The sequence below is a fragment of the Hyla sarda genome, chromosome 4, assembly GCF_029499605.1.
Source record: "Hyla sarda isolate aHylSar1 chromosome 4, aHylSar1.hap1, whole genome shotgun sequence".
Lineage (NCBI taxonomy): Eukaryota > Metazoa > Chordata > Amphibia > Anura > Hylidae > Hyla > Hyla sarda.
The window spans coordinates 166,175,424-166,247,512 of NC_079192.1; the positions used below are offsets into that span (position 1 = coordinate 166,175,424).

Consider the following 72,089-nt stretch of genomic DNA (forward strand, 5'->3'; position numbering starts at 1 on the left):
TGTTGTCTTTTTATCCCCCACTTTGTTTTCCTATCTTTGCTTCTATTTCCTGTTTCTTGCTGTGCTGAAAACTACAAATCCCAGCATGCCACATGCCTTGCTGGTTTGGGGCTGCTCCTTTTTTGTTTGTTTGTTTGTTCCGCCCATTACCCATCCTACAATTTTAGGGTCAGCCCCCTTATACACAGCAAACTAATATAAACAGCCTTGGTTGGGATACACTGTCATACACACACAAAAGGGACTACAACTCCCAGCATGTCTCATTCAGGAGTCTTCAGTCTGCGGTATAACACCAGCATGCTGCCTCTGTAGTCTCCTGGGGGTTGTAGTTCACCACACCTCTGTAGGGCATACACCAGTGTTTCCCAACCAGGGTGCCTCCAGGTGTTGCAAAACTACAACTCCCAGCATGCCCTGACAGCCTTTGGGCATGTTAGGAGTTGTAGTTTTGCAACAGCTGGAGGCACACTGGTTGGGAAACACTGGTGTAACATGATGTGTATGCTAAATAGGCTAGAACCGGCTGTTGCAAATCTACAACTCCCAGCATGCCCAAAGTCTGTCAGGGCATGCTGGGAGTTGTAGTTTTGCAACAGCTGGAGGCACACTGGTTTGTAAACACTAGCATACACATGCAACAGGGACTAGAACTCCCAGAATGTGTCATTCAGGAGTCCCCCTCTCCCCCTTCACATAGAGATCATTCCCAGTATGAGATTAATTCCCCTGCAGTCCATACATCCCCAGCCCGTGCACCTTCTCATCCTCCCCTTCAGATAACATTTATCTTCTCTGTGTTCCTTCTCCTGTGCAGACCTGCGTCCTTAGAATACAGAGCAGGGGGGAGGGGAGGTGAGGAGCTGTGTACTCAGCTGGGTGAGACGAGGGGGCGTGGCTTATTTCTCAAGCAGACAGAGAAAAAAAAAAGCTGCGACATCTTGTCCTCAACAGACTCAGAACTGTGGACAACAGTAAAAGAAAACCCTCTGAACTACAGAACTTCCTGCCCAACAAACAGGTAAGAAAAACACATACATGCTGCCAAAACATATAACACATGTATATTGCAAAAAAACTAAACTTACAAAGAAGATGCCATATAGTCAAAAAAATTAACTACCGGAGTACTCCTTTAAGTCCCTTTTGATATCATTTTTAGGGAGGCAAGATACTTTTTTATAGTGTTTACAAATATAGGTTAAATAATGTGATAGTTTTATAGCCTGGGTCATTATGGATGCTCCACCCCCTACAGCTGAAGCGGGAGTCCAGCAAATCACTTGCAATTATGACATACCAGGTACATCATTTAGAATGAAGAGGCTAAAGGAGTTGTTCGGTGAAAATGTTTTATTTAACTAATGTGCACAGACTGCCCAATAAAACAAAAAAGATTAACTCTCCTTCCTCTCTCCCTCATAGCCTCCGGTATCAGGGTGCTGCTCGACTAATAACTGGCTGTGGTTTCCCGCCTCAGCCAATGATTGGCGGAGCCGCACTGTTACCTCAACTGCAGACACTATGATCTGTCTGCATTTTAAGTCCCATAAAGCAAACATATACATTTGAAAAATTAACCAAACGTGTCACTAGTTGACTTCCCTAGTTGACTACATTTGATCCATTCAACTTAATCGCATGGATTTATGAAGCTATTAGATATAGTGACCTTTCGCAACACTGAATTTATTACAATTTACACGAGAGCTGGTGAAAATTTTAGTTAAAATCCCAGCTAATTCGGAGTTAGCAGAGATTTGAAAACATAGCACACAAGCAGCTGCTGTAGTCCCCAATTTATTAAAAGGCATATGACATAATTTTTTAATAACTTTGGGTGTTTTTTCCCTAACTGTTCATTTTGTTACCTATATTATAACATAAATAAATATTGCAGTTTTCAGTCTGGCCACTAGGCCTAATATTAAAGAGGTGCTTTGTTGAATTTTTTTTTTTTACTCAATATGCCCAGGCTGCCGAAAAAAAAATAACAAAAAACTTGACTTACCTTCCGCAGCTTCCCTGGTATCGCTGTCTTGTTCTCTAGTGCATTCTTCTTCCTGGTTTTGGGGCCCGACATGCAACACTGCAGCTAAATGAATTGCTGTTCGCAGCAGTATCCTGCCTCAGATAGTGATTGGTTGATCAGCAATATGACATATTGGGCATGGGCCCCAGGAAGAAGACCAGGCCTAGGCCCAATCTGTCATATTGCTGCCAATCACTGGTGGAGGCAGAACACCACTGCAGCCAGTGATTAGCTGAGCTGCAGTGTTGCATGCAAGTCCCCAGAAGCAGGAAGAGGATTGAACGGTAGGACAAACAGCAAAATCGGCAGTGCCGGGGTGCACTGGGACATAGGACAAGGTTTTTTTTTTTTTGTCTTTTTTTATTTCGTCAGAGTACCCCTTTAAGCTAAGACTTCCTATTCTGTACAGATGACTTTCCAGTAATCTCCTCTTTATCATCACAGACAGGGTGATGGTAAAAGGTGAAACTAGCAGATGGATAAGTCATGTATTCCCAATAGGTGATGTTTACAGCTCAGTCTCCCCCTCCCCGTGGAATAACGTCTGAAAAGGTCGTCAGTATGTGAATGGGACAGCACCTGTCTTTTTTTTTTCTCTAAATCCATGAGGCTAGCCATAAAGCTAATCTCTATATGCTGTTGGTCAGGCAAGATAATAATGTAATAATTACATTCTGAAAATAGAAACAGAATAGAAAGAAAAGAACACATTTAATTATCTATCTCTGAAACGAAAAAAAAAAATCTAGGTAATACATCCCTTTAAGCATGTGAGTTACAGGTCTTAGTAAATTCTCCCCATTTGGCTTGCTGTTTGTACGCTGCAGTATACATTGGCATCCCTTTAAGGCAACGTTCACACGATGGAAATTCCACCTTTCAGCATCAATTCTGCATCCGCATTGGTTCGGTGCATAATTCTTGCAGTTTTTAAACACATGTGGAATCGGTGCGGAATTCGTGCAGAATCTGTGCAGAAATTTCTACACGGATTCCGCATGATTCCACATCTCAATAAAAAAGATAGATTTTATTTAGTTGAACAGTAATAGTTTGTGCAGATTCCTCACGGAATCAGCATGCAACCCATGCGAATTTCACACAAATTCGGCAGAAAGTAAGCCCCATTGACTTCAATGGGATTCCGCAGCTGAAGTCCGGAAAAATATAAGACCAGACTTATATTTTTCCGGACTGCAGAAAACAGAATTTCAGCAGCGGAATTCTGCATGTGGAAATTCTGCTGTGTGAATGCCGGAATCCCTTTAAAGTTAATGGGCAATAAATTTAGGCGGAATTCTGGCCTTAGACAGAATGCCCAGTAACATTTTCCTTTCATGTTAATGGATCAGCTCCTGTCTATTGTTGCCTAGGTCCATGAGGCTTACCATAAAGCATCTCTTTCAATGCTGTATAAAACAGCTCAGAGCTAGTACCATGGGTGGGGAGCTGTACTCACCTTGTCCTGTCGCTCCGGCCCTAGTGACACCCCCTCGGCTTCAGAGCAGTGGCGCGGGCCATAAAGCACGCCGAGGTCGGAGCGACGATACTAAGTAAGTACAGCTTCCTGCCCAGGGGACTACTTATGGGGCGGCAGGGTTACTTACAAACTTCATATCCTTATCATCCCTTATCATGGAGATGGTAAGGACCAGGATTTTATGCTGTTTGATACATCTAATGAGAGGTAAAAAAAACCTGTGCAGAGAAAAAGTTGACAAGTTGCCCATAGCAACCCATCAGATAACTTCTTTCATTTTTAACCCATTAAGGACCCAGGGTGTACAGGTACACCCTGACGTCCTGGGACTTTAGGACCCAGGGCCTACCTGCACGCCCGTGGGAATTCCACTCCACTCCCTGCTGCACGGCACATGGGGACCGGACTGAGATGCCTGCTGAAATAATTCAGCAGGCACTCCGTGCAAACCCCTGGGAGGGTCCTGAGACCTGAGCACCTATCACCCTTTAGCAGCAGGAGTGAGGTGGCACTAGTGCCACCTCACAATCTTCCTGATTCGAAATCAGGACGCCTGCTGTGGGGGGGTCGCTAACGGCACCCGCTCCACTTCTACTCCGGAGGGCGAGAGCGGATGCCGGGAGTATGTACCTGAAGTGGGGGCTCGCGATCCCCAGCATCGGTGGCGAGATTGGGGCCCCCGGAGTGGAGACAGCGGCAGGCAGGATCCGGCAGGAGCAGGAGGTAAGGCTGGCCTCCTGCTGTTGCTTATCAACAACTCCCAGCATGCACAAAAGCAGAAGGCACAACTACAACTCCCAGCATACCCTTTGGTAGTTTGTGCATGCTGGGGATTGTAGTTATGTAACTGCTGGAGGCACATTTTTTCTATGAAAGGGCATGGTGGGAGTTGCAGTAGTGTGCCTCCAGCTGTGGCATAACTAAAAGTCCCAGCATGCCCTTCGGCTGTCCGTGCATGCTGAAAGTTGTAGTTTTGCAACTGCTGAAGGCACAATGGTTGCAAAACACAGAGTTTGTTACCTAACTCAGTGTTTCGCAACCAGTGTGCCTCCAGCTGTTGATAACTACAACTCCCAGCATGCACTGACAGACTGTATATGCTGGGAGTTGTAGTTTTGCAACAGCTGGAGGCAAACTGGTTGCAAAACATTGAGTTAAGTTTTCCGCTGCAGCTCAAACTCCCAGCGGGAAACTCACTGTAAACATAAAGTATAAGGAATGAAGATAATGCACTCACCACCGATCACGATGCAAGAAACTTTTCAAGCTTTATTTCCAAGGGAATACAAAAAAGCTTTGGTAGACAGGACAGGTACACAGGGAGCTAACACCTGAGCTTCCTTGATAAGAGCACCTTCGTCTCCTATACACGTTATATCAGGACTGATACACGTTGTTGGCTACAATTTTTGTTCACTATTACACTCTCAATTTTATTACATTAGCAGTGCCAGACTCTGTTTTTTCTCTTTCCATGTTGTATTAACTCACTGTAAACCCCTGCCCATGTGAATGTACCATAAGGCTAGGATTCCACTTGTTTTTTTGTGCTGCGTTTTTTGGGATTTTTCCTGGCATTTTTTCATTTGTGTGGAAATTGCATTTTTGTCACCTTTTGTTTTTGTTTTTTTTGGTACCCAACATTTGTTGGGTACCAAAAAAAAAGAAGGATGCTGCATGATGGAAACCATTTTATTAAACGAAATGTATATATTTTATAACAAACTTTTTATTATAGTGTGTGTGTTTCACTTTGTTTTCTCTATTTTTAAATGTTTTTAGGTAGTACTACTACTCCCAGCATGAAACACACTGTTCCATGCTGGGAGTAGTAGTACCTGTAGTAATAGACAGATCGCCCCGGGTCTCAGTCCTGACACCCGATGCAATCATCCATTATATAGCAGAGATGCCGCTGTATACAGCGCTCACATCTCTGCACTATACTCTGGCTAGTGATGTAATTCATATTTCCCACCCAGAGCTGTGATTGGCCAGATGGTTGCAGCCAATCACAGCTCTGAGAGAAATATGAATGAGTGAGTGGCCGGCCCGGAGTATAGAGCAGAGCAGGGATGCCAGCGCTGTATACAGTTGCTCCATCTCTGCTATAGACAGGACGGTCACAGCGGGTGTCAGTAGTGACATCCACTGTGATGTGTCCTTAACTGCAGGCACTACTACTCCCAACATGGAGCACACTCTGCTCCATGCTGGGAGCTGTAGTATCTGCATTAATAGACAGATCGCAGAGAGTGTAACTTCTGACACCCGCTGCGATCTGTCTGTTAATGCAGATACTACAGCTCCCAGCATGAGGCAGAGTGTACTCCATGTTGGGAGTAGTATTACCTATAGTTATGGAAAGATCACAGCGGGTATCACGCCTGACACCCGCTGTGATCCTCCTGTATAATGTATATATGCAGCGGCCGCTCTCCTATGGTCCCCTGCACGGCCGTGTATATACACATATTCCTATTTCTCACAGAGAGCTGCGATTGGCTGGAACCATCTGGCCAATCACAGCTCTGCGGAAAATATGAATATGTGTATATGTACATCAGGGCAGGGGACCATAGAGAAGCGGCTGCCGCATCTATACATTATACAGAAAGATCGCAACGGGCGATCTATTAGTACAGGTACTACTACTCCCATCATGGAACAGTGTGTTCCATACTGGGAGTAGTAGTACTAACTAAAAAAAAAAAAAAAAAAAAAAAGAAAGAAAAAAAGTGAAAAACACACACACAATACATTTTTATAATTGTCGGCTACATTTTTATTTCCCCGCACACATAAATTGATCCCTGTTTAAAAAGTAATACATTTTTTTTGATAAAAAAATATAAATTTCGTTAGATACTATTTTTTCCTTCACTACTGTATCTTTTTTTTTAATAGTACCCTACGAAATGTTATTCAAAACAGGTATCTCCACCACTTTTTTGGATCGCTAAAGTCCAAAAAAGATAAAAAAAACGCCTGAAAAAACGCCAAAGCTAAAACCCACATATCGTTTTTCTTGGCGTTTTCTCACTCCCATAGACTTCTATTGGAGCAAAACGCCACGATTTTCACTAAAAACGTCGGTACGAGCTACAGACAGCGTTTTTTTTTTTGAAAGGAGCTGAAAAAAACGCCAAAAAAGTGAAAAAACGACAAAAGGATAAAAAAAACGCCAAAGTGAAAAAACACCAAGTGGAATAAGAAATTTGCGATTTCTCATTGATTTACAGCTAACATCTGGCCGCAGCGTTTTTTGGCCAAAAAAAACGCCATGCAGCAGAATTGGCATTTTTCTTGGCGTTTGTGAAAGAAAGAAAAAAACAAGTGGAATTCTAGCCTTAAAGCACTACACTATACTATACTACACCTACACAAAATAAAGGATAAAACTCTACATATACCCCTACACAGTACCGTCCCCCCACCAATAAAAATGAAAAACAACTGGTATGGCACTGTTTCCAAAATGGAGCCTCCAGCTGTTGCAAAATAACAACTCCCAGTATTGCCGGACAGCCATTGACTGTCCAGGCATGCTGGGAGTTTTGCAACAGCTATAGGCACCCTGTTTGGGAAACACTGCCGTAGGGTAATTTTGGTATTGGAGGCAAGTCTAATTCTTGCATCCGGGTCCGTCCCTATGCAAATCCCTAATTTTGGCCTCAAATGCGCATGGCGCTCTCTCACTTCGGAGCCCTGTCGTATTTCATGGCAACAGTTTAGGGCCACATATGGGGTATTTCCTTACTCGGGAGAAATTGCCTAACAAATTTTGGGGGGCTTTTTCTCCTTTTACCCCTTATGAAAATGTAAAGTTGGAGTCTACTCCAGCATGTCATTGTAAAAAAAAAATTTTTTTACACTAACATGCTGGTGTTGCCCCATACTTTTCATTTTTACAAGAGGTAAAGACCCCCAAAATTTGTAACGCAATTTCTCCTGAGTACGGAAATACCTCATATATGGATGTAAAGAAAGATAAGGAGTGAGAGCACCATGTACATTTGAGGTGATTTGCACAGGGGTGGCTGATCGTTACAGCAGTTCTGACATAAATGCAAAAAAAACTACACCCCTCACGGAATGTAACAAGGGGTATAGTGAGCCTGAACACCCCACAGGTGTTTGAAGTATTTTTGTTAAAGTTTGACGTGAAAATGAAAATTTTTTATTTTTTCCCTAAAATGCTGGTGTTATCCCAAAGTGGTAATAGGGAAAAAGCCCCCTCAAAATTTGTAACACCATTTCTTCTGAGTATATAAATACCCCACGTGTGGACATAAAGTGCTCTGCAGCCCACTACAATGCTCATGTCACGATTCGGCTGGCTGGAGGTGGATCCTCTGTGCCAGAGAGGGATTGGCGTGGACCGTGCTGGTGGACCGGTTCTAAGTTGCTACTGGTATTCACCAGAGCCCGCCGCAAAGCGGGATGGTCTTGCAGCGGCGGTAGCAACCAGGTCGTATCCACCAGCAACGGCTCAACCTCTCTGACTGCTGAAGATAGGCGCGGTACAAGGGAGTAGACAAGAGCAAGGTCGGACGTAGCAGAAGGTCAGGGCAGGCAGCAAGGATCGTAGTCAGGGGCAACGGCAGGAGGTCTGGAACACAGGCTAGGAACACACAAGGAAACGCTTTCACTGGCACAATGGCAACAAGATCCGGCGAGGGAGTGCAGGGGAAGTGAGGTATAAATAGGGAGTGCACAGGTGAACACACTAATTAAGCCAGCTGCGCCAATCAGTCAAGACCGACGGAGAGCGAGTCAGGTACGGGAGCCGGGATGCGCATCGCGAGCGGGCGCCTCCCGCATCGCGAATCGCATCCCGGCTGAGAGGGGTATTGCAGCGCACCCGGTCAGCAGGTCTGACCGGGGCGCTGCAAATGCGAGGATGTTGCGAGCGCTCCGGGGAGGAGCGGGGATCCGGAGCGCTCGGCGTAACAGTACCCCCCCCCTTGGGTCTCCCCCTCTTCTTGGAGCCTGAGAACCTGAGGATAAGACTTTTGTCTAGGATGTTGTCCTCAGGTTCCCAGGATCTCTCTTCTGGACCACAGCCTTCCCAATCCACCAAGAATTTTTTTTTCCCTCTGACCGTCTTGGAGGCCAGAATCTCCTTCACGGAGAAGACGTCAGAAGAACCGGAAACAGGAGTGGGAGAAACAAGTTTGGGAGAGAAGCGGTTAATGATGAGTGGTTTAAGGAGAGAGACATGGAAGGCATTGGGAATACGAAGAGAAGGAGGAAGAAGGAGTTTGTAAGAGACAGGGTTAATCTGGCACAAGACTTTGAAAGGACCAAGATAGTGTGGTCCCAGTTTGTAACTGGGGACACGAAAGCGGACATATTTAGCGGAGAGCCATACTGTCACGATGCCGGCTGGCAGGAGGTGGATCCTCTGTGCCAGAGAGGGATAGGCGTGGACCGTGCTAGTGGACCGGTTCTAAGTCACTACTGGTGTTCACCAGAGCCCGCCGCAAAGCGGGATGGTCTTGCTGCGGCGGTAGTGACCAGGTCGTATCCACTAGCAACGGCTCAACCTCTCTGACTGCTGAAGATAGGCGCGGAACAAGGGAGTAGACAAGAGCAAGGTCGGACGTAGCAGAAGGTCAGGGCAGGCAGCAAGGATCGTAGTCAGGGGCAACGGCAGGAGGTCTGGAACACAGGCTAGGAACACACAAGGAAACGCTTTCACTGGCACAATGGCAACAAGATCCGGCGAGGGAGTGCAGGGGAAGTGAGGTATAAATAGGGAGTGCACAGGTGAACACACTAATTAAGCCAGCTGCGCCAATCAGTCAAGACCGACGGAGAGCGAGTCAGGTACGGGAGCCGGGATGCGCATCGCGAGCGGGCGCCTCCCGCATCGCGAATCGCATCCCGGCTGAGAGGGGTATTGCAGCGCACCCGGTCAGCAGGTCTGACCGGGGCGCTGCAAATGCGAGGATGTTGCGAGCACTCCGGGGAGGAGCGGGGATCCGGAGCGCTCGGCGTAACAGTACCCCCCCCCCTTGGGTCTCCCCCTCTTCTTGGAGCCTGAGAACCTGAGGATAAGACTTTTGTCTAGGATGTTGTCCTCAGGTTCCCAGGATCTCTCTTCTGGACCACAGCCTTCCCAATCCACCAAGAATTTTTTTTTCCCTCTGACCGTCTTGGAGGCCAGAATCTCCTTCACGGAGAAGACGTCAGAAGAACCGGAAACAGGAGTGGGAGAAACAAGTTTGGGAGAGAAGCGGTTAATGATGAGTGGTTTAAGGAGAGAGACATGGAAGGCATTGGGAATACGAAGAGAAGGAGGAAGAAGGAGTTTGTAAGAGACAGGGTTAATCTGGCACAAGACTTTGAAAGGACCAAGATAGTGTGGTCCCAGTTTGTAACTGGGGACACGAAAGCGGACATATTTAGCGGAGAGCCATACTGTCACGATGCCGGCTGGCAGGAGGTGGATCCTCTGTGCCAGAGAGGGATAGGCGTGGACCGTGCTAGTGGACCGGTTCTAAGTCACTACTGGTGTTCACCAGAGCCCGCCGCAAAGCGGGATGGTCTTGCTGCGGCGGTAGTGACCAGGTCGTATCCACTAGCAACGGCTCAACCTCTCTGACTGCTGAAGATAGGCGCGGAACAAGGGAGTAGACAAGAGCAAGGTCGGACGTAGCAGAAGGTCAGGGCAGGCAGCAAGGATCGTAGTCAGGGGCAACGGCAGGAGGTCTGGAACACAGGCTAGGAACACACAAGGAAACGCTTTCACTGGCACAATGGCAACAAGATCCGGCGAGGGAGTGCAGGGGAAGTGAGGTATAAATAGGGAGTGCACAGGTGAACAAACTAATTAAGCCAGCTGCGCCAATCAGTCAAGACCGACGGAGAGCGAGTCAGGTACGGGAGCCGGGATGCGCATCGCGAGCGGGCGCCTCCCGCATCGCGAATCGCATCCCGGCTGAGAGGGGTATTGCAGCGCACCCGGTCAGCAGGTCTGACCGGGGCGCTGCAAATGCGAGGATGTTGCGAGCGCTCCGGGGAGGAGCGGGGATCCGGAGCGCTCGGCGTAACAGTACCCCCCCCTTGGGTCTCCCCCTCTTCTTGGAGCCTGAGAACCTGAGGATAAGACTTTTGTCTAGGATGTTGTCCTCAGGTTCCCAGGATCTCTCTTCTGGACCACAGCCTTCCCAATCCACCAAGAATTTTTTTTTCCCTCTGACCGTCTTGGAGGCCAGAATCTCCTTCACGGAGAAGACGTCAGAAGAACCGGAAACAGGAGTGGGAGAAACAAGTTTGGGAGAGAAGCGGTTAATGATGAGTGGTTTAAGGAGAGAGACATGGAAGGCATTGGGAATACGAAGAGAAGGAGGAAGAAGGAGTTTGTAAGAGACAGGGTTAATCTGGCACAAGACTTTGAAAGGACCAAGATAGTGTGGTCCCAGTTTGTAACTGGGGACACGAAAGCGGACATATTTAGCGGAGAGCCATACTGTCACGATGCCGGCTGGCAGGAGGTGGATCCTCTGTGCCAGAGAGGGATAGGCGTGGACCGTGCTAGTGGACCGGTTCTAAGTCACTACTGGTGTTCACCAGAGCCCGCCGCAAAGCGGGATGGTCTTGCTGCGGCGGTAGTGACCAGGTCGTATCCACTAGCAACGGCTCAACCTCTCTGACTGCTGAAGATAGGCGCGGTACAAGGGAGTAGACAGGAGCAAGGTCGGACGTAGCAGAAGGTCGGGGCAGGCAGCAAGGATCGTAGTCAATATGGCAATAGCAGGAGGTCAAGTACACAGTAAGGACAAACACAGTAAACGCTTTCTCAAGGCTCTAAGGCAACAAGATCCGGCAGGGGAGTGCAGGGGCAGTGATCAGATATAGTCTGGGAGCAGGTGGAAACCAATTAAGCTAATTGGGCCAGGCACCAATCATTGGTGCACTGGCCCTTTAAGTCTCAGGGAGCTGGCGCGCGCGCGCCCTAGAGAGCGGAGCCGCGCGCGCCAGCACATGACAGCAGGGGACCGGAACGGGTAAGTGACCTGGGATGCGATTCGCGAGCGGGCGCGTCCCGCTGTGCGAATCGCATCCCCGACGGCCATGACAGTGCAGCGCTCCCGGTCAGCGGGACCGACCGGGGCGCTGCGGAGAGAGAGACGCCGTAAGTGCTCCGGGGAGGAGCGGGGACCCGGAGCGCTAGGCGTAACAGTACCCCCCCCCTTAGGTCTCCCCTTCTCTTTGTCCGGTAACTGCCTCCCCTGGGATGAGGACACCGGGAAAGAATGGAGGGATTCCTCAACGGCAGGCAGTACAGCAGGAGTGGGAATGGGGAGGGAGGGCAGAGGGCGAGGCCTGGCACGGGGCAGTGTGACACCAGGACGGGGGCCATGAGGAGGCACCGAGGCTTGCCTGACTGGACTGGGAGGGGGGGAGAGGCACTTCTTATGGCAGGCAGAGTCCATAAAGACCTTAGGGAGACCGGATACAGGGGGAACCACAGGGTCACGGCAGGGAGTACTGGGAACCGGTTTAAGGCAGTCCTTGAAACAAGAGGTACCCCAGCTCTTGATCTCCCCTGTGGACCAATCCAGGGTTGGGGAATGGTGTTGAAGCCAGGGTAGTCCAAGGAGAATTTCGGAAGTGCAATTGGAGAGGACCAAAAACTCAATTTTTTCGTGATGAGGTCCGATGCACATTAGGAGGGGCTCCGTGCGGTAACGCACGGTGCAATCCAACCTGACTCCGTTGACCGCGGAAATGTAGAGTGGCTTGACGAGACGGGTCACCGGGATGCAGAATTTATTCACCAAGGACTCCCGAATAAAATTCCCAGAGGCACCAGAGTCCAGGCAGGCCACGGCTGAGAGGGAGGAGTTGGCTGAAGGAGAAATCCGCACGGGCACCGTGAGACGTGGAGAAGCCGACTTTGAATTAAGAGACGCCACACCCACGAGAGCTGGGTGCGAGCGTGCGTTTCCCAGACGTGGAGGACGGATAGGGCAATCCACCAAGAAATGTTCGGTACCGGCACAGTACAGACAAAGATTTTCTTCCCTACGGCGATTCCTCTCCTCCTGGGTCAGGCGAGACCGATCCACTTGCATGGCCTCCTCGGCGGGAGGCCTAGGCGTAGATTGCAACGGAGACTGTGGGAGAGGTGCCCAGAGATCTAAGTCTTTTTCCTGGCGGAGCTCTTGATGTCTCTCAGAAAAACGCATGTCAATGCGAGTGGCTAGATGAATGAGTTCATGCAGGTTAGCAGGAATTTCTCGTGCGGCCAGAACATCTTTAATGTTGCTGGATAGGCCTTTTTTAAAGGTCGCGCAGAGGGCCTCATTATTCCAGGATAGTTCAGAAGCAAGAGTACGGAATTGTATGGCGTACTCGCCAACGGAAGAATTACCATGGACCAGGTTCAGCAGGGCAGTCTCAGCAGAAGAGGCTCGGGCAGGTTCCTCAAAGACACTTCGAATTTCCGAGAAGAAGGAGTGTACAGAGGCAGTGACGGGGTCATCGCGGTCCCAGAGCGGTGTGGCCCATGACAGGGCTTTTCCAGACAGAAAGCTGACTACGAAAGCCACCTTAGACCTTTCAGTAGGAAACTGGTCCGACATCATCTCCAAGTGCAGGGAACATTGCGAAAGAAAGCCACGGCAAAACTTAGAGTCCCCATCAAATTTGTCCGGCAGGGACAAGCGGAGGCTAGGAGTGGCCACTCGCTGCGGAAGGGGTGCAGGAGCTGGCGGAGGAGATGGTTGCTGCTGTAGCAGAGGCAGAAGTTGCGACTGAAGTTGCTGCACCATGGTGGACACTTCCGACAGCTGGTGGGTTAGATGGGCGATCTGTCGGGATTGCTGGACGACCACCGTGGTGAGATCAGAGATAGCTGGCAGGGGAACCTCAGCGGGATCCATGGCCGGATCTACTGTCACGATGCCGGCTGGCAGGAGGTGGATCCTCTGTGCCAGAGAGGGATAGGCGTGGACCGTGCTAGTGGACCGGTTCTAAGTCACTACTGGTGTTCACCAGAGCCCGCCGCAAAGCGGGATGGTCTTGCTGCGGCGGTAGTGACCAGGTCGTATCCACTAGCAACGGCTCAACCTCTCTGACTGCTGAAGATAGGCGCGGTACAAGGGAGTAGACAGGAGCAAGGTCGGACGTAGCAGAAGGTCGGGGCAGGCAGCAAGGATCGTAGTCAATATGGCAATAGCAGGAGGTCAAGTACACAGTAAGGACAAACACAGTAAACGCTTTCTCAAGGCTCTAAGGCAACAAGATCCGGCAGGGGAGTGCAGGGGCAGTGATCAGATATAGTCTGGGAGCAGGTGGAAACCAATTAAGCTAATTGGGCCAGGCACCAATCATTGGTGGACTGGCCCTTTAAGTCTCAGGGAGCTGGCGCGCGCGCGCCCTAGAGAGCGGAGCCGCGCGCGCCAGCACATGACAGCAGGGGACCGGAACGGGTAAGTGACCTGGGATGCGATTCGCGAGCGGGCGCGTCCCGCTGTGCGAATCGCATCCCCGACGGCCATGACAGTGCAGCGCTCCCGGTCAGCGGGACCGACCGGGGCGCTGCGGAGAGAGACGCCGTAAGCGCTCCGGGGAGGAGCGGGGACCCGGAGCGCTAGGTGTAACACATACCTTGTCTCCGGGAGCAAAAATGGGGGGAGTTCTTCTTTTCTTATCGGCAAACCTTTTCATGCGGGATGAAGCCTGTAAAAGAGAATTTTGGGTTTCTTTCCATATGGTGGAAAGATCACGAGTCACTTCATCCACAGCGGGCAAACCAGAGGGCAAGGGAGTAGGGAGGGGGGGAAGAGGGTGACGGCCGTACACCACGAAAAATGGGGACTTAGCAGAAGATTCGGAGACTCTGAAGTTGTATGAGAATTCGGCCCATGGTAGAAGATCTGCCCAGTCATCCTGGCGGGAGGAAACAAAATGCCGTAAATAGTCACCCAGGACCTGGTTAATTCTTTCTACTTGCCCATTGGATTGGGGATGATAAGAAGAAGAGAAGTTTAATTTAATCTTGAGCTGTTTACAGAGGGCCCTCCAGAATTTAGACACGAATTGGACGCCTCTATCCGAGACGATATGCGTGGGCAATCCATGAAGGCGAAAAATGTGTACAAAAAATTGCTTTGCCAACTGAGGCGCTGAAGGAAGACCAGGAAGAGGAATAAAATGTGCCATCTTGGAAAATCGATCAACGACCACCCAAACAACTGTGTTGCCACGGGATGAGGGCAAGTCTGTAATAAAGTCCATACCAATCTGTGACCAAGGCTGTTCGGGAACGGGCAGAGGATGAAGGAGACCAGCAGGCTTCTGGCGAGGAGTCTTATCTCGGGCACAGACAGTACAGGCCCGCACAAAATCAACAACATCCGTCTCCAGAGTCGGCCACCAATAAAAACGAGAGATGAGTTGCAAGGATTTTTTGATGCCCGCATGGCCTGCGAGATGGGAGGAGTGTCCCCATTTGAGAATCCCGAGACGCTGGCGTGGAGAAACGAAGGTCTTCCCTGGAGGAGTTTGCCTGATGGAGGCTGGAGAAGTGGAGATCAGACAGTCCGGAGGAATGATGTGTTGCGGAGAGACTTCTACTTCAGAGGCATCAGAAGAACGAGAGAGGGCATCGGCCCTAATGTTCTTGTCAGCAGGGCGAAAATGAATTTCAAAGTTAAAACAGGCAAAGAACAACGACCACCTGGCCTGGCGAGGGTTCAGCCGTTGGGCAGACTGGAAATAGGAGAGATTCTTGTGATCAGTGTATATGATAACTGGAAATTTTGATCCCTCCAGCAGATGCCTCCATTCCTCAAGCGCCAATTTAATGGCCAGTAGTTCTCGATCCCCGATGGAGTAGTTTCTCTCCGCCGGAGAGAAGGTCCTAGAAAAAAATCCACAAGTAACAGCATGCCCGGAAGAATTTTTTTGTAGAAGGACAGCTCCAGCTCCCACTGAGGAGGCATCTACCTCCAATAAAAAGGGTTTAGATGGGTCAGGTCTGGAGAGCACGGGAGCAGAAGAAAAGGCAGACTTGAGATGTTTAAATGCGTCTTCCGCTTGGGGAGACCAGGACTTGGGATTGGCATTTTTCTTGGTTAAAGCCACGATAGGAGCCACAATAGTGGAAAAGTGTGGAATAAATTGTCTGTAATAATTGTCGAACCCCAAAAAACGTTGGATAGCACGGAGTCCGGAGGGGCGTGGCCAATCTAAGACGGCAGAGAGTTTATCTGGGTCCATTTGTAGTCCCTGGCCAGAGACCAAATATCCTAGGAAAGGAAGAGATTGACATTCAAACAGACATTTCTCCATTTTGGCATAAAGTTGATTGTCCCGAAGTCTCTGAAGAACCATGCGGACATGCTGGCGGTGTTCTTCTAAGTTGGCAGAAAAAATCAGAATATCGTCCAGATAAACCACAACACAGGAATATAAGAGATCACGAAAAATTTCATTAACAAAGTCTTGGAAGACGGCAGGGGCGTTGCACAGGCCAAAGGGCATGACCAGATACTCAAAGTGTCCATCTCTAGTGTTAAATGCAGTCTTCCATTCGTCCCCCTCCCTGATGCGGATGAGATTATAAGCCCCCCTTAAGTCCAGTTTGGTAAAGATGTGGGCACCTTGAAGGCGATCAAAGAGTTCCGAGATAAGAGGTAAGGGGTAGCGGTTTTTTACCGTGATTTTATTAAGTCCGCGGTAGTCAATGCAAGGGCGTAGGGAGCCATCTTTTTTGGACACAAAAAAAAATCCAGCTCCGGCAGGAGAGGAGGATTTGCGGATAAAGCCCTTTTTTAAATTCTCCTGGATGTACTCTGACATGGCAAGAGTCTCTGGAGCAGACAGAGGATAGATTCTGCCCCGGGGTGGAGTAGTACCCGGGAGGAGGTCAATAGGACAGTCATAAGGCCTGTGAGGGGGTAAAGTCTCAGCTTGCTTCTTGCAAAAGACGTCAGCATAGTCCATATAAGCCTTAGGAAGACCGGATACAGGGGGAACCACAGGGTCACGGCAGGGAGTACTGGGAACCGGTTTAAGACAGTCCTTGAGACAAGAAGTACCCCAGTTCTTGATTTCTCCTGTGGACCAATCAAGGGTTGGGGAATGGCGTTGAAGCCACGGTAATCCAAGAAGAATTTCAGAAGTGCAGTTGGAGAGGACCAAAAATTCAATTTTTTCGTGATGAGGTCCGATGCACATTAGGAGAGGTTCCGTGCGGTAACGCATGGTACAGTCCAATCTTTCATTGTTAACAGAATTGATGTAGAGGGGTCTGGCGAGACTGGTCACTGGGATGTTGAACCTGTTGATGAGAGAGGCCAAAATAAAATTTCCTGCAGATCCGGAATCCAGGAAGGCCACGGCAGAGAAGGAGAAGGTAGAGGAAGATATCCGCACAGGCACAGTAAGGCGTGGAGAAGCAGAGTTGACATCAAAAACTGTCTCACCTTTGTGCGGAATCAGCGGACGTCTTTCCAGGCGGGGAGGACGGATAGGACAATCCTTCAAGAAGTGTTCGGTACCGGCACAGTACAGGCACAGATTCTCCATGCGGCGTCGTGTCCTCTCTTGAGGTGTCAAGCGAGACCGGTCAACTTGCATAGCCTCCACGGCGGGAGGCACAGGAACGGATTGCAGAGGACCAGAGGAGAGAGTAGCCGGGGAGAGAAACCGCCTCGTGCGAACAAAGTCCATATCCTGGCAGAGCTCCTGACGCCTTTCGGAAAAACGCATGTCAATGCGGGTGGCCAGATGAATAAGTTCATGCAGGTTAGCAGGAATTTCTCGTGCGGCCAGCACATCTTTAATGTTGCTGGATAGGCCTTTTTTAAAGGTCGCGCAGAGGGCCTCATTATTCCAGGATAATTCGGAGGCAAGAGTACGGAATCGGATGGCGTACTCGCCAACAGAAGAATTACCCTGGACCAGGTTCAGCAGAAGAGGCTCGGGCAGGTTCCTCAAAGACACTTCGAATCTCCGTGAAGAAGGAGTGTACAGAGGCAGTGACAGGGTCATTGCGGTCCCAGAGCGGTGTGGCCCATGACAGAGCTTTCCCAGACAGAAGGCTGACTACGAAAGCCACCTTAGACCTTTCAGTAGGAAACTGGTCCGACATCATCTCCAAGTGCAGGGAACATTGTGAAAGAAAGCCACGGCAAAACTTAGAGTCCCCATCAAATTTATCCGGCAAGGATAATCGTAGGCTGGAGGCGGCCACTCGCTGCGGAGGAGGTGCAGGAGCTGGCGGAGGAGATTGTTGCTGGATTTGTGGTAATAGCTGCTGTAGCATCACGGTCAGTTGAGACAGCTGGTGGCCTTGTTGCGCTATCTGTTGCGACTGCTGGGCGACCACCGTGGTGAGGTCGGCGACAACTGGCAGTGGGACTTCAGCGGGATCCATGGCCGGATCTACTGTCACGATTCGGCTGGCTGGAGGTGGATCCTCTGTGCCAGAGAGGGATTGGCGTGGACCGTGCTGGTGGACCGGTTCTAAGTTGCTACTGGTATTCACCAGAGCCCGCCGCAAAGCGGGATGGTCTTGCAGCGGCGGTAGCAACCAGGTCGTATCCACCAGCAACGGCTCAACCTCTCTGACTGCTGAAGATAGGCGCGGTACAAGGGAGTAGACAAGAGCAAGGTCGGACGTAGCAGAAGGTCAGGGCAGGCAGCAAGGATCGTAGTCAGGGGCAACGGCAGGAGGTCTGGAACACAGGCTAGGAACACACAAGGAAACGCTTTCACTGGCACAATGGCAACAAGATCCGGCGAGGGAGTGCAGGGGAAGTGAGGTATAAATAGGGAGTGCACAGGTGAACACATTAATTAAGCCAGCTGCGCCAATCAGTGGCGCAGTGGCCCTTTAAATTGCAGAGACCCGGCGCGCGCGCGCCCTAAGGAGCGGGGCCGCGCGCGCCGGGACAAGACCGACGGAGAGCGAGTCAGGTACGGGAGCCGGGATGCGTATCGTGAGCGGGCGCCTCCCGCATCGCGAATCGCATCCCGGCTGAGAGGGGTATTGCAGCGCACCCGGTCAGCAGGTCTGACCGGGGCGCTGCAAATGCGAGGATGTTGCGAGCGCTCCGGGGAGGAGCGGGGACCCGGAGCGCTCGGCGAAACAGCTCAGAGGAGTAGGAGCGCCATTGGGCTTTTGGAGAGAGAATAGACATGTGCAATTCGTTTCGGAACGAATACTAAACTTAACGAATTTTCCCGTTTTCTGGTGATCGTTACGAAAAAAAAAATCTAATATTTCCGAAAAAGAATACGAATACGAATATACAGTTAACGAATGCATTCGTTAAATAATGTATAACGAATAATGCATGTTAACGAATAACGAATGCATTCGTTATCAGTAAACCGAATGTAAAGAATGAATTAGATTTTTTTCATTGGATTTACCTGAGGAAAACTTGCCTTCCTACACAGAGAAAACTGCAAAAAAAGGTGAAAACAACAAGAATCCTAAGGTAACACCTGCTATTTATTACAAAGGACTAATGTGCATTTCGTTTAGCAACGAATGCTACATTTAACGAATTTTACAGATATAACGAAAGATCCGAATTAACGAATGCATTCGATGTTATTAACGAATGCATCCGAAAATAAAAAAATGTTAGCCTATGCATCCCAAAACCGAATATAACGAATTAACAGCATTCCGAATATTCACAGAACCGAAAATTTTTGAAAACTAAAACGAACGAAACGAAAAGAAACAAAATTTTTGGTTCTGCACATGTCTAAGAGAGAATGTGTCTGGAATTGAAGGCTATGTGTGTTTACAAAGCGCCCATGGTGCCAGAACAGTGGACCCCCACCCCCACATGTGACCCCATTTTGGAAACTACACCCCTCAAGAAATGTAACAAGGGGTGCAATGAGCATTACACCCCACTGATGTCTGACAGATTTTTTGAACAGCAGTCCATGAAAACGAAAAATTAAATTTTTTATTTGCACAGCCCACTGTTCCAAAAGAAGTCTGTCTTCTTTCTCACTGCACCCCTTATTATATTCCGTGATGGGTGTAGTTTCCAAAATGGGGTCACATGTGGGGGTCCACTGTTCTGGCACCATGGGGGCTTTGTTTCATTTTCATGAAAAAAATCTAATTTTTCATTTTCACATCCAACTTTAGCGGAAATTTGTCAAACCCCTGTTAAGGCTCACTGTACCCCTTGTTACGTTCCTTGATGGGTGTTGTTTCCCAAATAGGATGCCATGTGGGGCTTTTTTTTTTGCTGTTCTGGCACCATAGGGGCTTCCTAAATGCAACATGGCCCCCAAAAACCATTTCAGCAAAATTTGCTTTCCAAAAACCAAATGTGACTCCTTCTCTTCTGAGCATTGTAGATTGCCCGCAGTGCACTTGACATCCACACATGGGGTATTTACATACTCAGAAGAGTTGGGGGTACAAATTTTGGTGGACTTTTCTCCTATTACCCCTTGTAAAAATGTGTTTTTTTTTTTGCTGTTCTGGCACCATAGGGGCTTCCTAAATGTGATATGCCCCCCAAAAATCATTTCAGAAAAACTAACTCTACAAAAGCCCATTGTCGCTCCTTCCCTTCTGAGCCCTCTACTGCCCCCCCCCCCCCCCCCCCAGAACACTTGACATACACATCTGAGGTATTTCCTTACTCGAGAGAAATTGGGTTACAAATTTTGGGGGTCTTTTTCTCCTTTTACCCCTTGTAAAAATTCAAAAACTAGGTCTACAAGAACATGCGAGTGTAAAAAACGAAGATTTTGAATTTTCTCCTTCACATTGCTACTATTCCTGTGAAACACCTAAAGGGTTAACACACTTACTGAATGTCATTTTGAATACTTTGAGGGGTGCAGTTTTTATAATGGGGTCATTTGTGGGGTATTTCTAATATTAAGGCCCTTCAAATCCACTTCAAAACTGAACTGGTTCCTGAAAAATTAAGATTTAGAAAATTTTGTGGAAAATTGGAAAATTGCTGCTGAACTTTGAAGCCCTCTGATGTCTTCCAAAAGTAACAACATGTCAACTTTATGATGCAAACATAAAGTAGACATATTGTATATGTGAATCAATATGTAATTTATTAGGGATGTCCATTTTCCTTATAAGCAGAGGGGGGATTTATCAAAGCTGTCTATTTCCCGCATTAATATAGAGCAACCTACAGAGCGTATGGCCGGTCTATTGTGCGCCTAATTTATCAAAAGTCGCACGGTTCTTTTTATATTCTGCGCACGGAGTTTGGGATCTACGGTTTAGACTGTATTTAAACCTGCTCCAGCATGGTCGGACATTTCAGTGTACTTTCGCCCGATGCAAATTTTAACCAAAAAGTCGCTATTGATAAATTCAGCACCAATACATTTTTCTGTCTAAAATAGTCTAGAATGCATCATGGACTAAAAATCCTCTAAAACAAAAGTCGCGAAAAAGTTGAACATATTTAGACTGCGACTTTCTGTGCGACAATTTTAGATGGGAAAAAACTGTCTAAATCCTTTGATAAATGTCCCCCAGAGAGTTTCAAAGTAAAAAATTTTTACATTTTCAAATTTTTCATAACATTTTCAAATTTTTCACCAAATAATGATGCAGGTATCGACGAACATTTACCACAAACATAAAGTAGAATATGTCACGAAAAAAACTGTCTCGAAATCAGAATGAAAAGCATCCCAAAGTTATTAATGCTTAAAGTGACAGTGGTCAGATGTGGAAAAAATGCTCGGATCCTAAGGTGAAAATGGGCTGGGTCCTTAAGGGCTTAAAGGGCCTCTAAAAAAATGATCCGATTGGTTGCTATTGGCAAATGGTCAACTTTCCTTCTGCACAGATTTTGATAAATCTCCCCCAGTATGAACAGAGCCTTACACATACAAAGATAAATCCTCCCCATAGTGTTTTATATCACAGCTGACATCTGGCCTCAATGGCCCAGACAAGAATGTGTTTGCATTGTCCATAACAACCAGCTCAGCTTTCATTTCTCAAATTGCTCTTGTAAAATGAAAGCTGGGCTGTGATTGGCTACTATGGGAATGTCAGTCACATTCTTGTCTCATGCAGGTATCCATGACGTTTTTTTTTTGTGTGCCATTTTTTTCTGCAAAACTCTGTGTGAACATAATGTATGGGTACATTCACACTGCAGAATACCCACGGAACTCCGCGAATGGTATTCCGCGCAGTGAACATTACCATCAGTGTGAATAGGTTTCCGCGAGACCCTTTCACTTTCAGGAATTTCAGCAGCGGACGATTCCGACGCTGAAATTATTCTGCACAGAGAATGAACATGTTCATTCTTTGTGCGGAATTCCCCGAGCTCTGAATAGCCGTCACGGTCCTGCCGCCAAAGTATTTTCGGCGGCCGCCGCCAGACAGAATTCTGCAGTGTGAATGTACCCTAAGGCTAGGTTCACACTATGGAATTTCCACCTGCACTTCCGCTTTGAAAATGCAGGCAGAAATTCTGCTTATTAAAATGTATAATATAGTGATTTGGTTTTCCGTTCACAAATTCACACTTCGGGTATGTTCACACTGCGGAAACTCCGCTCGCACCAGTACTTCGGCGGTAGGACCTCGGGGCACTGCGCCATCACCATTGACGGCTATGCAGTACTCGCGGAATTCCGCACAAAGAATGAACATGTTTCTTCTTTGCGTGGAACAATTTCAGTGGTGGAATTGTCCGCCGCTGAAATACTGCAGTGTGAACGGGCCTCGCGGGAGACCCATTCACACTGATGGTACTGTTCACTGCGCGGAATTCTACTTGCGAAATTCCATGGGATTTCTGCAGTGTGAATGTACCCTTCGGAATTTTTGAAGTGGAATTTGTGAACGGAAAATCCGCTTTAAGGGTACGTTCCCACACGGCGTATTTGCTGCTGCATATTTTATTTTCCCTGTTGAAGTCAATGGGTAGGAAAATACGCAGCACCAAATACGCAGCAAATACGCAGCAAAATACGCCACGTGGGAATGCACCCTTAAATTTCCAACTGAAAAATGGTGTTGTTCATTCGTCAGGCAGAAATACTCGCGTAACACATTGCAGTCTATTGGGGACTGCAATGTCTGCGCGGTCGTAGCGTCGACTGATTCAGTCAGCTGTCCGCACTTGGAATTCCGCAGTATGAACCTAGCCTTAGGGTGCATTCACACCACGTTTTTGCAATACAGTTCCCGTATCAGGTTTTTGATGAAAAACGGATCTCTCAAAATCTGACTAAACTGTATCAAAACGTGTGTACAAATTTCAACCCTTATACAGTTAAAAACCATATACGGTTTGAAAAATGATGTCCGATTGCATCAGTTTTTTAAGAAAAAAAGTATAAGTTTTTAACTTTTCACTCCATTTTGAATAAAGTTTCACTTGTTTGATTGAAATTCCAAGAAAAAAACTGTGCAAAGTCAAAAAACATATGGTGAAAATGGGAACCGTATGCACATACGGTTGTTTATGGTTCCCATTGGCTACCATGTTAAAAAAAAAACATATACAGTTTAATACAGTTTTTCACCCGGACCAAAAACGGTGGTAGACTACGGTTTTTGGTACGGGAAAAAAAACCTGACAACACCGTACCGGATGCAAAACGGACATAACCTGGTGCATCTTTTGGCATACGGCATTCAATGGAGAGTCAATGCATATGGTTTTCAATACGGTTCCATACGGTTTTCACATTGAAAACGTACACGGGAACTGTATTGCAATAACATGGTGTGAATGCACCCTTAGAGTCATTCATTTCCAGTGAGGTCATGAGGCAGTGCCTTGCACAGCTTCACTCACAGCAGCTCGCCATGACTGACTGACTTCCCCAGTGACATCACCTCAGGACTGACTGACTTCCCCAGTGACATCACCTCAGGACTGACTGAATTCCACAGTGACATCACCTCAGGACTGACTTCCCCAGTGACATCACCTCAGGACTGACTTCCCCAGTGACATCACCTCAGGACTGACTTCCCCAGTGACATCACCTCAGGACTGACTGACTTCCCCAGTGACATCACCTCAGGACTGACTGACTTCCCCAGTGACATCACCTCAGGACTGACTGACTTCCCCAGTGACATCACCTCAGGACTTAGCCCGTTAGGGCTCCTTTATTTCTTCATACATATGGCCAAGTCCTGAGGTGATTTTTTTGGGGGAAGTCAGTCAGTCCGTCCCTCTGGAGCTGCGTTGGTCCCGTTTTTCACCACTGACATCTCTACAGCGCGAGTTTATCAAACTTTTCTTAAAGTTTTTCCTTTCTTTGTTTTCGCGAGAAAAAAAAAAAAAGAGAGAGAGAGAGAGAGAGGCCCAGCGTTTGGTCATGAGGACAGGATTCGCTGTTTGTTCTCCCATGATAGTGAGGGAGGAGGACAAGCAGCTGATCCCACTCGTAGCATCACCCGGCACAGCCTCCCTCCCAGCCTCTCCTCCTAATTGATGAGCCTCCATGCCTGTCCTGCGCCTCACTCCCCCTCCTTAATTAAGCTTTCTCTTCAGGAAGGGGTGGTATAAAGAGCAGTCCTCCCTCCACAACTCTCCTGCACTCTCCCACCTAAGCACTCACAGATACACCTCTCCCACTGCCTACATAGCGCATCACCAGCACCGGGCACCCACACACCACATCAAACTTCTACTTCCCGGGAGTTGGGCACAAGCTCTTCCAACTTTAGGCTCCAGTCACCACAAGTTCTGCAGCACAGGGGAAAGCAGGGGCACAATCTCTAGTGTAACAGGGGAACCCACCATTTGCAGCCGTGGACTCTGCCGAGGAATCAGCTGTTGGTCTATACACCATGAGTACTCTAAAGCCTGACACTGAACACAACAACAACATAGAAGAAGAGGTGAGTACTAAGCTGGCGGCTGCTTCATTCTACCTTCCCATTCTTTAAGTTGTTTGGTTCTCCCATTGTAAAATCTTTAATGCTCTTTCTGCCTTTCAAGTTCACTTTAAGGTCTCTTTGAAGACTTTCTCCTTTGACTTTTAGTAATATCATCTTGTAATTTTGTACCGTGTGTGTGTGTGTGTGTGTGTGTGTATATATATATATATATATATATATATATATATATATATATATATATATATATATATATATATATATATATATATATATATATATATATATATATATATATATATATTATAAATTAGTGTGTGCCTATTTTATCTTGGTTACAGCTAAAAATGAATTATGCTTTTGTATACATCAGTGTTTCCCAACCAGGGTGCCTCCAGCATTTTGCAAAACTACAACTCCCAGCATGCTTGGACAGCCGAAGGCTGTCCAGGCATGCTGGGAGATGTAGTTTTGCAAAATGCTGGAGGCACCCTGGTTGGGAAACACTGGTGTACTGTGATGGGTTAGGTTAGTGCTGTGGCAGTGTAAAGACTGGGAACTTCACTTTTTTGTAGCTTAGTGCTCTGTAAACCAGTGTGCCTCCAGCTGTTGCAGAACTACTACTCCTCAGAATGCTGGGAGTTGTAACTTTGCAACAGCTGGAGGCACCCTGGTTGGGAAGCACTGGTGTGCTGTGGCAGTGTAAAGACTGCTGGGAACTTGATCACTTTTTGTAGCTTAGCGCTCTGTAAACCGGTGTACCTCCAGCTGTTGAAAAACTACAACATCTCAGAATGCTGGAAGTTGTAGTTTTGCAACAGCTGAAGGCCCACTGGTTGGGGAAACACTGGTGTAAACTGTGCTCCACCGCTTGCTAGTTTTACCTAATGTCACTGGTAAATATTTTGCGTTGTCCTTCTCACCAGGCCGGTTCCTATCCTGTCACTAGTGAAGTAAACCATACCTCTAGATGACCTCCTTGTATGTGTTACTGGAGTTTAGTTGTCTGATGAAAAAGTGGATATTGATGGTGCCAGCTAAACTTGTACTGAAATGTTGAAGTGTTTACACTTTCTTGTCTTTTAAACATTAAATATTATGAAAAGGAGGATGTGTACTTTTTTTTTTTGTTACATTCCTGCACTTCTGTAATGGCTTCTATCAACTGAAGACGCTTGCTCATACAGAAGTATGCGTTATATAAATATGGGGCTATTCTAAGGCTTTAATGTAAAGTTGAAATGCACAGACAACATCTTCCATTATGATGTATATTTGGACTTGACTGTTGTATAGGTTTGGTGAGACAAAGGTCTACTTAATGATACACACCTTGCACATCTTGGCTATATTGGCAAAAGCAACTGGCCTTGCACCCACAATGGCGTTCAAATATCATTTTGGTTCTATTTTGAGGTATCTTTGTTGGTACGATTAGTCACGTGGAAAGTCCAAGCTCTGAATACTGTCTGTAGCCAGCATTCTGCATCTTAACCTGCCTAAGAATTGCATGTACGAATCGGAGGTTCCATTAGGAGTCTAACCGGTTACATCAAAAATCCATGGCAAAGCAGCACAGCCACACAAGTGTGCATGTTGGCCATCTAAGGCGTTGTTTCTCAAGCGCGGTCCTCAAGTACCCCCAACAGGTCATGTTTTCAGGATTTCTTTAGTCTTTCACAGGTGATATAACTGTGGTGATTGATTCACTGACTATAATATCACCTGTGAAAGACTAAGGAAATCCTGAAAACATGACCTGCTGGGGGTACTTGAGGACCGTGCTTGGGGAAACACTGGTCCAAGGCATCAGGCAGCTCTATTTTGCACCTGCGAAAGGATGTACATGTGAACATAGCCTTATGGACCATGAAGTCGATCTTGCCATGTGCTCTTCAGACAATGTGTCTTGCTGCTTTGATTCGGCGCTTAAAGGGGTTATCCAGCATTAGTCTTTCCAAATGTGAACCACACTTGTCTTCAACGTGTGTGTGTGTGGGGTATTAAACACTTAGCTACGTTGGCTTCAGTGGAATGGAACTGCAGTACCACACACAACCTGAGGACAAGAGTGGTAGGATTTTTGTTTGGGAAGAAAACACCATGTCTTCCTAATCCCGGATGAGGCCTGTCCCTTTTTTTTTTTTTTTTTTTTTTTTTCCATTTCTGTAATATTAAAATATACACTGTTTGCAGAATCCCAAAAATGGCAGAATGCTGCACTTTTGGATTCTGCTAAATTAAAAAGTACAGATAGCTGTGTAATGTGTGCCAATAAACGGTATACATTTATGCATTACAAAATGGTCTGCAGTAGTATGTTCATCATAACAAGAAAATGCAGGGTAAGTGGGGCCTAAGACCGCTCCTTTGTCCAGTTCTTAACTAGATGTACCTTCTGTTAAACCCAAATATTCCCTTGAAACCCAGATGTAGTGAATTATCATTGGTCGTATATGTGGGAATAATCCGTCTGTTCTTGCAGTGTCTTGTGCAGCTATTGGGATAACTTTTGGGGAGTGTGTGATCTTTCCTGTGACTGGTAGCTTTCTTGGACTCATGTAGCATGGCTGGTTCCATTGTGATCTAGCCCAGTGTTTCCCAACCAGGGTGCCTCCAGATGTTGCAAAACTACAACTCCCAGCATGCTGGGAGTTGTAGTTTTGCAACGTCTGGAGGCACCCTGATTGGGAAACACTGATCTAGCCGTAGTACTCAGTTTAACTATAAAGGCTCTGTAACTATACAGACATTGGTTATGTTTAGAGATGAGCGAACTTACAGTAAATTCGATTTGTCACGAACTTCTCGGCTCGGCAGTTGATGACTTATCCTGCATAAATTAGTTCAGCTTTCAGGTGCTCCCGTGGGCTGGAAAAGGTGGATAAAGTCCTAGGAGACTCTTTCCTAGGAATGTATCCACCTTTTCCAGCCCACGGGAGCACCTGAAAGCTGAACTAATTTATGCAGGAAAAGTCATCAACTGCCGAGAAGTTTGTGACAAATCGAATTTACTGTAAGTTCGCTCATCTCTAGTTATGTTCATCAGGTCTTAAAGACCAACAGCAATTGTGCACTTCAGTTTGACCAATTGATGTGGGAAGTAAAAATTTGTAGTGTCAAATAACCAGGTAGTATTGTCTTAGGGTAACAGTTGCTTCAAGATGCAAAGTCTTTTCATTGTTTATGTCAAGTGTTCAGCCATTATAAACAATCCTGACACATGCACATAGTCATACTGCACTTAGATATGATGATTGAGCTATTGACATCAAAATAGAGGCCCTGAACTTTCTGTTGGGAATGGAAACAAATGTATGTTCAATGGTAACATTTATTACAGAATGTCATTTGAGTTGTGTAGCCCTAACTGCACTCATCCCAAATTTTTCTGTAAAAGGGAGTTTTGTCAATGTGGGTGAATCTTCTCCTTTTTAACTTCCATTGACTGTTTGAAGGGAGCTCTACAGTGGGGTGTTTTATTTATTAATTTTTCAATTTTTTTATTGAAAGACGGCTCTGTATCTAAAAGTTCAAATTTTTTTTGCTTCCTCTTTAACTACTCCTACAGTTCTTTGAATCTTATGAGTGCGAATGAATATTTTTAATTTTCTTTAACTCTTTTAACACTTTTACTACCCTCATAAATTTTAAAGAGGGAAGTTAGTGATTCGATATCATCTGGAACTTCTCGGCTCAGCGTTTGCTGACTTTATCCTGCGTAAATGAGTTCAGCTTTCAGGTGTTCCGGTGGGCTGGAGACTCTCTCCTAGGACTGTATCCACCTCTTCCAGCCCACCAGAGCACCTGAAAGCTGAACTAGTATATGCAGGCTAAAGACAGCAACTGCTGAGCTGCAAGGTTCGTGACGAATCGAATCACTAACTTCACTCATCTCTACTCAAATCCTATCGGCTATAGAAAAATATTGCACAACATAGTTTCACATTTCCTTAGAATAGTTAAGTGAAATGGAAAGCATTTCTTCTGTGCTTGGATGTAGTGTAATCTTAATAGGTTCCAGATTGGTATACCAATGTCGTATCTGGTCCCTCACATACTGTACTAAGGTACAAAAGGTATGTGGATATTAATGATTTTAGCTTGTGTCCCTTCCCTCCTAGCTTACAGCAAACTAGAATTTTTCAAATTCAAATCAACATTTTTCATACTGTTTACGCTCCCCCCCCCCCTCCCCATAAAAACAGGTCAAATTCTGCATTGCAAAACCACATAATTTGTGGAACACTACTGCTGTGTGTGAACCCAGCCTAAGTGTTAAGTTTTTTTTCTTGGAAATTTAAATGTATTTTAGGCATGTTTACATGTACAAATTTGCCTGAAATACCATACAAGTCTATAGGACTTCTGGCAAATCCATACCCTGATCACAGTAGTCTCCTCCTGCTATGATGTAAACCGCATGTGGAGTAACATCATTTCCCAGTCTTAAATCTGTCTGTGGTCTTAACTGGATTGTTAGTGGGCTGACATAGTTCTGTATCTTGCAGTTATACTCAGTTTGATCATTATTTGTAAACTTTTTGGGAACTAGCTTTGTACCTAAAACTTCCTTGTGACTAGTTCCAAATGTGGTTTACAACACACAAAATATGAAAAGTCTGAACAATGAACTACATAGCTTGGGATGTGTTTAAAAAGAGGGGTGGGAAAAAAAAACTATGAACAATCAGCATATGCTCTGATATGAGCATGTTGGGTTGTCTGATTCCCATTCTGCTGGCCTGCCAACATACACTGCAAAATTTGCTTTGTATAAAGTGGGTAAACTTAGACCTTGTTCACACAGCAACATTTCTGCATGGATTTATAGCCAATACACTTCAATGGGATCCCGCTGTCCCATTCACTTAGCAGAATTTCCGCTGCAGAAAGTCCAAAGTGAAATGGCTATAAACTCACGCAGAATTATGTGCAGAAATTCTGCCAGGTGAGCATAACCTTAGCAAACTTGCTTTAACCCCTTAAGGACCAGAGCATTTTTTTGCAATTCTGACCAGTCACTTTAACCCCTTAAGGACTCAGCCCATTTTGGCCTTAAGGACTCAGACAATTAAATTTTTACGTTTTCATTTTTTCCTCCTCGCCTTCTAAAAATCATAACTCTATTATATTTTCATCCACAGACTAGTATGAGGGCTTGTTTTTTGCGCGACCAGTTGTCCTTTGTAATGACGACACTCATTATATCATAAAATGTATGGCACAACCAAAAAACACTATTTTTGTGGGGAAATTAAAATGAAAAACGCAATTTTGCTAATTTTGAAAGGTTTCGTTTTCACGCCGTACAATTTATGGTAAAAATGACGTGTGTTCTTTATTCTGAGGGTCAGTACGATTAAAATGATACCCATAATTACATACTTTTATATTATTGTTGCGCTTAAAAAAAAAAAAATCACAAACTTTTTAACCAATTTAGTACTTTTATAATCCCTTTATTTTGATGACCTCTAACTTTTTTATTTTTCCGTATAAGCGGCAGTATGGGGGCTCATTTTTTGCGCCATGATCTGTACTTATTTTTGATACCACATTTGCATATGAAAAACTTTTTTAATTTTTTATAATTTTTTTTTTTAAATAAAATGTATTACAAAAGTAGGAATTTTGGACTTTTTTTTTTCTCGTTCACGCCGTTCACCGTACGGGATCATTAACATTTTATTTTAATAGTTTGGACATTTACGCACGCGGCGATACCAAATGTCTATAAAAAAAAATTTTACGCTTTTTGGGGGTAAAATAGGAAAAAAAAGGACGTTTTACTTATTGGGGGAGGGGATTTTTCACTTTTTTTTTTACTTTTACTTTGACATTTTTTTACATTTTTTTTTTTTTTTACACTTGAATAGTCCCCATAGGGGACTATTCATAGCAATACCATGATTGCTAATACTGATCTGTTCTATGTATAGGACATAATACTGATCTGTTCTATCGGTCATCTTCTGCTCGATCTCAGACCAGAGCAGGAGACGCCGGGAGCCGGACGGAGGCAGGAGAGGGGACCTCCGTGCGGCGTTATGAATGATCGGATCCCCGCAGCAGCGCTGCGAGCGATCCGATCATTCATTCAAATCGCGATCTGTATTGATCCCGGCACCTGAGGGGTTAATGGCGGACGCCCACGAGATCGCGGGTGTCGGCCATTGCCGGCGGGTCCCTGGCTGCGATCAGCAGCCAGGATCAGCCGCGCATGACACGGGCATCGCTCCGATGCCCACGGTTATGCATAGGACGTAAATGTACGTCCTGGTGCGTTAAGTACCACCTCACCAGGACGTGCATTTACGTCCTGCGTCCTTAAGGGGTTAAGCATTAATAACACTGGGATGCTTTTACTTTTCATTCTGATTCCGAGATTTTTTTTTGACATTTTACTTTAAGTGGTAAATTTTTGTCCATACTTGCGTCACTACTTGGGGGGAATCAAATTTGATCAAATAAAATTTAGCATTTTCCTAACTTTGAAGCTCTATGCTTGTTAGGTAAATAGACATTCCAAATAAATGATATATTTCACAAATACAATGTCTTATGTTTGTATCAAAGTTGACATGTTTTTACACTCGGAAGGCCTCAAAGTTCAGCAGCAATTTTCCAATTTTCTAAATTGGAATTTTTCAGGGACCAGTTCAGTTTTGAAGTGGACTTGAAGGGCCTTCATATTAGAAATGCCCCACAAATGACCCCATTATAATAAATTGCATCCCTCCAAAGTAGTTAAAATTACATTCAGTAAGTGTTAACCCTTTAGGTGTTTCACAGGAATAGGAGAATTCAAAATCTTCTTCTATTTTTACTCTCATGTTCTTGTAGACAGTTTTTGAATTCTTACAAGGGGTAATATGAGAAAAAAGCCTCCTAAAATTTGTAACCCAATTTCTCTCGTAAGTGTTTGGCAGGTGCAGTAGAGGGCTCAGCAGGGAAGGAGCATCAATGGGATTTTGGAGTGAATTTTGCTGAAATGGTTTTTTGGGGCATGTCACATTTAGGAAGCCCCTATGGTGCCAAAACAGCAGAACCCCCCCCCCCACAACATACCATTTGGGAAACTGCACCCCTCAAAGCACATAACAAGGGGTCCCGTGAGCCTTAACACCCCACAGGTGTTTGACAACTTTTCGTTAAAGTCTGATGTGTAAATGAAATTTTCACTAAAATGATGGTTTTCCCCAAATTTTACATTTTTACAAGGGGTAATGGGAGAAAATGACCCTGAAAACTTATAACCCCATTTCTTGAGTATGGAAATGCCCCATTTGTGGATGTCAAGTGCTCTGCTGGTGCACTACAATGCTCAGAAGAGCACCATTGAGCTTTTGGACAGAATTTATTTGGAATGAAAGTCAATGGCCATGTGCATTAACGAAGTCCCTTGTGGTGCCAGAACAGTGGACACTCCCATTTTGGAACCCCCCCCCACAGAATTTAATAAGGGGTGCAGTGAGTATTTGCACCCCACTAGTGTTTGACAGATCTTTGGAACAGTGGGCTGTGCAAATGAGAAATTACTAGACGAGCGAACTTACAGTAAATTCGATTCGTCACGAACTTCTCGGCTCGGCAGTTGATGCCCTTTCCTGCATAAATTAGTTCAGCTTTCCGGTGGGCTGGAAAAGGTGGATACAGTCCGAAGAGACTCTTTCCTAGGACTGTATCCACCTTTTCCAGAGCACCGGAAAGCTGAACTAATTTATGCAGGAAAAGACAGCAACCGCCGAGCCGAAAAGTTTGTGAGGAATCATTTACTGTAAGTTCGCTAATCTCTAGAAATTACACTCTTGATTTTCATGGACCACTGTACCCCTTATTACATTACATGAGGGGTGTAGTTTCTAAAATGGGGTAACATGTGGGGGTCAATTGTTGAGGCACTATGGGGGCTTTTTAATTCCATGGTCTTCAATTCCAGACACATTTTCTCTTCAAAAGCCCAATGCCACTCCTTCTCTTCTCAGCATTGTAGTTTGCCCGCAGAGCACTTTACATCCACATATGGGGTATGTTCTTACTCAGAAGAAATGGGGTTACTAATTTTGGGGGGGCTTTTTGCCTATTTCCCTTGTGAAAATGAAAAATTTAGGGTAACTCCTGCATTTTAGTGAATTTTTCATTTTCCCATCCAACTTTAATGAAAATTCTTCTAACACCTGTGGAGTGTTAAGGCTCACTATACCCCTTATGTTCCGTGAGGGGTGTAATTTCCAAAATGGGGTCACGTTTTTTTTTTTTTTTTTGTCAGAACCGCTGTAAAATCGGCCACCCCCTGTGCAAATCACCAATTTAGGCCTCAAATGTACATAGTGCGCTCTCACTCCTGAGCCTTGTGCATCCGCAGAGTGTTTAATGCCCACATATGGGGTATTTTTGTACTCAGGAGAAATTGCGTTACACATTTATTTTACTGCTTGTGAAAATAACGTGTGGGGCAACACCAGCCTGTTAATGTAAAAGTTTATTAGTGGGTAAATACCCCATATGTGGCCCTAAACTGTTTACTTGAAATACGACAGGGCTCCAAAGTGAGGGCGCAATGCGCATTTGAGGACTAAATTAGGGATTACATAGGGGTATTCTACGCCAGTGATTTCCAAACAGGGTGCATACAGCTGTTGCTAAACTCCCATCATGCCTGGACAGTCGGTGGCTGTCCAGAAATGCTGGGAGTTGTTTTGCAACAGCTGGAGGCTCCATTTTGGAAACGCTATCATACAATACGTTCATTTTTATTGGTGGGGGGAGGGGGACAGTGTAAGGGGGTGTATATGTAGTGTTTTGCCCTATTTTTTTTTTTGATGTGGTTTTTTAGGGTACATTCACACAGCAGAGGTTTAATGTGAGTTTCCCGCTAGGAGCTTGCGCTGTGGTGAAAGATTTGCCACAGCTCAAACTTGAAGCCGGAAACTCTCTGTAAACCTGCCCGTGTGTACCCTCTACATTCACATGGGGGGGGGGGGGGGGGGCAAACCTCCAGCTGTTTCAAAGCTACAACTCCCAGCATGTAATGGCAGACCATGCATGCTGGGAGTTGTACTTTTGCTACAGCTGGAGGCACACTGGTTGGAAAACCTTCAGTTAGGTTCTGTTAACTCAGTATTTTCCAATACTTTGATCGCCAAAGGACATGCTGGGAGATGCACAACAACTCCCAGCATGCCAAGACAGTGGTTTGCTGTTTGGGCATGCTGGGATTTGTAGTTTTGCAACATCTGGAGGGCTACAGTTTAGAGACCAGAATCGCCACTGACATAGAGAGGGGGTTGTCGTCTCAGGACTACTTGGGCATTTGCATGGGGTGCCTGCTGATCAGCAGTCACCCTGGTCCGGTCCCCACCTAGCACATGGCGGGGACAAATTCTCACGGGCGTACAGATACGCCCTTGGTCCTTAAGTACCAGGGCGCACCTGTAAGCCTGTGGTTAAAGGGGCTCACCCTAAATACTTAGTAGCTGATAGATGCAGGTCCTAGAGCTTCATCTCAACTGAAGGCTGCTTCAGTCTTGTGGCAATTGGAAACAGGAGCAGGCTGCCCTACGCATTTTGCGTAACCCACGAATTGTTAATGAGCTATGTAGACAATGTTAAACAGGAATTAGAAGCTGCTCAGTTCTTTATGGCTTTCCAGCTACCACAAGCAATACTGGCTTATACAAGTAGAACCTTAAACTATTATGCTATTCTAAGATAATGGTCACTGAGAAATGGAACATGTGTGAAGCTGGTTCTTGGTAGAAAATTAAACATGACTTATCCCACCATCACAGTGCAAGTAATATATTTTACTTGATGATGGGCAGCTTTACACTGTGCACTGCCTTATAAGCCTTAGAAGTACTGTGTTCTTGTGTTAACTGCATCATAACATTCCATTGGACTTCAGTCAGCCTCTGCTGTAGTTTGATGTACATGTAATGTGGCTCACTGCCACTAAACATCAGGCATTTGGTTTTTGGGGGGGGGGGGGGGGGAGGAAACTCCAATGGGTACCATGAAACAAAGCACCTAGATCTGATCTTTGACTTATTGGGCCAGTACCTGTAGAGAATAAAATATCTCAGCAACTACTCTGCCTTGTCTGCTGTAAGATGTGAAGATCATGAAGCAATACACCCTCTGACCAGCTAAAAATGAAACTTATCAGCAAGAGGAAAACTATTATCGGCCAGTTTCACACAGGTATTATGGGCATCTGTAATGGCAGAAAAGTCAGCCACTGGTTTAATGACCCAGTCTTGTAGAATCATAGGGATCTATTCTGCTGTCAGTACAAGTGACCTGAAGTCAGGCTGGGACTTGTGGCTGCAGTACAGATGCAGAGCCTCTGTAGCAAAACTGGTAATCTGCAGGATTTTGTAAAGACTGTTTAAGGTTCACACAATATCCTGCTGAAGAAAAAAAATGTCTATCCTGCCTGTGTGGTACTCCAATCTAGGTTTTAGCATGCCCCTAAATTACAATTTTTTTTTTTTTTTTTTTTCTAACTTAAATAGGCAATTCCAAGATTAAAATGTCTCATTTTTACAGGATAGGTGGTAAATATTTGATAAGTAAGGTTCCAACTGCAGAGACCCTTACTGATCAGGAGTTCTCTGTCAAAATAGAGCAGTTAAGCATTTAGCCCTATTCATTCAAAGGAACCCCTGTTGTATTGATCAACTGGTTTGACCACTGGCACCACCACAGCCATACTTAAAACCTAACCACAGGATGGGTGAGAAGTGTGAAGGGTGTTATCTGTGCTTAGTAAATGGTCACTGTCCTTAAAACAAATTTTTGCTATTGCACTCCATTATGGTAGGTAAAACATCTTTGTAATGTAATTTGTTTAAAAAATGTTTAATTTTTTTTTGTTTTAAAAGCTGCTAACTTATCCAGAGCACATTCTCTCTTTTTTTTCTGCAGACAAGGAAAAACTATTTGTGCCGGAAACATCTGGCATGGGATTTGGCCGTGCCCATGGCATGGCAGAGCCCTGATCTAATATTGATGGCCTAACTCCTAGTTAACGTCCTGTAGTAGCACCACAGCCTCTTCAGCTCGTTGGTTGCAGTGCCAGGATCCCTTCCCACAGAATAGTAAAAGAACAAGCAATATTTAAAAGCCCAGATACCTACTTCACACCTGGTTTTACACTAGTTTAGGGCTTTCAAAACACAGCATCCTCAAAGTATAGTCCAAGGTATATAAAAAAAAATCTGCATAAAGTTGAAGTCCAATTACCCTGTTTCACTCAAGATTTTTTTGCTTTTTTTTGAATGGGGAAAACTTTGGATATGCAATATTAAAACTATTTCCTATACATATACCTGTCTATGATGGAACATAAGTTCAACAGAGACCAATTTCCCTTTGTCCAGAACTGTCTTCAACTTTCACAATTTGTCTAGTTGAGTGGTAATAAGTAAATTATTCACTTGGGGTCATCACAAACAGATGTAAGTGTAGAATGTCTTATTTGACAATAATACAATAGTTTGCTGTAGATCTGGTCACCCTAAGAAGATCTTGTAGATTAAATGGGTACTATTTTTTTTTATTTAAACTGGTGAGAGTTAAACAGATTTGTAAATCACTTCTACTGTATTTATCATCACAAACATGCACTTTTAAAAGTTCAAGGCAAAAACCCTGCCTGCATGTTATATGCCGATAAATCTTCTGGTCACTGATTTTAAAGTGGCCGCAGCGGCTGCTTGTTAAGGATTAGCAGCCTGGCCGCAGCCACTTTAAGTGACCAGCGGCGGCTCCTGCAGGTTCAGACTTTTCCCTGCTCTTTTTATTTTTCTTGCCCCCCTTCTCCCCCTGCATTTAAATTTTTTTTTTTTTTTTTTTTTTTTTTTTTTGTCTTAATCTTCCTTACTTAGCAGTGCTCCAGCAGGCCTGTTCAGGTGGTGGGTCCTGCAGGCTGCACGGTCAGTGAAGCAGGAGTGATGTCCTCTGCCGGCTCCACTGCACAGCATCAGGGACGTCATTCATCATTCTCTGCAGCTGCCTGCATCATTCCCTGCAACTTGTTTAACTTCAGCAGCCCGCCGCGGCCACCTTAGAATAGTGACCAGCAGCTGCATTGAATGAAAAGTGACATCCCTGATGCTGTGCAGTGGAGCTGGCAGAGGATGTCATTCTCCTGCTTCACTGACCGCGCAGCCCGCAAGACCAGCCACCTGACCAGGCCTGCCGGAGCATGGCTAGGTAAGGAACATTAAGAGAAGAGAAAATTTAAAAGCAGGGGGGTGTGAGGGTGGGGGAATCATGAGATGGGGGGGGGGGGGGGAAATGATGGGTAAGGGATGTAAATGTGGCACAGGGGCTGATAAAAGGGAGGAATGATGTGGCATTGGGGGGACACCAAACTGAGGTTCAGGGGAAATCAAAGATGGGGATGATATGGCATTTAGTCTGTCATTTATCTCACGTGTGTGTTTTTTATTTTCCCTGTTAAAAGGGGGTGCATGTTATACTCTGATGAATACAGTATTTAAAAATAAGTACTGGAAGGATTCAGATTAGATCAGCTGCTGTATGCTCCTGAGGAAGTTGTGTAGTTTTCTGACACCACTGTCCAGAGCAGGAGAGGTTTACTGTGGGGATTTGCTCCTACTCTGGACAGTTCCTGACATGGACAGAGGTGTCAGCAGAGAGCACTGGTCAGACAGAAAGAAAAGAACTTCCTCTGTAGTATACAGCAGCTAAGTACTAAACAGATTTGTAAATTACTTCTATGTAAAAATCTTAATCTTTCCATCTTTCTGGCACCAGTTGACTCTAAAAAATCTAGTATTTTATTAGGTACATAACTTGTTCTCTACTCTACCTAGAACATTGTGCCTGCATGAAGCATATCCTTCCCAAATATTGTCTGCATAGGCACACACTATTTCTCGGATTTAATTCAGCAGACAAAGAATAAGGAAACAGAAGTCTTATTCTCCAAGCCTTTCAGAGGTTCTCCTATTTATCAGGACTAGTTCAAAAGAAGCAAATCTATATTCAACCAATGTTTAGTAAAGTTTCTTGTTAGTCAATGTATTGCATAGATGGGCTTTCTTTGTTACAACTGAAGAGCAAAAATGCTCGTTTACTGGTGTATATTTATGGGTAATACCAGGGCAAAGCAACCATGCATAAGCAAGATCCTCTTCAGAAGCCATATCATCCCACCATGGTGCTTACCAGTGCATATTAGACATGATTGGACAGAACTGGTAAATATTTTAGCGGTTATAGGAGCATTTGGTCCTGATGTGGAATGTTTTGTCATTGCTCACACAGAAAACATCCCTGGTGACTTAATAAGTGAGCTGCTAACATAAGTGGAAATAAGTGCCTTTGACAGATGAGAGGAAGAGTGCAGCTGATGGTCATATGGTTATACTGTAGCTAGCGGGGTTTTTTTTTACAGTTGGATTTTCCAAATATCACAATTTTACCTTTTAAAATGGACAATGCTATAAAACACTGGAATCCTGAGCAATTTGGCTTTTTCAAGTAGTTTTTAAACTGCCAAAACTGAATTCACAGAATACACTGGGCTTCAGAGACCACTCATCCCAAAGTTTTTGCTGTACAAATCTGCCACAAGCACTCTGGCATGTAGCAGATTTTGAGCCTTATGGGCACTCACTTGCCCAAAGAATAGAGTGCAACTGTTATCCTCGATTTCCCTATAGCTGTGCCCCAAATCCATGCTCAAGCAATTATAGCATGCATGTTAGATTCACATATTGACTTAATATGCCCAGAGAATGGTAATGTTGGTGCTGGAGAATTTCTGCAAGGTGCTTGTCCAGCCCAGGTGAAAAATGATGATGCTACTTCTCTGGGGCACCTCAAGGAATGCAGGTGCTTGAACCTCTGACCCGATGCTGGGTTGTGGAAGGGTGAGGCAGGAGTTGGTGGTACTTTTAAAAGGCTTTAATTAGACAATGTGTTTCACAAGGGGTCCCTTGCTTCATCAGGTCATGGTAAAATAGGTGATTCCTCACAAACCTCGCAGCTCGGCGTTTGCTGACTTTAGCCTGCATAAATTAGTTCTACTTTTAGGTGCTCCGGTGGGCTGGAAAAGGTGGAAGATTCTATGCTAGGACTGTATCCACCATTTCCAGCCCACCAAAGCACCTGAAAGCTGAACTAATTTATGCAGGCTAAAGTTATCAACTGCCGAGAAGTTCATGACTAATCGAATTTCTGTAAATTTTCTCATCTTTACTCCTGAACACAACTCCTCTTTAAATTTTACTACTTTCAGAAATTTCTGGCCATAGGGGTGTAAGTATGTAGGATCAGATTGTGGAAATGTGCTCTATGAAAACAACTTGTGTTGCATATTCCAGTTTGGCATACCTTCCCAAACCTGTGCATGCTGTCGGCTTTATTTCAGCTGGGTTTGGTAACCACCAACATTGACCCGTTGCCTTTTTATTTACTCACTGTTGCCTAAGACTAATTTTTAGGGCAATGGTTCTCTAACCCTTTGGGGGTACAGTCACAAAAAGTTTAAGGGTCAGCGGTTACCCCTTATGCATGAGGGGTACCTGGGGACAAAATAAGTCATAAGTACTTAATTTCATAATGGTGTGTGATTGCCTTTCTAATGCGATACTTAATCCCCCTAATAACCCCCCCCCTTCACACAACTTTTGGCACACCCCTGGTTGAGAATTTTATTTTTTGGTATGTTCACACATACAGGATCTGCTGCATATTTTGTGCATATTTTGCTACCTATTAACTTCAATGGGTAGCAAAATCGGCTGCATAAAATATGAACATGTACATGTGAAGGTACCCTTTAAACTTGTAACATATTCCACTGTACAGACACTTACAAACTATAGCTCCCAGTATAACTTAAGCAGTGGTAAGGCAAATCTGGGAGTGGTCACCCATAACTACAGAACTTGTGACTACAGCACTGGTGGGACATAACCAGAATGCACTCACAGGTGATCTTCAGCTTCAGGCCCAACTTGGAGCATGGGCAGGGCTTAGTGGCATCACCACTGCTTTTGTGATGGAGGTTCAGGTTGGAGACCACTGCTAGTCTTTACTTTTCTTAATCTGGTTCAGACTACCATGACTACTTCCTGCTACAACTTCATTCTACAGGATATTTCAATATTAACCTACTAAACACTACCTTTAAACAAAACTGCTTTAGTGTGGACCCTGAATCATACTGTACACAGCATACAATACTTCCACATACTATAGCCCCTGAAACTGTACCCCAGAAATTCCTTAGAGTATACTGTGCCCCATATATGAAAAATGCTTTGCCCACTACCTCCCTGTTCTTCCTTGGCATTCTGTATGGAGAAATGTTTGCAGCTAACATGTTCTGTACCTCTAAACTGTATTTACAGGTAAATGTGATAGATATACATTTCTACTAAACATCTGCTGCATGTAAATTCATATTGATACTGTCTATAGGCAGGAATCTGATACAGGATTATTGGCATCTTAAAGGGAATGAACATGTGGGGGAAGTCCACCTCCATTTTAGTAATATTCCCTGTTAAATAACCATTCTGAAGGCTGATGCATGAAATGGCCAGTTGGGTGTTACTCAAATGGGGAGATCTTTCATTGTCCACAGCAGTGTTATTGAAGCCTGGCCCTCAAGTACCCAACATGTGTTTTTTTTCCAGGACTTCCTTACACTGTAACAGGTGACAAACTATGGTCAGTGAATCGGGCATCACCACATTTGGAAGACTAAGGGAATCCTGAAAACATAACCTGTTGGGGGCACTTGAGGACTTCACTTGAGAAACACTGTAGAGGGCACCCGTTGGTGTTTCATGCTGCCTTTGGCTTGGGCTGCATGAATTGGATAACAGGTTCCCTTTAACTTTGGAACAGGACAATTGTAGGATTAGGAGTACTTTTATATATATATATATATATATATATATATATATATAAATTATATAAATGTGCTTGACCTCAGTGTCACCTGCACTAACCTGTCAGTACAGACAAGTATTGCAGGTAACACTGACAACAGTATTTACCTGGTCAAGTTCAGTGCTGTGGTTCTACAGCAATCCTTTTTGGTATCTTCAGCTTCAGGCCCAACTTGGAGCATGGGCAGGGCTTAGTGGTGTCACCACTGCTTTTGTTAGCGCTGGGACCCAGCATGGAACAGCAGTGGTGATGTCTCTAAGCTCTGCTCATGCTTAAAGTTGGAGCTGAAGATGCCAAAGAGGATTGCTGGAGAACCACAGCATTGAACGGGACCAGGTAAGTACTGTTGTAATCAGTGTCACCTGCGTTACCTGTCCCAACTGGTTAGTGCAGGTGACACTGACAGATTTCCTTTAATGCATTCAAAATGTATACATGACAACACTTATTTTCTATCTTACAGGTCAGAACACTCTTTGTCAGTGGTCTTCCAATAGACATAAAACCCAGGGAACTCTACTTACTGTTTCGTCCATTTAAGGTAGGAGAAGCATCCATTATGTAACGGTTAACCATTTTGGCAAGCTTGTCGACATTCAAAATACTTAAACAGCTTGCTTTTAATTAACTTTCTACCCAAGGCCTGGTATTTAAAATGCAAAATTTCCAGATTTTTGGTGACTTAACCTCATGGATCTTAAACTATGCTTTATCCAATAAATTTTTCAAACTAAAATGGGCATTTCTTTAATACTAGACAAGGAATACCGTACATGTCTAGAAGTGTTGCCTACCCCATGTCCTTTAAACTATAGGCTTGACAACTTCAGACATAAAATACAACAGTGTATGGGGAATGGGTATTGATCAGTTAGAATGCAAGATGACTAAAAGCCCTTAGCACTAAAAGAGGTAACTGGTTTATTTTTCTCTTCCCTTCTTTGCCTGAACTTGGGGGTCTTACTACAGTGAAAGGTACAATTTCAGATTCCACCACTCTGCCACTATACATGAATCAAATGATGGGCTAAATTGACTTGGATTTTACACTTTAAAATGTACTTCAATGTTGCTGCTTCAACTGTTGCTAAATTGACACTAAGTAGATATAGCTCACAGGGTTGTGTATAAAATAGCATTTTAAAGTTTGTATGACCAGTCAATTTCTTTCGATCTCATCAAACTGCACAGCATAAGCACAAATTTTCACACTGACAGAGCACAGCCTTAGGCACTGCTGGGAAGTTATGGGTGCCACTTCAGTTCTGCTACTTGGGACCACAGCACCACCCCATGGCAGAGGGTGCAGATACACTCTCTGCAGCTTGTCACTGCTGTCCCTAATCAGTTATGCAGATCTACCCTTTCCTAGCGTCCAGCACATCCACTTCCCAATGCCGCAATAACACCACAGGCTTTCTGTTTTTCAAAGCCAATCCTCTTAATTTGTCTTCTGCTTTTTAGGGTTATGAAGGATCACTGATCAAGCTAACCTCAAAACAGGTAACCATTGCTCTGTAAGCAGAAGTTTGTTTTATTTTAAATCTGTGTGTAAAAGTTTATTCTTTCTCCAGCCCGTAGGCTTTGTCACTTTTGATAACCGGGCCGGTGCAGAAGCTGCAAAAAGTGCCTTAAATGTAAGTTAAAACTTTAAATGTCTGGTCTCTATTTGGCATTTGGGAATATTCTATAACCCTAACAATTTGTCCCCTTGTTTATATACAGGTGGAAATTAACAATAGTGTGTTCTACCCCTTTAACTGCCACTATGCACCAATACAGGAGTCTAACCCAAAGATACCCCTGTCCCTATGAGATACATATATATATATATTTTTTTTTTCTCCAAAGATCTTGTCTAAAGTAGGCCAAGAAAATGGTGGCATCAGAAGTGTATCACATCTGCCTGGTCAGGTCTAATGACTGAAAAACATTTTGCATTAGCATCACATCTTCCATGTGGACACACTTGTCCTACATATTCATGCTTCTCCCCTGTGAAATCTCTCAGCTGCAGCAATAATTGCAATTGCCACTGTGAAATGACAGTATGAGATCTCTCAGGGTAGGAACGTGAGGAGGCACCTTACTTGCAGAGGCAGGAATTAAATGACTAAGATCAGTGTCATCCTCACTACTAGAAACCTTTATTGGCAGGTTGATGCAGGTGATGTTTGACAGATTTCTTAGAAGGCTTGCAATATAAGTAGGTCTAAACTTTCCATTGATGCTCTGCTTTCTATAGGGTATCCGTTTTGATCCAGAGAACCCACAGACCCTAAGACTAGAGTTTGCAAAGGCCAACACAAAGATGGCAAAGAACAAATTAATGGCTACACCTAACCCCACAAACCTCCACCCTGCACTTGGAGCACACTTCATTGCACGAGATCCATGTAAGTTCAAATTTTTGTAAACAGGCTTTTGATTGAGTCTTTGTAAGGGATAGTTAGTCTTGATGATTAGCAAGGAACTTCTGGTTTACTGAGTAATGGTTTTAAGGAATTCTAACGCTTATTGTATATTTTGTAATCCATGCAGATGACTTGGCAAAGCAACCACCTAGTCAGTTTAAATGTCCACTCTAACAATATATTACATTTTCAATAGTCGGTAACTTAACTTTTTACTTTCAATTTCTTTTAACACCATTGCACTCATCTGTTTCAGGCAGCACCAATGAAATGTATAAAAAAAAATAGGTCCTACCTTGTAATTTTGCAGTCACTATACATTTATCTGGCTTAAGTATCAGAGTTGTAATGCTGTCAAAACACTGGACATGAACAGTGAATTGCTCTGATAATCTAGAATTGTGACTTTTTTTTTTTTTTTTTTTTTTTTGTTAAATTGTGAGGCTGTTTAGATGAATGACTTTGAAATGTACTTTTCACTTATACTTCCTGGCAACAGAAAAGTGGCTTACTGAACAAAGCATACTAAAATGTCCTTTTTGCTCTGTAGATGACCTAACAGGTGCTGCACTTATTCCAGCCTCACCAGAAGCTTGGTCTCCCTATCCACTGTACACTACAGAACTGGCACCAGCAATCCCTCATGCTGCATTTACATACCCAGCGGCAGCTGCCGCAGCAGCAGCACTCCATGCACAGGTAAGTCTGTCATTAAACTTGCATCGTACTTGTCCTACAGACTTTAGGGTTAGTGCTGCCAATCTTTAGAAATTTGTAACTCAAAATAAACTAAGGGATCTGAGAGAAACCCTACTAACAATTCGGAGTCAGTGAGCAACCTACTACTGTACACCTATTTTGTATGTTGGGAAATGTGCTTTCACAATGTTTCAAAAGAAAGTCTTAAACACTGCATACAGAGCACAAGTCCCTTTTTGTATAAAGTTTGCAACAAATCTACCACTTTTACATACAAGCTTGTGATTTTGAACAAAAGGCTAACTTTGTAGTTGTCGCATGAGCAGGTAAAAAGTCTTAAGACTACAGTGCAATATAAGAACAGCATAATTGCTGAGTGCTTAACATGCATTTGAATGGTTTACTTATTTCTATATAGTTAAACATTACATTCACCTACTAACCAAAGACTGCTTGGAGCAATTTCACAAGAAAGTCCTAGGTTTTGTTTCATATCAATTTCAGGTTATATGCTAGAAATGACAAACTAGAATGCATAGGCATGAAGAACTGTCCAGAATATAATAGCACTTGGGTAGTACATATGGACTAGAGCCTGAAACTCTTAACACTCAACTCTTAAATCTATTTTAAAAAAATCCAAAGCTAAAATCTAAGGTTTTTAGGCACATCTGCTTAAATGCAATTTTGTCTTGAGGTCAAATGGCCCTATTCTGTGTTGATGCAAGCTTGTTATCTTTGTATTGTGAACCTTGCTGTTATATCAACTCACACAACTTTTTAATTGTTCTCACAAATATTTGTTTAACCCCTTCACGCAATATGCCCTATATATAGTAGATGATGAGATCATGTATATATGGCATTCATTTAAATGCTCTCTCGTGGCACTGATCGGATTAATTGGCTAAAGTTGCAGGGTGTCCAGCAGGAGAACACTCCTGCCTGACACACCAGAGCTCCATTTTATTAACACAATCAACAATCGGGTGCGCATGGGCAGTGGGTGTGGCAGGTGTGAGGCGGGATCGGGGGTTGCTCAGCAATTGTTCATCGGCAGTGTCTACAATGCCGGGGTTAAGTGCTCCCCTTACAAGTTGCAAAACGACAACTCTCAGCAGGTCCAGACAGTCTGGGCATGCTGGGAGTTGTAGTTTTGCAAGATCTGGAGGACAACAGTTTAGAAACTACTACAGTGGTCTCCAAACTGTAGTTCTTCAGATGTTGCAAAACTACAACACCCAAACATCTGTCTGGGCAGGCTGGGAGTTGTTGTGTGCCTCCAGCTGTTGCAAAACTGCTCCCAGACAGCCATTTGCTGTCTGGGCATGCTGGGATTTGTAGTCTTGCAATATCTGCAGGGTCAGTTTGGAAATCCCTGTGCAGCGGTCTATAAACTGGCCCTCCAGATCTCACAACTACCGGAATGCCCGGCAACAAGCTGCTGTAAGATGCTGGGAGTTGTCGTTTTGCAACAGCTGGAGGCACACTGGTGGGAACACACTGAATTGGGTAACAGACTAACTCGGTGTTTACCCACCAGTGTGCCTCCAGCTGTAGCAAAACTAAATCTCCCAGTAAGCAGGCTGTCGGTTCATGTTTAGAGTTGTTTTTGCAACAGCTGGAGGCTTGCGCTCATAAACACCCCCAATGTGAATGTACAGGGCACATTTGCATGGGTGGGGGGTTTACAGCTAGTTTTTACAATGCAGGTTTGAGTTGCAGCAAATTTCCCACAAACTCAAACTCCCAGCAGGAAACTTGCTGTAAACCCCTGCCCATGTGAATGTACCCTAAAAACACTACACCTACACAAAAGTAAAACACTAAATATACACCCTTACACAATTACCCCTCACAAATGCATTGTTGCACAGTAGGAGGCTCACCTTGTTTGGGAAACACTGGCATAGGGTATTTTTGGTGGCAGAGGCAAGTGCAACACTTGCATCCGTGTCCGCCCCTATGCAAATCCCTAATTCAGGCCTCAAATGCGCATGGCGCTCTCACCTCAGAGCCCTGTCGTATTTCACAGCAACAGGTTAGGGGGCTATTCCTCCTTTTACCACTTATGAAAATAAAAAATTGGGCTTCACCAGCATGTTAGTGTGACTCATATTATTTTTATTTTTTTACTTAAACAATCTGGCATTGCCCCATACTTTTCATTTTCACAACAGAAAAGTCCCCCCCAACATTTGTAATATTTTTCCTGAGTATGGAAATACCCCATATGTGGAAGTAAAGTGATCTGCAGGCGCACAAGGCTCAGGAGAGAGCGGACATGTACATTTGAGGTCTAAATTGATTTGCACAGGGGTGGCTGATTTTAGTGGTTCTGACATAAACCATGTGACCCCCCCCCCCCCCATTTTGGAAACTACACCCCTCATGGAACGTAAGAGGTATAGTGAGCCTTAAACACACCACAGGTGTTTGACAAATTTTCATTAAAGTTGGGCATGAAAGTGAGAATTTTTTTTTTTTACTAAAATGCTGGTGTTATCACAAATTTTTCATTTTTACAAGTGACCCAACTTTGGGAAAACACCCCTCATGTAATGTAATAAGGGGTACAGTGAGCATTTACACCCCACAAGTGTCTGACAGATCTTTGGAACAGTGGGCTGTGCAAATAAACTTTTACTTTCATGGACCACTGTTCCAAAAGTCTGTAAAACGCCAGTGGGGTGTAAATGCTCACTACACCCCTTATTACATTCCGTGAGGGGTGGGGGTCCATTGTTCTGGCACCATGGAGACTTGTAAACGTACATGGCCCCCGACTTCTATTACAACCAAAAGCCAAATGGCGATCCTTCTCTTGAGTCTTGTAATGTGCCCACAGAGCAATTTACATCCATATATGGGGTATTTTCATACTCAGAAGAAAGTGTTACAAATATGGGACTTTTTCTCATATTACCCCTTGTACAAATTTAGTGAAGAGAAAAACCTAATTTTTCATTTCTAACTTTAGTGAAAATTCGTCAATCTGTGGGGTGTGAAGGCTCACTATACCCCTTGTTGCGTGCCTTGAGGGGTGTGGCTTCCAAAATAGTATATTTTTTTGGGGGGGCACTAAATGCAACATGTCCCCCAAAAGCAATTTCAGCAAAATTTGCTCCCCACAATCCCATTGGCTCTCCTCCCTTTCTGAGCACCCTACTGCATCCGCAGAGCACTTTACATCCACATGAGGTATTTCCTTGGGTTACAAACTTTGTGGGGCTTTTTTTTTTTTTTTTTTTTTTTTTTTTTTTTTACTACAACTTGTAAAAAAAATTCTAAAAATGGGTCTACAAGAACATGTAAAATTTGAAGATTTTGAATTTACTAGTTCACTTTGCTGCTATTCCTGTGAAACACCTAAGGGGTTAAACTTTCTGAATGTCATTTTGAATACTTTCAAGGGTTTAGTTTATATAATGGGGTCATTTATGGTAGGGATCGACCGATTATTGGTATGGCCGATTATTATCGGCCGATAATCACGATTTTGGGCATTATCGGTATCGGCAATTATCTTGCTGATAATGCCCCGCACCCCCGACCCACCGCACCGCGACCGCCACCCCCTTGACCCACCGCACCGCGTCTCACCCCCCCACCGTGATGCTAGGCGGTATACCGGTATGGATTTTTTTTCCATACCGGTCGGGCCCCTCCCCCCCCCCCCCACCCTCCGAGTCAATAAAAAAAATTTAACTTACCCGTAATGGGGGTGGTCCGGGCCATCCATCGTTCCTGTAGTGTCCGGGGGCGTTCCGGGTGGAGGGTGGTCCGGTCCCGGCTGTCCTTCTCCCACGGTCTTCTTCTCCCACGGTCTTCTTCTCCTCCCACGGTCTTCTTCTCCTCCCACGGTCTTCTTCTCCTCCCACGGTCTTCTTCTTCTCCCACGGTCTTCTTCTTCTCCCACGGTCTTCTTCTTCTCCCACGGTCTTCTTCTTCTCCCACGGTCTTCTTCTTCTCCCACGGTCTTCTTCTTCTCCCACGGTCTTCTTCTTCTCCCACGGTCTTCTTCTTCTCCCACGGTCTTCTTCTTCTCCCACGGTCTTCTTCTTCTCCCACGGTCTTCTTCTTCTCCCACGGTCTTCTTCTTCTCCCACGGTCTTCTTCTTCTCCCACGGTCTTCTTCTTCTCCCACGGTCTTCTTCTTCTCCCACGGTCTTCTTCTTCTCCCACGGTCTTCTTCTTCTCCCACGGTCTTCTTCTTCTCCCACGGTCTTCTTCTTCTCCCACGGTCTTCTTCTTCTCCCACGGTCTTCTTCTTCTCCCACGGTCTTCTTCTTCTCCCACGGTCTTCTTCTTCTCCCACGGTCTTCTTCTTCTCCCACGGTCTTCTTCTTCTCCCACGGTCTTCTTCTTCTCCCACGGTCTTCTTCTTCTCCCACGGTCTTCTTCTTCTCCCACGGTCTTCTTCTTCTCCCACGGTCTTCTTCTTCTCCCACGGTCTTCTTCTTCTCCCACGGTCTTCTTCTTCTCCACGGTCTTCTTCTTCTCCCACGGTCTTCTTCTTCTCCCACGGTCTTCTTCTTCTCCCACGGTCTTCTTCTTCTCCCACGGTCTTCTTCTTCTCCCACGGTCTTCTTCTTCTCCCACGGTCTTCTTCTCCACTCCGGGCAGGCTCCGGCCTAGTATGCTGCATAGACGCCGTGACGTCAGGTGCGACTCCCACGGTCTTCTTCTTCTCCCACGGTCTTCTTCTTCTCCCACGGTCTTCTTCTTCTCCCACGGTCTTCTTCTTCTCCCACGGTCTTCTTCTTCTCCCACGGTCTTCTTCTTCTCCCACGGTCTTCTTCTTCTCCCACGGTCTTCTTCTTCTCCCACGGTCTTCTTCTTCTCCCACGGTCTTCTTCTTCTCCCACGGTCTTCTTCTTCTCCCACGGTCTTCTTCTTCTCCCACGGTCTTCTTCTCCACTCCGGGCAGGCTCCGGCCTAGTATGCTGCATAGACGCCGTGACGTCAGGTGCGTCGCTGCGCACGGGCGTCACTGCGCAGCGGCGTCTATGCAGCGTACTAGGCCGGAGCCTGCCCGGAGTGGAGAAGATGACCGCCGAAGGACAGCCCGGACCGGACCACCCTCCACCCGGAACGCCCCCGGACACTACAGGAACAATGGATGGATGGCCCGAACCACCCTGACAGGTAAGGGGAGAGAAGCAGGTGGTGGATGCCAGAATCTAAATTTCCATCTGTTGTAGAAATTTTGCTGTGGAAAGCCAATGCAGAATATTCCATGCAGACAGTCTGCCCATCTGAACATACATGCTCTCATTTGAGATTTGAAACTGCCACAGACAGAGCTGTCATCCCTCTGGGAAACTGGATTCAGGGTCTTAATGAAATGTCAGTTTTACCACACCTAACATTACATTTAATAGGGTACCAAATTCAGAAAATAACTGAGAAATGGAGGATGATGCCAGTCTGTTTTTGGCCATCTAAAGGGATTGTGGTTTGGAGACTGACAAATCTATCACCTATTTAGGAATAGAAATAACCCTGACTTGCCTTACTAATAGACTTTGCTGGATCTTGCATCTTACAAGAGAGAAACTAGATCTAACACAATGCATGTATGCTAATTTTGCATTTAGAAATCTTCCCATCTTTTGTTAAAAATATATATTTTAAACCATGTTTTTGGCTCTTAAAGAGAACTCCAGAATATAAAATGTGTCCTCCATTCTGCCGGCAGTAAAATGTACATACCTTCCTTTTGCTCCCCTGGGGCCTCCAATTACCAGCTCCGGTCTCCGTCGCAATCCTCTTCCTGGTTGCCGGTGGGCGAGTCATACTGTGCTCAGCCAATCACTGGCCATAGTGAAGTCCCGACTCAGTCGGCTATAGGCTGAGCGGCAGTGACATTTTTGGCACTGGCAGCAGGTGCCAGTGTAGTCAAGAATTGTCTTGAAGCATTCTCGCACTCCCGCTCGGCCTGTGATTGGCTGAGCGCAGTATCACTCGCCGACCACTTGCAAGCAGGAAGATCACGGTGGAGACTGGAGTCGGTTACCAGAGGCCCCGGGGAGCGAAGGAAGGTATGCACATCTTTATTTTATTTTTTTCTGCCAGCAGTATGGAGGACTTTATTTATTTATTTATTTATTTATTATTTTTTTTTCCCCCTGGAGTTCTCCTTTTTAAATGTAAAAATGTTGGATCGTCAGGCTGCTTTGGCTTCTAAGTATTGAGACTTGACTTATAATGTAGGTAGGGTTTTAAACTAATATGTTTGTCTCCTATTTTGAAATCCAGATCTGAGCTAGGAAACAGCCAAGAGTAGAGAAATCTAAGAACATTGTCTAAATTTGCAGTTTCACCCTTGACGTAGATTAGCTCCTAAAATGATGCTGCTTAGCAATGGAATGTTATCTCCTGCTCCCTCCCCCTGCTCTTGCCACAAACACTGAACAGAAAACATCTGTCTGAAAATGGCTATTGGGTAGTTGTGTAATATCCTCAATTGCTTAGTTTACAAACCAATCTCCAGGGTGAAAGTTCTCCTTTTCAAGGGAGTTCTGCATAGTTTAAATATTGGTCACTTTTAAGGACCTACAGTGCTGTTGCCATTGATTGGAACCCGAGCCAAAATGTGTGGTTGCATACAGTGATCCAAAAAGGATGGTGCAAAATAGCTTCAGTATTCGTAAGAACATAAAACTTGGATATTTCCTTTTTCATGTTTATAAACTACAAATGTTCAAAGTTTCCTTCTGTCAAAAAACAAATGTGTAGGAGATGCCAATATATCAGATGGGTTCACTGTTTAGTGAGGTTTCCTCACGGTCTATTCCTGGTGGCAGGATCTGAACAACCTGATTCATGAATGTAGCTACACAGAATTTGTAGGGTGTTGCATATAGTGATCGTGGAGGTCTGTGTAAAACAGTGAATCAGGCCAGAAAAAAACAAATAGGAATTGGTAAAGGTCCGTCTTATTGTACACTTAAAATGTCAGTGGTTACTGAATCAATGCAAAACTGGCTTAGTTGCCTGTAGAAACCAGACACTGGTCTGATACCACTGAACTTTACTTTGCACCATCCTCTCAGAATCTTTCTGGATGCTGACTTTACAACCTGGTTTAGTGGCTGATATTAGAAGCTGATGGCTAGAAAGTATAAGTGAACAAATTCTACATGAGCTATTGGCAGCATAAACTTTTTTTTTTTTACTTTTTAATTCACTGGTGCCAGAAAGTTACAGATTTGTAAATTACGTCTCTTTAAAAAAAATATTAATCCTTCCAGTTCTCTTTAGCTGTATACTACAGAGGAAGTTATTTCCTTAGAATTTTTCTGTCTGACCACAATGCTCTCTGACACTTGTCCATCTCACTGTCCAGAGCCGGAACAATTCCCCATAGCAATCCTCTCCTTAGTGGAGAGCACTGTGGACAGACAAAAATTTAATGAGAACTTCCTCTGGAATATACAGCATCTGGAAAGTACTGGAAGGATTAAGACTTTTTTTTGTAATTTACAAATATTTCTTGCTCCAGTTGATTTGAAAAATCTTCAATAGACTAACCCCCTGATGCAGTGTTCGCTTGGCTGTGGATAAACTAGCCCATGGAAGGGTGGGGCATTTGCATTCTAGGGGTTCAGGCTGTATGTTGTCATACACCAGACAGCCAACAGTGGTATACGTCATACAGATGTTTGTTTGGAACCTGTGTAACTATATGCATTCTTGATCCTCAGATGCGTTGGTATCCACCATCTGAAGCTACTCAGCAAGGTTGGAAATCTCGCCAGTTCTGCTAGGTTTTTGGTAAGTTAAGGGGGGGTGTATATGTATATTGGACTTCGCACTGTAGTTATATTCAAATGCTAGAAAACTGTGAACCACACTAAGTTTTCAGCCACTAAAGTAAACATGCATTTTTCACAGTAGATCTTAGAGAAGCTTTTTAGTCTTTGGATATAAATGGTGTAATGAAGAGAATATTGAACACACCTTTAATTCAACCATTGTAAACCTAGAATTTTTTTTTTCTCTCTCCTAGGATTGAAACCCCTTCAATGGCTTTTTTTTTTTTTTGGTTTTTTCTTCATGAAGTGATGTACCAGGCATGAACATGTAGTGTTCTCTGAACATTGTATTTCTCTATATATGCCTCCGAATGTTTGGTTCAGCTCTACCATCATGGAGTTTACAAACCAATCCCTTGCAATAATTCTGTGGAATATTAATCTGCTGGGTAACCTTAACTTGGTCTAAATTAAGCAACCAATGTTTCTTTGAAACTGTGGTAGAACAAGGTATAGTTGAGAAGGCCATGCCCTGTTCCCCTCTGTAGCTATCAAATTCATTATTTTTATATTCTTGTTGCATGCATTTTTTTTTTTCCTCTGGCATGGAATTTACTATTTAAGTGTGGTATAGATCTACTGCTTGTGTACCAGTTTAGGAAGGTCTGCCTTGTGATCTTCTTGATCTAGTCATGCGTCTACTGTGCTGCTCATTCCACCACCTCAAATACAGTCTAGAAGTCTTCTAACCTGGTCTTTAACTTTACACTTTCATTGGAGAGTCTGTTTTTGCCAAATAATGCAACCTTATGGGGAAATGGAGCAAAAGTACCAGTATTTTTGTAACTTGTTTAATAAGGAAATATTTATGCATCATGTGTTTTGTTTTGTGTGGTATTAATTATTAAAAGAATATATTAATCTGTCATAAGTTAATGTTCAGTTAAAGAGCTCAGAGATTATGGTTTGTCTACTGTACTCTATGAACAATTGTGCAATTTTGTTTTGCTGCAGTCTACTGCTTGGTAGTGATGTGTTCAGTATTATGAAAGGTCTCCTTGTATGGAGAAGTTTCTCTAATGATTCTATGAGAATGTGATACTGGATAAAATATAAACTATTTAAGAAGTGTTTGTGTAAATTTCAAATTTCTGAACAATTAAAGCAATTGAAAATCTGTAAAGTTGTTTTGTGTAGTTAAAAAAAAAATAAAAATAGCAACTTCTCGCTAAGCCGGACAAAGGATCAAGCATGTTTAAACTTTATGAAGATGCTCCTAAATGCATTAGTGTGATGTTTTGACATGCAACCTCATGAACATAAATGGGTGAATTCTTGTCATCTCTAGAGATCTAACTTACATTCTGTACCAAATAGTATGTATGGAAGAAATTCAATCACCATACAAGCCATAGTCTCTGTCTTGCCATAGCAGTGCAGTTTTCTATTACTGGAGTTCATTAAGATATTGAAGCTGAGCAGTGATCTGTTGTGGGGAAAACTAGACAATTGCCAGACAAGTAAATCTGGGCCTTTATTCTAGACCAATTTGGAAACACAAATTAAACCATTGTTGTACATGCTGTAGGAGGGACTATCTGGGGGTGCATTCTTGGTCTGAGTGTTTTTTTTTACAATTTACTGTAATATGTTGAAAGCCAGAATTGCTTTGGTTAGAGCCCATGCCCAATACAGATATTCTGATCAGAATTCTGGGGTTTCAATATGATTCTTCTGCTCAGTGCACACAAAGTTCTGCAACAGACCTGATGCGGATCTAGAGTCTGCCAAAAGCATAAACTTTTTCATTCATGTGGCAGAATCTGCCCAGTAAAGCTAATCAGTTACAGGGGATAACTGACAGCCCTTTAATTTTGTGCAGAATGTGAAGTGGAAAAGTAGGAAAGGCGGCTGAATTGATGCATTGACATAAATTTCAAATGTATAGATATTACTAATTTCCCGTTTGAGAGGGCATACTAATCCCCCATGTGTCTGCATTGTTTAGCTATAACCACACTCCTAGAAACTAAGACACTGCTAAGGATGGTGCAGTGGGATGACAGAATAGAGCTGTGGTGTTAGCCATGTGGGCCAGTGCTAGACTTTGTGGAGTGGAAGAGGACAGAGTTGGAACCTATTAAGCTGTGGTGAACTACATGGGCCAAGAGACATAACCCCTTAATGATGCAGGACATAAATGTACATCCTGGTGCAGTGGTACTTAACACCCCAGGACGTACACTTACATCCTGTACATGGCCGAGCATCAGAGCGATGTTCAGGTCATGCACAGCAGGTCCCGGCTCCTGATAGCAGCAAGGGACCCGCCAACATCCCTGATCATGCGGATGTCTGCCATTAACCCCTCATATGTCATGATCAATACAGATTGCAGCAGTGCAGTCACTAAAATGATTAGATCACCTGCAGCACAGGGATCCGATCTTCCATAATGGCAGAGGGAGGTCCCCTCACCTGCCTGTCCATTTCCAGGCATCTTCTGCTCTGGTCTGAGATTGAGCAGAGCAGTAGATAGCTGATAATAAGGATCAACGCTATGCCCTATAAATAGCACTGAACAGTATTAGCAATCAAATGATTACTATAAATAGTCCCCTATGGGGAGTATTAAAGTGTAAAAATAGAAAAGAGTGAAAAATCCCCTCCCCAATATGTAAATTGTCTCTAGAGATGAGCGAACTTACAGTAAATTCGATTTGTCACGAACTTCTCGGCTCGGCAGTTGATGACTTAACCTGCATGAATTAGTTCAGCTTTCCAGTGCTCCGGTGGGCTAGAAAAGGTGGATAGTCCTAGGAAAGATTCTCCTAGGACTGTATCCACCTTTTCAGGCCCACGGGAGCACCTGAAAGCTGAACTAATTTATGCAGGATAAATCATCAACTGCAGAGCCGAGAAGTTCGTGACGAATCGAATTTACTGGAAGTTCGCTCATCTCGAATTGTCCCCCCCCCCCCCCCCCCAAAAAAAAGCGTAACCAAAAGGAAACATTTGGTATCGCCTCACGCGTAAATATCTGAACTACTAAAATCATATGTTAATGATCCCGTATGGTGAATGGAAGTTAAATTGCTTATTTAACAATTTATTCCCCAAAAAATTGATACCACTTTTGCATATGTAAAACTAATGTCAAAGTGCAGATCATAGCACAAAAAATAGCCCTCATACCGCCACTTACACAGAAAAATAAGTTAGATGTCAGCAAAATAGAGGGTTTTTAAACATACTAATTTAAATAAAAATTTACAAAGGACAACTGGTCGCACAAATTTTTTTTTTTTTTTTTTTTTTGTAAATCAACTGGTGCCAGAAAGTTAAACAGATTTGTAAATTACTTCTATTGAAAAATATTAATCAATCCAGTAATTATCAGCTGCTAAATGCTCAACAGGAAGTTCTTTTCTTTATGAATTTCCTTTCTGACCAGTTCTATGCTGACACCTCTGTCCATTTTAGGAACGGTCTAGAGCAGGATAGGTTTGCTATGGGGATTTGCTCCTACTCTGGACAGTTCATAAAATGGACAGATATATGCAGAGAGCACTGTGGTCAGACAGAAAGGAAATTCAAAAAGAAAGTAACTTCTTTGCATATAGCAGCTAAGTGCTGGAAGGATTAATAATTTTTTTTTTAATAGAAGCTATTTACAAATCTTAACTTTCTGCCACCATTTGATAAATTTCAGTGGAGTACCCCTTTAAGGCCCAAATGGGCTGAGTTCTTGCGGGGTTAAGGCAGTGCTGGGAATAATGGTGGCCACACAAATATTGACAATTTTGACCTTTCCATTTAGGGGTGCACTCTATTTTAAGGTTTATACATTAATGGTTGTGTTTTAGTTTTAAGGGGACACCATATAAAATGCTTAAAGGGGTACTCCCACCCTAGACATCTTATCCCCTATCCAAAGCAGCAGGTCCCCCTAGATGAGATATATTATCCCTATCCTTTTGGATAGGGGATAAGATGTCTAGGGTGGGAGTATCCCTTTAAACAGGCTTTCCACTCAATACTTTACTTTGTAGCAGAGTGCCATTTCTTCAGTTAGGCTGCATTCACACCACGTTTTTGCAATACAGTTCCCGTATACATTTTCTATGTGAAAACTGTATGGAACCATATTGGAAAAATGTTTGCATTGACTCTCTATTGAAAACCGTATGCCAAAAGATGCATCCGGTTGTGTCCGTTTTGCATCCTATATGGTTTTGTCAGGTTTTTCCTGTACCCAAAACCGTAGTCTATCACTGTTTTTAGGTCCGGTTGAAAAGCTATTAAACCGTATACGTTTTTTTTTTAACATGGGAGTCAATGGGAACCGTACAGAACTGTGTGCATACGGTTCCATCCAGTTTTCACCATACGGTTTTTGACTTTGCAGTTTTATTTCTTGGAATTTCAATCGAAGTAACTTTATTCAAAATGGAGTGAAAAGTTAAAAAACGTATAAGTTTTTTCTTAAACGGATGCAACCAGACATTTTTCAAACCGTATACAGTTTAACTGTATGGGTTAAAATTTGTACACACGTTTTGATAGTCTAGTCAGGTTTTGAGAAATCAGTTTTTCCTCAAAAACCTGATACGTGAAATGTATTGCAAAAACGTGGTGTGAATGCAGCCTCACATGAAGAGAGAATAAAATATTCACATATGAGGGGTGTAATGAGTGCAACTCTTCAGCAGTACTGTGTATGGGAACATCTAGGGAATAAAGGGAGAATGACCTAAAAGCTACTAGGAGGATCTGATGGGTAGTACACAGGAGCGACTGACATCCTATAACACAGAAGAAAAAGCTATGGCCTGGTTTAGAGATGAGCGAAGTTAGCGATTTGATTCGTCACTAACTGCTCAACAGTTGCTGACTTTAGTCTGCATAAATTAGTTCAGGTGTTCTGGAAAAGGTGGATACAGTCCTAGGAGAGGGTCTCTTAGGACTGTATTCACCTCTTCCAGCCCACCTGAAAGCTGAACTAATTTATGCAGGCTAAAGTCGGCAACTGCTGAGCTGAGAAGTTTGTGACGATCGAATAACTAACTTCACTCATTTCACCCTTTAGACTGGTATCAAATGACACAGCTCCCATAATGAAGATTCAAAAGGTATGGATTCAACTTCACTGGGATGAAAATGTTACATTGTTATACAAACAAGTCTGTCTATATACTACTGTGATGTGAGAATGTATATACTCAGTCTAAAAATACACGGAATATGATTGAAAAGGCAATAGTGGATATGTACACAATAGTGCAAAATATTCATAGTTCTCATTACAAGACACAAACCCATTGAAATTCAGCTAAATAATGGATAATTACGGGAACAACCTGTGCAGAGAAGTTGCCCATAGCAACCAATTGGCTTGCTGCTTTCGTGTTTGGAGAGACCTGGGCAACATTTCCTCTACTGTGAACAGGCTGTCTATAGACTCTTAGGGGGGAAATTTATCAAAACCTGTGTAGACTAAATAAATATCATATCACAGAATACATACAGTATGAATTCAGTCTAAGTATTACAAATTGTACTCAATGAACACTGATATGTGGCACCCTACATTTCCAACAACCTTACTTTAGGTCAATCTAATGTGTACAGGTTCTATGGCTCAGCAGGGGTCCAAGCAGTCAGACCACATCAATCTGCTAGTTTCCCCTATCATGTGGAAAGGAGAAAATTATTGAGGTATTCTCATTTCAGCAAATAACGATGTTTAACCCCTTACAGACTGTACATGTTTACCCTGGTTATGGTCTGTTGTGTAAATCACACTTCATACCTGGTGAGTAAAAGCTATCGGCAGCTGTGTATCTCTATGCTGCTCGGTCCAGATCACTGATACTTTTGGTAACTGCTATGCTAGCAATTGAACCAATGCAAATAACAGATTGTACCAGAAACTATATAAAAGGTTTTTTCTTTACAGCTGTGTGCAGAAATGAGACTAGTAAGGTAAAGAAACCACACGATGAATGGGGAAAAATGCCACCTGCTAGATTTAGATTTTAAGTCAGTTTATATACCAGGAAAAAATGAACAAAGTGATCAGAAAGTCTCATCTAAACAAAAATGGTACCCCTAACAATAGATCATGACAGATATTAGCCCTCATAAAGCCCATATATGAAAACATAAAATTGTCTGACTCCTTAATTTTCTAAATATTTTATTCTTACTAAAATGTATTCGTTGAATCAGTACTCTGGGAAAGAAAATTACCTCCTATAGGTGGACAATTAAGTTATAGCTGAATGTAAAAGATTGCTGCATCGTTAGTATCTTTTACAATGTTAAACTTAAGATTATCAGTTCTTCAAAACTTTAAAGAAAACGTTCTTATAAGAGGGTTGTCCATTGAAAGGCAACTTATCAGATTTTCAGTGTACAAAGGATAAGGCTTTTTAACACTTCCATAGAAAATGAATGGAACATGTTCAGGAGATTGTGGGTGGTCCAACATTGGGACTCCCACCTGAAATCTCCTGAATGCATTTCAATAGTCTATGGTAATGCCAAAGAAATGTAAGTGCTGTACTTGGGCATCTCCACAGTTCTGATTGCTTTCTGACCACTGGACCCCCCCCCCCCCCCCCCCCGCCGACACTTATCCCATATATTGTGGATAGGGGATAAAGGGTTTTTCACTGGACAACCCCTTTTTTAAGCACTAGATCAGTTATTGGTTGGTTCTATTCTTCAAATGACAATTTTCAAGTCCAGCATAAACTTGTGCAATCCTGCACAGATTATTATTATTTTTTTTATAAAGTTAATCTTATTACTTCAAATGCACAGAAAATTCCTTTGGTAAACAAGTAAAGGAAACTTTCATTTGACTGAATGGAAGTTACTATAGTGACAGTTACTCAATTACTAAAGCAGTTAGTTTAGTTAAAGATTAAGAGATTTTAAAAAGGAAATGTCTAAACGACACAAACTCCAAAATCCAGTTTAACATTTGAAACTGAGAACTTGGCAAGTTATACAATTTTGGGATAGGACACTGTTTTTCAGACCTGACATAAATGGGTACGCTGGAGTAGAAGAAAAAAAGTTTTCAAATAAATCAACTGGTGGCAGAAAGTTATACAGATTAGTAAATTACTTCTATATAAAAATCTTAATCCTTCCAGATCTTACTAGCTGCTGTATACTCCACAGGAAGTTGTGTAGTTCTTTCCAGCCTGACTACAGTGTTCTCTGTTACCACCTCTGTCTAACTGTCCAGAGCATGAGGAAATCTCCATAGCAAACCTCTTCTGCTCTGGATAGTTCCTGATATGACAGAGGTGGTAGCAGAGAGCACTGTGGTCAGACTGAAAAGAACTACACAACTTTCTCTGAAGCATACAGCAGCTAAGTACTGGAAGACTTTTACAAATCTGTATACTTTTCTGGCACCAGTTGATTTGAAAAAAAAGAGTTCTCCCCTGGATTATCCCTTTTTAAGGAACCCCAAAGTTGTATTCACTCATGCAGATTTTGTAGTTTTTGAAAGCAATGTCAGAGGAGGATCATAAAGAGGAGTAAACATTGCATTTGTTAGTCTCCAGCATTGGATTGGCAAACCAGAGCATTGGAGGATCCTTTGATCTGCGCAAGCACAAATGACCTACACTAGGCGAGAGCAACATTTGATTAACTGTGTCTGCTTCATGAGAAAGCAACACAATACAAAGTATGATGGGACAGAGAGCCACCAACTCCTTGCCCTAATATTTCCTCTTGAAGTCCACAGGCAGTCATAGGTCTGTGGCCTTAAATGGATTGTAATACCACTCTGTATGTATCAGGCCAAATCCAGGATGAGGAGGATGCAGCCACATGGGATCAGAGAGATGAGTTTCTTCAGCCTAAGAAATGGAGGCTATGTACAGTATAAATGCATTGGATGGTATGTCTATATCATGGGGGCACAGAACATGTTTTTCGGGAGGTTTGCTCATCTAGAAATGTCTGCAATGAACTTCACTTTTTAACTCGTTTTAAGGCCAAAATGTTTCCATATTACAAAATTCCATATTTCCGCACTTTGATTTTTATTAGTGGTAGTTAACTACATATGGTTTATACACTGAATTAAATAAAAAAATTAATGTATAAGAAAAAAAAAATCTGCACAGAATTTTGGTTGTAGGTAAAATACTAGCAGTGCTGCTAACTGGACATTTACTTCAATACTTTAATGTATTTAATTTGTGTCTCCATTTCCTTGATGCTATACACTCATTGACAAAAAAAATAAAAAATACACCAAGAACATGAATTTGAATTAGTCTTTAAATGTCTGCATGTAATGTTGATATATGATATGTGCTTACAATATTAACACAAAAGGATACAGTTATTGGGTGAAATGAAACAATTGAAAGGAGGCTCTAGTACTATCTGGAGACAAGAGGAAATACAGTTGGGTATGAAGGCATATAGCTTCTGTATGGCATCCTGTGGCACATTTGCCCTCAGATATTGCAGTTGGGCCTGTAGATCCTACACATTTGTAGGCTGCTGAAGCTGGCACACAATTAGGGTTTCGTCCTTTCTTGCAAAAAAAAAAAAAATAATACTGGCAATGCTAATTATTAATTATAGAGGTGTAACATCACAGGATACACGTATGTGGGGGAAATATTGTCCTATTCTGACCCCTATGACTTTTTTATTTTATTTTTCCTTATATGGGCCTGTATGCTGGCTCATATTTTGCACCCCAATCTGTAGTTTATAACAGTACCATTTTTGTTTTGATGTGACTTTTAGATCCCTTTTTTTTTTTTTTTTTTTAGCAAATACGGGAGTTGCAATTAGTTACTAACTACAACTCTCAGCATGCCCTGATACAGCCTGTGGATCAGCAGCTGCCCCAAACGAAAACTACAACTCCCAGCATGTTGGACTATATAGTAATATATGGTATAGGTCAATGTTTCACAACCAGGGGTGCCTCCAACTGTTGCAAAACTACAACTCCCAGCATGCCTGGACAGCCATTGTAGTTTTGCAACAGCTGGAGGCACTCTGGTTGGGAAATATTGACCTATACAATATACTTCTATATAGTCTAACATGCTGGGAGTTGTAGTTTTGCCACAGCTGGAGGTGCTTTGGTATAGCATATGGTGCAACATTCCACAAGTTGGAGGATTGGCTGGATAAATACCGGCAGGGTGGCCAAAGTACTGGATGTGTTGGTAAAATACCGGCCAGGTGGCAACCCTACTTACAATAAATGCTTGATTGGTGATAAATCCGGTGATCGGGCAGGCTAAGAAAGTGTTGCAATTTGGCAAAGTAATTTCTTAGAAGCCCTCGCTGTGTGTGGGCGAACATTACATTGTTTTGTAGTTTGTAAGGCTGCAAAAAAAATATATGTCCATCCAGTTCAGCCTATTACCCTATCCTCCTGTAGAAAGGCTGCTGGAAGCCCTGCCGTAAGAGACAACACATGTGGCTGCAGGATGTCCTGCACATTTCATTGAGCTGTAAGTGTCACTCATATCACTTCTTGGGGGTTGGACAATAGTATGCGATAGCTCCCCAGATCTTCACACTAACAGTTGGGGCAGTGTATCGCTACACAGCAAAGGAAGAATTCAAGTGCTTACCACAAGGCCTCCATGGTAGATCCCGACCAGAATCCCAAATAGAACCTGGATTCATAACTAAAGATGATACAGTTCCAGTCCAGGTTTCTCGTTCCCTACAACATTGCAAACTAAGGTGACAATGGTAGGACACATAATGGGTGCTGTGTCACCAAGTTTCCTTCTGTTAAGCTCCTGGAAATGGTTGGGACAGAAAAAGGGGTGTGTAATAAAGGTGCCACCTGTTTTTGGTTGGTGGACAAGTGTGGTGTCCCGGTACTGTATCCTATCCGGTACCTTTTATTGTGGGTCCCCATAGCCAGAGTCCCTAAGACATCAGGTCCCAATTGTCTAGTTCACCCCTAGTCCCCTCTCATCCAGTTGGTAACTGTCCAGTAACCACTTAAGATTTGGATGTATCAGATTGTATAAATATAAATAAATAGTTAATTACCTGGCCATAGCATAGCAGGACCTGCGGGTCACGTGGTTAGGTGAACTCTATGGTATTTCTGCTTGAGGACCTTTGGAGGTCCCTGTGACGTAGTCAATCCCATCACACTGTGTAACAGTGAGTGACAGGTGTTCGGACCAATCTGATTAGCCCCGCCCCCTGCCCATATAAGGTAGCGGTGGCCATGTTCTCGCTCTCTTGTTCCTGTGCAAGCAAGCAAGAAGCATCTGCGCTGCTGAGATCTGTGAGTCTAGGCCTGAACCTTGCGGCGACGGCCGATAACTTCTAATTTCTGAGTGTATCAATCCCCACGTACTCTGCAGGATCACCGGACCTTATCTATCCCCTAAATCCAGACGGATCTGCAATAACTACCCTAAATTCAGAGACTTTTAATATCATTCAAGGTCCGCAACAATTGTCAGTCATTGAGATATATAAAGACTGTTTGCCTGAAACTGTCATTGTTCATTGGATGTACTGCAAGCACTTAAGTAAAGTTTGTTCAAGTTCAAGTACCTTGGGGAGCATCAGTCATTTTATTACATGCACCTATCGTTTCTGGGAAGGGCGGCGATAGGCCGGAGAATTACCTCAGCATACTAGCCCTCAGTCTGGCGTCACAAACTCTAGGGTTAACATTAACCCCTTATCTACTACAACATCCCAACTACCCTACACCCCCCAGGGCTACCACGCAAGTGAACTGGGAGCTGCTCATGTCTGTTGACAGATCAAACAATCCTTTCGCAACACCTCCCAAAAAACTTGGTAAGAACAACCTAGATGGAGAGCAATTTGTCAAAACTACCTTCCTATTACTATCATGCAATGAAGTGCCCCCTATCACAGTCTATACAAATAAAGAAAACTGATGGGCACCACTACAATGATACTTGGGTGCAATTAGCTGCTACTGAGTGTCAATCGAAAAAAAGGGGAAGAAGAAAAGCTAGCAACCATATATCAATTGCACACGACAAATATTCAATATATTCCAAGTATAAATCTTTATTAATCATAAAGCAGACAGATAAGTACACACAATTTTAAAACCAATTAAAAACAAGATCCCAGAGCGGAGGAATATAATCCTGCCACGCCCACCCTGCAGTGGGTACAAATGACCCTGAGATGTAAATCAGTCCCGGCACAATCAATCCCAAAACAATCTATGCAGCAATGGAAATTTTTTTTAAATATATAATATATATCAATAGATGACAACAGCTGACAAAGATTGTAAAGTCACCTAGCAGCCTATCCACAAATCTGTATACAATCAAAGTGTCACAGTGCCTGTAATAAACCTATCAATAAGATATAAGGTGCATGGCTACAACCTGATAGAGTGCAATGTGTCCGTCCAGTCCAAGAAGTAGTGAGGGATGGCTGTCCGACTAAGTGCTGTAATGCTGCTGCCGGGACTCTATATATCAAGGGCAGGGAGAAGCTGACCCCACGCGTTCCGCCTCCAGCTACGGAGGCTTCCTCAGGAGTAATGAGGTACTCATCCTGTCCTTCTTATATGGACCATTGAGGGATTATCTGTCAAGTGATTACCATAGAAGGAGGATCTATCAACATCGTTAGAAATATGATCGGAGCTTTAATATAAAAGAAATTAAGACATTTTCTGATTGAAGTGCTGTTTACTCACCTTGGTTCATTTCATTCCCCTCATTTTTTTTTTTTTTTATAATATATTCTGCATAAATGTAAAGAATATGTCCAAGAGACATATTCTAGAAGATGCATCTTCATTGTATATTATTGTTATATTTGTATTTTGTATATTCAGTTCAGTTCATACATGTTTTTTTGGGGGGTATACGTGTATATATATTTTTTGCCCTAAAAGTGCGCCCTGACTGGATCTGATGATGCGGTAATGAGGTACTCATCCTGTCCTGCTTATATATGCAATGAAATAAGTGAAATAATAATCACCTGTAGTAATACCTGTGGACCACATGTAGACCAGTGTTCATTGACGTTCTATGTGTGGCCAGAAATGAGTTAAAAAATGAAAGCGGGGCCTGGTACGCTCAAATTGTCGCTATCCATCCCATGTCCTGTAGCTGAAATCAGCAACTGGAAACGAGGCTTGGCTCATTGTAGTCATTGAATTGTATGTATGAAACCGAGGCTTGGTATATCTCCCTCTCCATTGTAGGACCGAGAACGAGGCTCGGAACGCACAAGCGTCCGGGGCAAGGCGCCGCCCGCAGCGCATCCCAAACGAGGCCCTGCACGCACTGCGGATTCAGAGTGAGGCTCTGACCGCACTGCGATACAAAGCGAAGCCCGGAACACACCGCGGGATCGGAGCCAAGCCCTGCCCACCCGTCACGTGACCCAGCCCAGCCCGGAACCCAAGGCAAGCGAGACTGTTAATGTGCGCCTATCTGGAAGTGGGGCACAATTCAAAAATAAAATTAGGTCAAAACAGAAGTGGGGCTGAGCCAGGCACTTATATGGCAAAATACTGTTTGTATATTAGACCCGGAAATGGGGCATAAACATCAAAACTAGTCAAGGCGGAAATGGGGCCAAATCCTTATACTGATAATTATAGTCAGGTCCAATCAGGGCAACCTTAGGGCATCATCAGATCCAGTCAGGGCGCACTTTTAGGGCAAAAAATATATATACACGTATACCCCCCAAAAAAAACATGTATGAACTGAACTGAATATACAAAATACAAATATAACAATAATATACAATGAAGATGCATCTTCTAGAATATGTCTCTTGGACATATTCTTTACATTTATGCAGAATATATTATAAAAAAAAAAAAAAATTAGGGGAATGAAATGAACCAAGGTGAGTAAACAGCACTTCAATCAGAAAATGTCTTAATTTCTTTTATATTAAAGCTCCGATCATATTTCTAACGATGTTGATAGATCCTCCTTCTATGGTAATCACTTGACAGATAATCCCTCAATGGTCCATATAAGAAGGACAGGATGAGTACCTCATTACTCCTGAGGAAGCCTCCGTAGCTGGAGGCGGAACGCGTGGGGTCAGCTTCTCCCTGCCCTTGATGTATAGAGTCCCGGCAGCAGCATTACAGCACTTAGTCGGACAGCCATCCCTCACTACTTCTTGGACTGGACGGACACATTGCACTCTATCAGGTTGTAGCCATGCACCTTATATCTTATTGATAGGTTTATTACTGGCACTGTGACACTTTGATTTTATACAGATTTGTGGATAGGCTGCTAGGTGACTTTACAATCTTTGTCAGCTGTTGTCATCTATTGATATATATTATATATTTAAAAAAAATTTCCATTGCTGCATAGATTGTTTTGGGATTGATTGTGCCGGGACTGATTTACATCTCAGGGTCATTTGTACCCACTGCAGGGTGGGCGTAGCAGGATTATATTCCTCCACTCTGGGATCTTGTTTTTAATTGGTTTTAAAATTGTGTGTACTTATCTGTCTGCTTTATAATTAATAAAGATTTATACTTGGAATATATTGAATATTTGTCGTGTGCAATTGATATATGGTTGCTAGCTTTTCTTCTTCCCCCTATCAGAGTCTGTCATCTGGCAAAATGGGGGAGATTTATGAATCTTTTTTTACTTGTTATTGGTCAAATTTTTGATTTTTGTAATTTTTAGATTCACATATTTTTTGTGCATTTTTTTAAAACTTGCAATATAAGTTACATAGTATGGTTGAAAAAAGACATATGTCCATCAGGTTCAACTAGGGAATTGAAGGGAAGGAGTGTGATTTTATATTTCTGCATAAGCATTAATGTTATTTTTTTCCAGGAATTTATCTAACCCTGTTTTAAAGCTATCAATTGTTCCTGCTGTGACCAATTCCTGAGGTAGACTGTTCCATAAATTCCCACACTAAACAGTTCTGAGATCAGGGGCAGAGGATAGCGGTTCTTGATGGAAATCTTGTTAAGTCCTCTGTAGTCAATGCAGGGGCGGAGAGAACCATCTTTTTTAGAGACAAAGAAAAAACCGTCTCCGGCAGGGGAGGAAGACTTCCTAATAATCAGGAACCAGCGCATCAATTATTGGTGCACTGGCCCTTTCAACTTACCATAGACGGCACGCGCGCCCTGGGGAGCGGGGCCGCGCGAGCCGGAATGCCGAGGACGGGGCCGAGCGCGCCGGAGCGCAGGTGAGGAGGGGGACGCGGCGCGTGAGCAATTGCCAACCGCCACGCGAGCCGCGTCCCTGGGACAGTAGGCCCCACGCTCCTGGTCAGTGTCTCTGATCAGGAGACGCCGGGGGCAACAGAGGTAGGCAGCGGGCGCTCCGATCCGGAGGCGGGGATCGGAGCGCTCGCTGTAACAGTGAGGAGGAAAACACGAACGTGAAAAAAATAACTTCTGTAGTCCTATTCTTCTTTTATTTTCTTCTGGGAATGTTTGATTCAGAGTTTCCCAACCAGGGTGCCTTCAGCTGTTGCAAAACTCCCAGCATGCCCGAACAGCCAATGGTTGTCTTGGCATGCTGGGAGTTGTAGTTTTTCAACAACTGGAGACACCCTGGTTGGGAAACACTGGTTTGGTTATAGGCCATTATATGCTTGATCTCCTCAAAATCAACCCCCTCCCCGGCTCCACCCAAAAATAGCTCAACTACAACCACCAGACTACAACCACCAGTATGTAAAGGAACATAGCTCTACTACAACCACCAGTATGTAAAGGAACATAGCTCTACTACAACCACCAGTATGTAAAGGAACATAGCTCTACTACAACCATCAGTATGTAAAGGAACATAGCTCTACTACAACCACCAGTATGTAAAGGAACATAGCACTACTACAACCACCAGTATGTAAAGGAACATAGCACTACTACAACCAACAGTATGTAAAGGAACATAGCTCTACTACAACCACCAGTATGTAAAGGAACATAGCATGACTACAACCACCAGTATGTAAAGGAACATAGCTCTACTACAACCACCAGTATGTAAAGGAACATAGCACTACTACAACCACCAGTATGTAAAGGAACATAGCTCTACTACAACCACCAGTATGAAAAGGAACATAGCTCTACTACAACCACCAGTATGTAAAGGAACATAGCTCTACTACAACCACCAGTATGTAAAGGAACATAGCACTACTACAACCACCAGTATGTAAAGGAACATAGCACTACTACAACCAACAGTATGTAAAGGAACATAGCTCTACTACAACCACCAGTATGTAAAGGAACATAGCATGACTACAACCACCAGTATGTAAAGGAACATAGCTCTACTACAATCACCAGTATGTAAAGGAACATAGCACTACTACAACCACCAGTATGTAAAGAAACATAGCTCTACTACAACCACCAGTATGAAAAGGAACATAGCATGACTACAACCACCAGTATGTAAAGGAACATAGCTCTACTACAACCACCAGTATGTAAAGGAACATAGCATGACTACAACCACCAGTATGTAAAGGAACATAGCTCTACTACAACCACCAGTATGTAAAGGAACATAGCTCTACTACAACCACCAGTATGTAAAGGAACATAGCACTACTACAACCACCAGTATGTAAAGGAACATAGCACTACTACAACCAACAGTATGTAAAGGAACATAGCTCTACTACAACCACCAGTATGTAAAGGAACATAGCATGACTACAACCATCAGTATGTAAAGGAACATAGCTCTACTACAACCACCAGTATGTAAAGGAACATAGCTCTACTACAACCAGCAGTATGTAAAGGAACATAGCACGACTACAACCACCAGTATGTAAAGGAACATAGCATGACTACAACCACCAGTATGTAAAGGAACATAGCACGACTACAACCACCAGTATGTAAAGGAACATAGCTCTACTACAACCACCAGTATGTAAAAGAACATAGCTCTACTACAACCACCAGTATGTAGAGGAACATAACTCTACTACAACCAGCAGTATGTAAAGGAACATAGCACGACTACAACCACCAGAATGTAAAGGAACATAGCACGACTGCAACCACCAGTATGTAAAGGAACATAGCACGACTACAACCACCAGTATGTAAAGGAACATAGCACTACTACAACCACCAGTATGTAAAGGAACATAGCTCTACAACAACCACCAGTATGTAAAGGAACATAGCTCTACTACAACCACCAGTATTTAAAGGAACATAGCATGACTACAACCACCAGTATGTAAAGGAACATAGCATGACTACAACCACCAGTATGTAAAGGAACATAGCACTACTACAACCACCAGTATGTAAAGGAACATAGCTCTACTACAACCACCAGTATGTAAAGGAGCATAGCATGACTACAACCACTAGTATGTAAAGGAACATAGCTCTACTACAACCACCAGTATGTAAAGGAACATAGCTCTACTACAACCACCAGTATGTAAAGGAACATAGCATGACTACAACCACCAGTATGTAAAGGAACATAGCTCTACTACAACCACCAGTATGTAAAGCAGCATAGCATGACTACAACCACCAGTATGTAAAGGAACATAGCTCTACTACAACCACCAGTATGTAAAGGAACATAGCTCTACTACAACCAGCAGTATGTAAAGGAACATAGCTCTACTACAACCAGCAGTATGTAAAGGAACATAGCATGACTACAACCACCAGAATGTAAAGGAACATAGCACGACTGCAACCGCCAGTATGTAAAGGAACATAGCACGACTACAACCACCAGTATGTAAAGGAACATAGCACTACTACTGCAACCACCAGTATGTAAAGGAACATAGCTCTACTACAACCACCAGTATGTAAAGGAACATAGCTCTACTACAACCACCAGTATGTAAAGGAACATAGCTCTACTACAACCACCAGTATGTAAAGGAACATAGCTCTACTACAACCACCAGTATGTAAAGGAACATAGCATGACTACAACCACCAGTATGTAAAGGAACATAGCACTACTACAACCACCAGTATGTAAAGGAACATAGCTCTACTACAACCACCAGTATGTAAAGGAACATAGCATGACTACAACCACCAGTATGTAAAGGAACATCGCTCTACTACAACCACAAGTATGTAAAGGAACATAGCTCTACTACAACCAGCAGTATGTAAAGGAACATAGCACGACTACAACCACCAGTATGTAAAGGAACATAGCACGACTACAACCACCAGTATGTAAAGGAACATAGCACGACTACAACCACCAGTATGTAAAGGAACATAGCTCTACTACAACCACCAGTATGTAAAGGAACATAGCTCTACTACAACCACCAGTATGTAAAGGAACATAGCTCTACTACAACCACCAGTATGTAAAGGAACATAGCACTACTACAACCACCAGTATGTAAAGGAACATAGCATGACTACAACCACCAGTATGTAAAGGAACATAGCACTACTACAACCACCAGTATGTAAAGGAACATAGCTCTACTACAACCACCAGTATGTAAAGGAACATAGCATGACTACAACCACCAGTATGTAAAGGAACATAGCTCTACTACAACCACCAGTATGTAAAGGAACATAGCTCTACTACAACCAGCAGTATGTAAAGGAACATAGCACGACTACAGCCACCAGTATGTAAAGGAACATAGCACGACTACAACCACCAGTATGTAAAGGAACATAGCACGACTACAACCACCAGTATGTAAAGGAACATAGCTCTACTACAACCACCAGTATGTAAAGGAACATAGCTCTACTACAACCACCAGTATGTAAAGGAACATAGCTCTACTACAACCACCAGTATGTAAAGGAACATAGCTCTACTACAACCACCAGTATGTAAAGGAACATAGCTCTACTACAACCACCAGTATGTAAAGGAACATAGCTCTACTACAACCACCAGTATGTAAAGGAACATAGCACTACTACAACCACCAGTATGTAAAGGAACATAGCATGACTACAACCACCAGTATGTAAAGGAACATAGCACTACTACAACCACCAGTATGTAAAGGAACATAGCTCTACTACAACCACCAGTATGTAAAGGAACATAGCATGACTACAACCACCAGTATGTAAAGGAACATAGCACGACTACAACCACCAGTATGTAAAGGAACATAGCTCTACTACAACCACCAGTATGTAAAGGAACATAGCTCTACTACAACCACCAGTATGTAAAGGAACATAGCTCTACTACAACCACCAGTATGTAAAGGAACATAGCACTACTACAACCACCAGTATGTAAAGGAACATAGCATGACTACAACCACCAGTATGTAAAGGAACATAGCACTACTACAACCACCAGTATGTAAAGGAACATAGCTCTACTACAACCACCAGTATGTAAAGGAACATAGCATGACTACAACCACCAGTATGTAAAGGAACATAGCTCTACTACAACCACCAGTATGTAAAGGAACATAGCTCTACTACAACCAGCAGTATGTAAAGGAACATAGCACGACTACAGCCACCAGTATGTAAAGGAACATAGCACGACTACAACCACCAGTATGTAAAGGAACATAGCACGACTACAACCACCAGTATGTAAAGGAACATAGCTCTACTACAACCACCAGTATGTAAAGGAACATAGCTCTACTACAACCACCAGTATGTAAAGGAACATAGCTCTACTACAACCACCAGTATGTAAAGGAACATAGCTCTACTACAACCACCAGTATGTAAAGGAACATAGCTCTACTACAACCACCAGTAGTATGTCCCGGGTGTCGGGTGATAGGAGTCCCACATCCCTGAATATAAATATGTATGTGTGTGTGTGTGTGTCCCAACCAGAGTGTTTTCAGCAGTTGCAACAGCTGGAGGGACTCTGGTTGTGAGACAATGATAAATACACATACATGCATAAATCAGTGTTTCACAACCAGGGTGACTCTAGCTGTTGCAAAACTACAACTCCCAGCATGCCCGGACAGCCTATACAGCTGGCCGCACCATGGTTGGGAAACACTGATTACAGACAAATATAAAAACTTATATACAAACATAAGTGTACTTCAGGGGCGCCATGTGATTTGCAACCACCACTGGGATAAGTGCTGTATCAATCCTGAATATCAATTCCTATAGATCACCTGGGTGATCCCCAAAAAACCAATTTCCCATATATCACAAAGCTTTATTATTAATTATTAACATTATGTGTGTTAATAATTAATAGTTAATAATAAAGCTTTGGGATATATGGGAAATTATTATTATTTTTTGATCACCCAGGTGATCTATAGGAATTGATATTGAGCATTAACCCACCATATATTGGTCTTTGTATGGCTGTATCAATCCTGGGCCTTGTTGGCCTAGTGACAGATACAGCACTGCATATAACATACATAAAATACTATACATATACACACTTACATACACATACTCACACATATACCATACATGTGTATATACATGCAGTACATACACACCACACTATACACAAAGGTTAGTAAGTAACAGACATTACACACACATGTTCACACAATACATCTGCATACACATTACACACACATGTTCACACAATACATCTGCATACACATTACACACACATGTTCACACAATACATCTGCATACACATTACACACACATGCTCACACAATACATCTGCATACACATTACACACACATGTTCACACAATACATCTGCATACACATTACACACACATGTTCACACAATACACCTGCATACACATTACACACACATGCTCACACAATACATCTGCATACACATTACACACATGTTCACACAATACATCTGCATACACATTACACACACATGCTCACACAATACATCTGCATACACATTACACACATGTTCACACAATACATCTGCATACACATTACACACACATGTTCACACAATACATCTGCATACACATTACACACACATGTTCACACAATACATCTGCATACACATTACACACACATGCTCACACAATACATCTGCATACACATTACACACACATGTTCACACAATACATCTGCATACACATTACACACACATGTTCACACAATACATCTGCATACACATTACACAGACATGTTCACACAATACATCTGCATACACATTACACACATGTTCACACAATACATCTGCATACACATTACACACACATGCTCACACAATTACACACACATGTTCACACAATACATCTGCATACACATTACACACACATGTTCACACAATACACCTGCATACACATTACACACACATGCTCACACAATACATCTGCATACACATTACACACACATGTTCACACAATACACCTGCATACACATTACACACACATGTTCACACAATACACCTGCATACACATTACACACACATGTTCACACAATACATCTGCATACACATTACACACACATGTTCACACAATACATCTGCATACACATTACACACTAGGGGTGTGAATCGCCAAGAATTTGGCGATTCGATTCGAATCGCGATACCAGTGTGGCGATTCGATATATCGCGATATATCGCGATACCGTCTAGGTGACGATACATCGCGATATATCGCCCACCTGGGAGCATTCATAGATCCCAATAGACGCCGCTGTCAGCTTTGACAGCGGCGATCTAGTACTCCGGTGCTCACTTTTCTCATGTTATCCTGTCCGGGCTGCAAAATAAAATAAAACGCACTTTATCTTACCTGCCAACGAGCCCGCGGAGCTCCGGTACAGTCCGGTACAGGTGTTCGGTCCCCGGGCTGTATTCTTCTTACTTCCTGTTAGTCCGGCACGTCACATGGAGCTTCAGCCTATCACCAGCCGCAGCGATGTCCCGCCTCCGCTGGTGATAGGCTGAAGCTCC

The 72,089-nt window shown here is 43.6% G+C and overlaps 1 protein-coding gene across 1 annotated transcript; it reads left to right on the plus strand.

Moving 5' to 3' along the window:
• The first annotated feature begins 23,466 nt into the window (after nt 1-23,466).
• Nucleotides 23,467-52,364, plus strand: RBPMS2 (RNA binding protein, mRNA processing factor 2). Its single transcript, XM_056572620.1, has 8 exons — nt 23,467-24,375; nt 40,778-40,855; nt 41,779-41,817; nt 41,889-41,951; nt 42,560-42,710; nt 43,279-43,427; nt 51,137-51,206; nt 51,442-52,364. The coding sequence occupies exons 1-7, from the start codon at nt 24,325-24,327 to the stop codon at nt 51,197-51,199; spliced, it is 594 nt and encodes a 197-aa protein (XP_056428595.1). The 5' UTR covers nt 23,467-24,324; the 3' UTR covers nt 51,200-51,206; nt 51,442-52,364.
• The last annotated feature ends 19,725 nt before the right edge of the window (nt 52,365-72,089 follow it).

What these genes read in the sequence shown, in the direction of transcription:
- RBPMS2 (XM_056572620.1), top strand. Translation starts at nt 24,325, where the DNA reads ATGAGTACTCTAAAGCCTGACACTGAACACAACAACAACATAGAAGAA. An exon ending in ACAACAACATAGAAGAAGAG is followed by an intron (nt 24,376 to 40,777) that starts GTGAGTACTAAG and finishes TCTATCTTACAG; the next exon opens with GTCAGAACACTCTTTGTCAG. An exon ending in TACTGTTTCGTCCATTTAAG is followed by an intron (nt 40,856 to 41,778) that starts GTAGGAGAAGCA and finishes TCTGCTTTTTAG; the next exon opens with GGTTATGAAGGATCACTGAT.